Source organism: Crinia signifera, chromosome 3, assembly GCF_055691185.1.
Source record: "Crinia signifera chromosome 3, ASM5569118v1, whole genome shotgun sequence".
Classification (NCBI taxonomy): domain Eukaryota; kingdom Metazoa; phylum Chordata; class Amphibia; order Anura; family Myobatrachidae; genus Crinia; species Crinia signifera.
This window is the reverse complement of record NC_139219.1, coordinates 298,562,588-298,634,676: the sequence shown is the minus strand read 5'-3', so window position 1 is coordinate 298,634,676 and position 72,089 is coordinate 298,562,588. Positions and strand designations below refer to the sequence as shown.

The window sequence follows — 72,089 nt, the reverse complement described above, 5'->3', positions numbered from 1 at the left end:
AAATATTATTTAAGGTATTTATTTCATTATTAATTAATGGTGAACATATGGTTTGTGTTTAAATTGCAAACTGTTTTGTTTCATACTTAGGGCCAGATGTATCAAGCTTCAAAAAGTGATAACGTGGACAGTGATAAACAGGCAGCCAATCAGCTCCTACCTGTCATATTTCAGACACAGCTTGTAGCATGGCAGGTAGGAGTTGATTGGCTGGCTGTATATTGGCTGGCTGTTTATCACTCTCCATTTTATCACTTTCTGAAGCTTGATACATCTGGCTGTTACTGGCTTCTAACAGAAGTCATACTGGGGCGTCAATTTGGATGCGTGTGTAATGTGGGCTTGGCATACCATATATAGGGGCTAATTTTGCCCCATTCGCAGTAAGTGTGATTATCATAGGTCCTCCATCTCCCCACAGCCATCTGCAGTCCAGACTTACAGTAGTTGGCACTGTGAACAGGGGGAAAACCATTAGCTGGTGAGTGAATACAAGTGGTTTTCCCCCCGTGTACATGTCTGCGATCAAATTCGCAGTAGTGCCCAGTGGCACTTACATATGGGACGGAAATGGGCAGGCAGCTGACATCCGGTGATGTCAGCTGGCCGCCCCCCCACACCCGCGTCATTGCCTCATTAGCATGAGAATGCCCAGAATTCTCATGGGAACGAACATGAAACGCTGGGCGTTTCCATATGCTAATGAGGCAGCCCACTGCCCCCCGCCCCTCTCTGCTTCCCGCCCGCTGTCCTGGGTGCATGATCAGTGCGTGTCACCAAAGCCATGCACTAACGCGTTTTGTAGAACACATCGTCAGGGAGCCCTATGACGAAGTGTTCTATGAAACGCGTTAGTGCTGTGGTGTTCTTCTTCATATTTTTGGTAGACACCGGCACAAGTTTAGGGAGAGAGGCTGCTACAGGGTAAAAAGACATCATATTCTACCCCTAAGAACTGCACATTGCCATTAGGCCACACACATAGGCTTCTTCTAAGTGCCTAACCTGAACTTTCTCTTTCAAGCTCAGCCTAACGCTACCACTGCCCGCATACTTACGTTTGGGATGCTGGCAGTCGGGATTCCAGTGCCGGCAATTTTGTTGATGTCCTGGCGGTAGTCGGGATGCCGGTGTCTGTGTTGTGACTGTTGGCCCCCATACACCTGAATGAGAGTACTGTCATTTAAGTGCTAGAGAAAAGAACAGGAGAGAGGAGAACCCTGCTGCCTGGGACTTACAATCTAGGGGAGAGGGTAGAGAAATAGATGACATGAAGAGCACGTGGCTGGGGATATGAGGTCAGAAGGTAGGTGAGGTAGGAGGGTGGGATGAGCAACCTCCCACCTTGGCCATATTTAGGACTTTCAGAACTTCCTAATGCTGGCTATATACCAGACGGGATACGGTCGATGGGTCGAAATCAAGATGGTCGACAGTCATTAGGTCAATACCATTGGGTTGACATACTGGAAGGTCGACAAGGGTCTAGGTCAACATGGGTCAAGGTCGACAGGTGCCTAGGTCAACACAATCGACATGGGGTTTTTCACAGTTGTTTTACCCAATTTGTGCTGACAGGGGGTATTTCATGCCCTACCATCCACTAGGGCATGGTGGGAGAATAAAATAGTGTGCCAAGCATAGCGAGGCACCGTGCCCGAAGCAGGTTGAGCGCAGCGAGCCTTGCGAGGAGACATGGTGAACTTAAAACTGTGTCCATGTTGACTGTGTCGACATTCAAGTAAAAAAACAGTGAAACCCCCCATGTCGACATTTTGACTGTCGAGCTAACCCATGTCGATCTAAAGGTTGTGTCGACCTAGACACCTGTTGACCTTGTCCCATGTTGATCTAGACCCCTATCAACCTTGACCCATGTCGACCTAGACCCCTGTCGAGAATGTTCCAGTATGGTGACCCAACGGTGTCGACCTAATGACTGTCGGCCAACATTTGGTAAACCCAATGATCCCATTTGTTCATCCAAACGTCCAACTAGCTTGTTAGATGAAAAAATAATCTGGTACTGGATGGGAGCAAATGTAATTTGTAATTAAGTAATTTGCACCCAAAATCTGGAAATGGACAAAAACTGTCACTCAGACAAAGTTCTGTAGATGTAGTTGAATCTGTTTGATTTAAATAATTTGACTGTTCAATTTCCAGGGTTTGTGAGCAAATAGCTGATTGTCATTGATCAGATTTACAATCCAACCAACCAACTAGTTGGATGATTGGATGAAAGTTGGTCTAGTGTATGGCCAGCATAAGTACATAAGTCTTCTATTATATTAAAGCCTAAATCATTGCCTACTTATTAATATGTTATCTGCTTCCAGCACATGCCAATTGTGAAAGCCATATTTGTAAATCGTGTTTTCTGAATTAAACGTCATTCTCTGTTTGGGAAATTCATCTAAATTAAATAAAAGACAGTCTTCATTCTTTCTTCACCTCTATTTCTGTGCAATGGCTTTTAGGCAAATGACAGATTAGGAATACATGAAAGAGACCACACTGCTGGACATTTTACAACAATAACTGGTTTTCTAAAAGCAGTAGCATTCCTCTCCCACTTTAATTACTAGTAAAAAAAGAGTTAAATTTCCTTGTGATCTCCAAACTGGAAGCTAAAAATAGTGTGTTGCAGCAATGGTAAAGTTGTAGTGGTGAGCCGGATTCCTGACTCACACAAATCTCTATATAAAGGCAAACCCAGAATATTCCAAGTCATTTTCCGAAGGGTTCCTGGCTACCTACTGCAACCATTCATTCCGACAGTTCTGTCACTGTAGGACATTAACTCTTTCTATCCTACAACTTCCAACCCACGCCGGAATTTGAGGGCGATTGTGCCAGGATTTTCATTGGTGGTTTTCACATGAAGAAGTACAAGAATAAATAGTGACTTTTTTTTAGCATACTTGCTAAAACCACTAATTTTGGAGAACTCAAATTGGAGACAATAAATCACTATTAGGTTTGGATCTGAAGATATAGTAAGTAAAGGTATTGATAGAGTAAATAACACAGGACTATTGATTTATTTGACAATAGTTGGGATTACTGGACTGGGGCATAAGGAAACAGCCCACTGGGGGGAGGCAGTGGTAGGAGCTGATGCTCATCAGTGTGAACAGTCTCCAGTGGGCATTTGGCCATCCACCACAATTGTTTGGTTTACCATTATGGTGCCTTCTTTGAACTCTTCAGGCTTCACAAGAATGAACAACTTTTATTTCCTTTCCAACATGTTTCGGGAGGGAACCTCCTGTCGTCAGGGATCAACAAACACTGACCTGTACAACAGATATTTATTCAAACACAAAACACACCTTCACCAATCAGGGATGTCAGTTCAGCAGCCCATCCCACCAACATCAAGTGTTGCTGCTCACCAATTAATCAGAGACCCAGTGCAGGAGGCCAGTGAGATAAAGTTGCACACAGTAAGCCCAATTTTTCATTCAAGCCACGTGGTACCAAGGAATCTAACTTCATGATCCATCTGCTCTCAAGTTAAAGTAGCAGCTTGCCTCTGTTGCCGCCTCTCCTCAATGGGGGATGTGATCAAACTGGCTACTGAATGCCCAGCCATCGCACAATGACGTGGCACCGGCTGGTCACTAGTGCCTGCTGATAAAGCAGCACGAACTGCAGATCTGTGATAGGCCATTCTGTCCCTAAATGATGTTTCATTTTTGGGTACTTGTTTCCTATCTGGGCGCCCACGATTTTAATCGCGGGTAAAATCGGGGCCATCGCGGGCATCGCAGCCGATAAAAAATCGGGTGCGATGGGCCAGATGCGATGCCCGCGATTTTCCCATAGAGAACAATGTTAAATGCCTCAATTTACCCGTGATGACCACGATTTACCATAGGAAACAATGTTAAATGGATCAATTTACCCAAATCAGCATAGGAACAATAGTAAATGGGCCAAAAACACCCCTGAACATTGAAATGTCCCCCCAAAAGTAGTTGACGCCACCCCGCCATCAACGTGAACCCGAAGCGTGGCGAGGGGACGCGGATACCTTCACAGGTAAACGCGTCCCTTCGCGGGCTTCCCAGGTGTCCGCGTCGCCATGGACACCTGGGAAGCCCGTGAGGGGACGCGTATAACTGTGAAGGTAACCGCGTCCCCTCGCGGGGCTCGCTGCGCTCGCCACGCTTCGGGCTCGGTGGCTCGCTGCGCTCGCCACACTATTCTATTCTCACTCCACGCCCTAGTGGATAGTAGGGCATGAAAAGGTCGGAGGACGCGTACCGCGGGGTGGCGTCAACTACTTTTGGGGGGACATTTTTATGTTCAGGGGTGTTTTTGCCCCATTTCCCATTGTTCCCTATGATAATTTGGGGGAAATTGATCCATTTAACATTGTTTCCTATGGTAAATCGTGGTCATCGCGGGTCAATTGGGACATTTAACATTGATCCCTATGTAAAATCGCGGTAATCGCGTCGGTCGCATCGCATGTCATTATAATGGCATGCGATGTACACGCGATGCCCGCGATGGGCGCCCAGATAGGAAACAAGTACCCATTTTTGCCTACATATATATACCAGACTACATATATATACCAGACTATGTGAGGGACAAGAAAATCCCACGTGGCTTCCGTGTCAACAATGTCCCCACCATAGGGAGGTATAACATTCCCTTTTGCAAAATATGGACATCCATATTGAATAAATGCTCGTTTGACCTCATGGTGGCAGTCATCGAAGAGGTCAAACGAGAGCTTGAGGTCATTCGAGCAAAGTTGGTCAGTTTTGAAAATTTGCATAAGATAACTCTCACCAATGATCCATCCTGCAATTGGGCAGATAGATTGGCCACCCAGATGGAGAAATATAAGAGAGAACTCCAAGCGTTCAAGAGAAACAAGCGAGACAGGGTCAACCAAGACTATGATAAACATCAAGTATACCCGTGGCTGACCGGGGGTGAACCCCCACGCAGAGTCTTCAAAAAACGCTATGGAAGACGGTATACTAAACCTGGGTTCGATTCTGATACCTCCCGTGATGAACATTCATCAATGAGCGACGCTGAACCTAGCACTTCTAACATGGGTCTCCCCCCTTTAGGCGGACGCCCGAGGCCAACCACAGTCCCCGGTTCAGGAAGTACACGCGGAGGGGGGGCCAAAATAAAAGATCGCGGCCAAAAGACCAGGTTCCAGCCGTCGCGGCAACAACCGCGCTGATATTTAATCTATCTCCAAGGCAATTATCTGCAACAGAGTCACAAGTACTGTCTAAGGGCCTTAACTTTGTGCCAACTACAAAGCCAGACCCGTTTAACATCAGAGTTGAACAATTCAAATTACATAGGCAGTTAAAGCTAAAAGAATTTTTTCAAGACAAAGTTGCACTCCCATCCTCTGATATATTGCCAAAAGGAATCAGAAAAACTTCAAAATTTTACCCCCAGACGTTCAACCCGGCAATTAAGACTTTTTCTCGAATGGTTGAGCAGGATACATCCAAAGCCTTGAAGAATTACAAGGCCCCATATACTAATTTCACGAAAGCTGAGTGGGCAGCATTGAAATGCTTGAGTGAAGATCCCACCATCACGATAAGGGCAGCAGATAAAGGTGGTGGCATCATAGTATTAGACACAGGTGACTATGTGACAGAAATAGATTCACAATTAATCAATACCACCACATATCTACCTTTGCCTAAAGATCCAACAAGTGGATACAAAGTTGAACTTGATGGGATTTTAGAACATGCCTTTGTCAATGGTCACATTGACAAGAAAACCAGGGACAGTTTGCATGTGGCACACCCGGTGGTGCCAGTTTTATACTCTATCCCTAAGGTTCACAAAAACCCAATAAAACCCCCGGGCAGACCGATTATCTCTGCCCGGGGTTCTTTGTACCAGATAATCTCACGTTATCTCGACATGTTTCTACAGCCATGTGTTCAGGGAGATGCTTATTATTTAAAAGATACTAACATGTTACTTGCCAAATTGATTGCATTGCAGGTTGTTCCAACAAATTGTGTGATGTGTACGGTCGACGTAACGAGCCTGTACACGTGCATTCCGCACAGTGCAGGCTTGGACGCCGTCAGAGTACTCATCACAGACAATCCCTTGTACTCCGGGCCTGAGGTTGGGTTCTTTATGAAACTGTTGGAATTAACCCTAACCCGTAATTATTTTATTTTCAATGGCAGGTTTTTTTTACAACAGAGGGGCTGCGCGATGGGGTCCTCAGTGGCCCCATCGTTCGCGAACTCATACATGTTCATTGTGGAGTGGGCCTTGTTCATTGACAATCCCAGGGAGTCGTTACTATTGTACACACGGTACATAGACGACCTCCTGGTGTTCTGGGTGGGCGATGTGGGGGTCCTACATGGTTTGATTGATGCCCACAATGCTACGAACTCCCCGGTAAAATTTACATATGTGTCTGATGCTTCTTCCATCCATTATTTAGATGTGGAAATTCGCATCAATAATGGCAAGGTGGAGACGCTGTTATACAGTAAGCCCACCGATAGAAACAATATTTTGCTTAATTCAAGTTTTCATCCCGTTCCACTTAAAAAGGGCCTCCCGTTCTCCCAGATGCTCCGGGCTCGGAGGATCACTAGCGAGCAGGGAGACTTGGAGGAATCCCTGACCGGGATGGTTAACAAATTCAAAGAAAGAGGATATGATACACCCACACTGCTAAAATCAAAAGAGAAAGTGTTGGGACTATCTAGGGAGGAATCCCTAATCCCCCGCATGTCAGCAAAAAATGTCGACAACAAGATTATTTGGGTCAATAAAAGCAGCGATCCAGGCCGGCCACCATGAACAACCAGTGGCTCAGCATTTTGCCGAGGCAAAACACAACTTAGCCTCTCTACGCTATCGGATCATCGATCATGTACCCCCCTCAAAAGAGGGGGTGACAGATCACTCCGCCTTCTCCGGCTGGAGAGTAGGTGGATCTTCACATTAGAAACCCTCAGCCCCAAAGGTCTCAATGAGAACCTGGGGTTATCTTGCTTTTTATGATACACACTCAGCCACTAGTATAGTATATAATGAATATTTCCAAATAATTATAGGATGCATTAATTCCCGCTCCTGTTGTTATTAAGATGCTAGATTTAGGTGGTAATATCTATTGCGATTGTTTGTTCCACTGTGATTTTACATCGTTATCTTGAAATGTACTATAGCAGCTCTTGTTGCGGATACGTATGTTATTTACAGGAATCCTTTACATATGTAGTTTTAAATATGTAATATGTATTAACCGCAGTGCAGACTTATGCAAGTACAACCTGAACACCTGTCTCCAATATGTAATGTTGTTTGGTGGTTATTGATGTGTTTGCTGTAACACATCATTCATTTGGTAATGGTTCTTTGTTTTTGTTTATAGGGCGTTGCTGGGATACCGCACTCGTTGTTGAGGCGTTTCCATAGCAGCACCCGGCACACGTGGTCTTTCCGTGCGTCCCGCCGCACCACCCAGTGCTGTGAGGTCATCATCAGACGCCAGTTCGGGAGGAGGCGACGGGCGGTACGGAAGATCAGGTAGGGTATTTAAATGTTCATTGTTTGTATTGTCTTTGTTCCTGCACCTTGATAAAAGTGCCGCTGAGCACAGAAACGTCAGTTTAAAGCCTTGTGTGGTGTCGTTTTTTCTGAGTGCCGCCAACCCCCGCTATACATCGCCAGCAGTGGCTGAATTATTCCCAGGAGGGCACCGGATTATCATTACCTACAGTTTTCACCAGCATATCTACACCTCATTTGGGAGTGCCTCCTAACAAACTTTGTACATATATATACCCGCAAGGGCAATATATCAGGTATACCACAAATTTTGACATGCAATTTAACACGTCTGATACTTAATTTCTTTCTGCTGTAAGGGTGCAAACAGTGGTTACCCGTTAGGAGGGACCCACATGGCTGCATTACAAGGTGTCCACTATTATACCTGCATTGCACGGAACACTTGAAAGTTTGGAGGCTATTGGAGAGTCTTATTGTGTGTGAAAGGGCATTCCATAGGGTGGGAGCAGCCCGATGAAAGTCCTGTAATAGTGAATGGGAGCTGGTGATCCGAGCAGAACAGAGGCACAGATCTTCCTCAGAGCGAAGTGGTCAAGATGAGAGTTATTTTGAGATAAGTAGTTGCGAGTAGAAGTATTTTATATTAAATATGGTAAAATAAATGCAATGTTTTTTAGATGCATGTTTTTTAGATGCATGTAACATGGGCCCTTATTCTGATCGGTGCGGCCGGATCCGAATATGCGGCCAGGACCTTGCGTGCGAAACCCCGCCTTCCATACGCGGTAAGAAGCTGGCCGAACGGACCGCACGTGTATTTTTCACGGAATACGCCTCCTCCATCTCAGGGAACCTCCCTCATCATTCGATGGTCGCAGACCATCGAATGCAGGACCGAGTGGTCCACCAGCTCCCGCAACCTCAGACCACACGGACATTTTTCCTTGCAAAAGCAGGGATCTGTGCGGGCAGCTGACATCCGGCGATGTCATATGTCCGCCCCCTACACGTGCGTCACGGCCGCATTACCATACGTACGCCCAGCGTTTGCATAGGAACGCCCATGAAACGCGGGGCGTATGCATATGGTAATGAGCCCAAATAGCCCTTCACGCCCCTCTCCACCCCCTGTTCGGAGTGTTCACATTTCATGCGGGATTTGGCCGTACGCCCTGCTCGCACATGCGCAGAGACGCCTCTGCACATGCACAGACACAAAACATCGGCGGGACGAACGCACGCAGATATTACCGCACCGATCAGAATAAGGGCCATGATTTGGAGACAGATTGAATTTGGGGAACAAAGGACAGTTCAGAGTCGAAGATGACCCCTAGGCAACGAGCTTGTGAGGTAGGGTTTATTGCTGAGTTGTCAACAATTATGGAGATATCAGGATGGTAACTGTTCTTGGCTGGTGGGAATATAATTAATTCTGTTTTGGAAATATTAAGTTAGAGGTGGCAAGACGACATCCAAGATGAGATAGCAGAGAGGCATTCAGAGACTAAGCCCAAAACCACTGGTTACAATGCTTAAATTAAAAATTGAATACAGATAATGTATTATTGCATATGCTGAGTTGAAATTAATCACCTGTGTAGACACTCAGTTGAAATGGCCCTTGATTCAACCATGCCACAGTCCAGTACTCACACCAACATACTGTAACTGCAACTTGCCGGATGTCTGCCAAATTTAAAAAAAGTACCACATATTTCAAACCGTGGCAGCACTAGTGGACTTATTAACAGATATAAAAATTCTCCAAGCCTGAAGGCAAATTCATCACTCAGGAATGTGGTTCCAAGTGCAAAAGTTGTTAATGGGGTACAGCAATCATGTTCTTTACTTTATTGTCACTGTGGTTACATATACATAGGAAATGATGGAATATGTGTGTATAGGTTGGGGTGGCATAGCAGAGCAGGTGTACACACCAGCGGATGCCCTAAGAGACAACAGACAGCCCAGCATGTAATGTGTGGGGTTATATTAGTTTGTAGCAGTGTGATGTATAGGCATACTTACAGTTATGAGCACACAGTACACTGGCCTGTTGCATGAAGAGGAGCACACAGGTAACTGGCTGGCACTTGTATGTCCATAGCAGTGTGGGATACAAGCTCTAGCAGGCTCACCAATGGTAGAATCAGCTCTCTGGCGGCATGGAATGTCAGCTATCGCAGGTCTCCCTATAGCTGTCCATCTTCAGCTGTGGTGATGTAACATGATTACAATTTGGCACTGCGTATGCACAGTCGTAGAGTCTACGGTCATCTTGGTTAGTGATTTGAAAACTCCCTGTAGGACCGGGGACCAGGTCACCATGGCAACCAGATTTTGCTTCCTGGCAACCAGATTTTTTTGCAGAGAGGGAGGAAGCAGAATCTGGTCAGATGAGCGGCAGCAGTGCCAGACCCCCATTTCCCCCTTCTGTCAGACTAGCGCAGCCCACAGTGCCTGACCCCTGTCTCCCCCTCATGTCACACCAGAGGCTACCTACTTCTTATACAGGGGCTTAGCCCCCTCCACCCCCTGCCAAAAGTCCCCAATCGGGATGCGGGTCTTTCCCTGGCCCCACAGCCACACCTCAACTCGTCCGAGGCACCGCTGAACCTCACCAGTGCCATGGCTTCTTGCTGCCGGACGAGTGGAGGCTGCACAGCTTCCAACATGCAACCCTGGCAAAGAGCATGTTAAACCTGTCATCATGCATGAAACCCATAGCAATGAGCATATAGGTAAGGGGTACTTATGTGGCACAATATGTAATAAGCATGTGGTATTATATGTAATTGATATTCCAATATTTGGTAGAATGTGTAATGGGCATTACAGTGTTTGGTAAATGTAATGGGCATTATGGCATGTGGTATAATATGTAATAGGTATTACGGTGTGTGGCATAACATAAAATGGGCATTATGGCATGTGATATAAGATAGGCATTACAGTGCACATTTTTGGTGCTCACATTCGGCATGCACTGCCCCTATTTTTATTTTGTCTGGCTCCTATACTTTCATCCTGGCTCATAGATTTTAGAGAAATGTGTCAAACCCTGCTGTAGGAGCATAAGTCTGAGCAGTAGTGCTCTCCAACTCCCAAGGGTAAACCCATTAGACAATTGTAAGGTGATGCATTGGCATTATAAGGTAGGGAATCGGACCAACCAGAGACCTGTCATTTCACAAAGCATGGTCTAGTCATGCTATGTTTTAAGATCACCAACTGTGTGCCACCACGCACCACCCATTAGGATGGTGACAGAAAAACATCTTTATTACAGCTAGAAGCTAAGTGGATGTATCATTCTAATTGTAGCCCCACATGGTTTAAATGAGAAACTATCACTTAGTTGCTTCAATTAACGTCCTGTCTCCATGTAGCCTTAGGCATTTTTATAGGTTACATGTGTTAATTTATGGTGTTTGCTAATTTATCAGTATTTCCAGTAGCTGGTATAACATCTCCCTTCCCCCATTCTGTTTTATGACTGTTTGCTTTTTACTTAACTGTAACTTTGCTTGAGAAACATTCAGTATTCTATAGTTTTGCACTTTGCTATGCATAGTATTTAGCATTAACAGTTGCTGTTTATTGTCTGTTGTCCTGTATCTATATATGAGTGTGTGTGCATGCCTGTCGCATTGCGGAAACAATGTGGTATAAAGAGCCACCAAATTCTGCAACAAGGTACCTCTGGACCTGGTGGTGTGCACCTCAAAGCCGATTTTGGGAAATTTCACTTAGAAATTTAAAAAACACCAAGATTCAATTTTTCTTGATTGATGATCTGGAAAAAAGATAAACGATCTGGGAAACAGGCGATAAAGGAACAATACCACATCTGATTTCATTGCTGGCATTGATTTTTTAAGATGTCTACAGAGACGTGCAGGTGTTTATGGGGGGCTTCATCTGATGACCCTAGAAAGTAGCATGCAGCCACAGGGATACATTTACTAAGATGTGAGTTGTATTGAAGATGAGATGTTGCCCATAGCAACCAATCAGATTATATTTATTATCTTCTAGCAAGTGCAAGATGGGATGAACTCCCATCTTAGTAAATTTACCCCACAGCAGAGGCGTAACTCCCAGAGGCAATGGTGTCGCCTACCTCTGGGCTCCAAGCCTTAAAGGGGCACCTGCATGTAAAGCAGTACCTGTGGGGTTTACAGTGGGATCCAAATGTGACTACAGCTCTCCCAATGGAGCTCTGCAGCACAGCCGCCGCTGCTGCAGGGTTATTCATCTCTGTCCCATGCTGCAGACGGCTGAAGCTCGTCAGTCTGGCCCTGACCCATCGCTGGTGTCACACCTTTTTTAAGGGGAGGAGGCACCAAATTGCAACTTGCCTCCTGGCGATTGGGATGAATTTGCGCCTCTGCGCCACAGTGTCTACTATACTTGGATGTTATGGCTTATGTCCCTTTTACACTAATATGCCGGGTCGCACCCAGGTTTTCGGACCCAGCTTCAACCCAGGTGCGACCCGGCGTTTGTTACCTTTTACACGGCGGCTGCTTCAGCGGTGTAAAAGGGATATTAGAAAAGGTAAGCACTATAATACAGAAAGAAAGGTAACTGCAACTGATATACAATTAATCCATTAAAGAAAGGAAAAAATATCTTAATATCTAAATATAATATTTATTTTGAATTGGCATGCTCCTTAAATAACAAAAATCTTAAGTGATTAATGCTTATGGTGTGTACACACGGCAGATACTGCCGTGAGATGCGAGTCCCGACGCGATCAGATCGCATCGGGACTCGCATATCACGGCCTGCTAGAGGGGCACAATTTACACTATATAGTGCAGATCTGCACTATATAGTGTTGCCTGCCCTCTCTATCTGGCTGCCGATATGCGCTCACACAGGAGCACGCATCTGCAGCGCATCGGGCTCGGAAGCCCTAAAAAAGCATGTGATTTGGCTTCCGATGTTCCCTATATCGGGAACACCGGAAGCCAAATCTAACCGTGTGTAAACACTATTAGGTTTATCAATTGCTTGTAATTATCCAAATAAACACATATCTAATACTGCTTTCACATTGCAGAAATGGGTAATGACACGTATTCTTAAATGGGACTTTAAAACGGGTCTGAGCCTTGAGACCTTTCACATTGCAGGTGAAAATCGTTTTAAAAATCATTTAATACCATTCAAACATTCAACCCGTTTAACCCCCAAGGGACACGTTTCAAGCCATTGAAATAGAGCCATTCACACTGCCTAAAAAACGGCTTTGAACCGTGTAGGACTCTGCTTTTTAACCGTGTTGAAATACCGGTTAACTTTAACCGGTAAATCAACTCTGGCACTTTCACATTGCAGCCTTAAACGTTTTAAAATGGAAAAAAAACGGCAATATACCGTTTTAAAAGTGCGATGTGAAAGGGGTATAATACTTATAAAATATAACAATCTACAAAACACAATAAAGCAACAATATGTATAAACTTATATGAAAATAGAATACACTTTCCGCTGAAATATCACTATCAATTTGTGCAGCTATAAAGTTGCAGCTAATGAAATAATAGTCCCAACATGAAGCCGCCTCCAAACTAGAGGATGTTTCCAAGGACAACAAGGGAGACAGCAAGAGCCTGTATAAAGGAATCCCCCTTCTTTACCGGCATCCCGCTATGGAGAGGGCGATGTGTTATTTCCAATGAGCAGCCTAAGGGCCAAGTGCACTAAGCATCAAAAGTGATAAAATGGAGAGTGATAAACAGCCAGCCAATCAACTCCTACCTGACATGTCACAGACTGTGTTTGAAAAAGGTCAGACAGGAGCTGATTGGCTGGTTATTTATCACTCTCCAATTTATCATTTTTGAAGCTTGATACATCTGGCCCTTAATATAAAGTGCCAATATAGGAAGCATGTGGTATATAATATAAATAATGTGCATACATATATTAGGAAATAAATCCCAGTGTAAGGCCAATAAGTCACTATCGTGTGTTTCACTGTGTGGCTGGACGGGTTTAATTCACCCAAGCACTGACCATGTGATCAGTGATGTTGCTGCAGAGCGAGCAGCATCTGTCTCTTATGGGGCCTACACACATAGCAATTTTTAGCCATTTTCTAAGCAATCTGACTAGAAAATGATCCTACATCACTGTGCGTGTAGAATTAGAATAAGCAGGGACCATAAATCTCATAATCACCAGTATTCTCTTACCAGAGAATGCTGGCGCTGACAGCTCACTCAGCACACAGAGCTATACATCACTAGTGGCGTAACAATAGCCCAGCGGTGGCGGGGAGGCACGGAGAAAGTGTGGGTGCCGGGGGTCTGCGGGGCTATGATTACGCCGCTGCAGTGTCTGTGGCTGGGACTCACTGTTAGTTGTCTGTTGCAGCCGTGCGGTACCAGCTCTCTGTCTCCTCCTCGCTCCTGCTGCAGTGCTACTGAAAACTGACCCTCCCAAAATGGCTGCCCACATACAGAAGACAATTTTTCAGGTTGCTAGAGGAGGCGACGGCCTAGATGTCTGGCCAGGTTATCTTTATAGGGGCTCTTTAACCCCTTCCTGACAGAGCTAGTTTTTGCGTTCCTGACAGAGCCATTTTTTTCAAATCTGACATGTCTCACTTAAGTGGGGATAACTTTTTTTTGCTTTTACTTATCCCAGTGATTTTGAGATTGTTTTTTCGTGACACATTGTACTTCAAATTAGTGGTAAATTTGGGTCGATACAGTCTGTGTTTTTTTGTGAAAAATACCAAAATGTCGTGAAAAAATGGAAAATTTAGCGATTTGCAAAATGTTAAATTTTCTGCTTGTGAGACAAATAATCTTACCACTCAAAATAGTTAATAACTAACATAGACCATATGTCTACTTTATGTTTCCATCATTATTTCAACTTCCTTTTAATTTTTTTGGACACTAGGAGGCTTACAATATGAATAGCAAATTCTCAAATTTTCAAGAAAATTTCAAACACTGATTTTTTTAGGGACCAGTTCAGTTCTGATGTGACTTTGAGGGACTTGTATGTGAGACACCCCCATAAATGATGCCATTTCAAAAACTGCACCCCTCACAGTATTCAAAACAGCATTTTGGAAGTTTGTTAACCCTTTAGGTGTTTCACAGGAATTAAAACAAAGTGTAGGTGAATTTTGAAATTTCATTTTTTTTGCAGATTTGCAATTTTAATACATTTTTCTAAGGAACAGAGTACATTTTACTAGAGAAATGTGACTAAAAATTGATTCCCCCAATTCTTTTGTTTTCATAAATATCCTATATGTGGCCCTAGTGTGCACGTTGACCAAACCACAGGCTTCATAATAGAAGGAGCAACTACTTGATTTTGGAGCCTCCTTTTTATGAGATTATTTTTTAGGCACCATGTAGGTTTCTAGGCACCATAAGATGCTAAAATTTAGGAACCCCCCCACAAGTGACCCCATTTTGCAAACTACACCCCTCAGGGAATTCATCTAGGGGTATAGTGTACATTTCAAACCCCCAGGGGTTTCACCAATTGTGGTCCAACTGGGCAGTGAAAATGAAAAATTAAATTTTTTACACAAAAATGCAGTTCTGGCTCAAAATTTTTCATTTTCACAAGGAATGAAGGAGACAAAGCCCCCCAAAATCTGTGCCCCAATTTCTACCGAGTACGGCAATGCCTCACATGTGACCAAAAAATACCAGTTGGGTGCATGGCAGGACTCAGAAGGGAAGGAGTGATTTTTGGATTTTGCAGCTCAGATTCTGGTGGAATTTTGGTGGGTGCTATGTCGCATTAGCAAGACCCCCCAAGCACCAATACAGTGGAACCCCCCCACAAGTGACCCCATTTTGCAAACTACACCCCTCAGGGAATTCATCTAGGGGTATAGTGTACATTTTAAACCCCCAGGGGTTTCACCAATTTTGATACAAGTGGGCAGTGAAAATGAAAAATTACATTTTTTTACACAAAAATGCAGTTCTGGCTCAAAATTTTTCATTTTCAGAAGGTATGAAGGAGAAAAAGCACCCCAAAATCTGTGCCCCAATTTCTCCCGAGTACGGCAATGCCTCACATGTGACCAAAAAGTACCAGTTGGGTGCATGGCAGGACTCAGAAGGGAAGGAGTGATTTTTGGATTTTGCAGCACAGATTTTGGTGGAATGAATGGTGGGTGCTATGTTGCACCAATACAGTGGAACCCCCCCACAAGTCACCCCATTTTGCAAAGTACACCCCTCAGGGAATTCATCTAGGGGTATAGTGTACATTTCAAACCCCCAGGGGTTTCACCAATTTTGATACAAGTGGGCAGTGAAAATGAAAAATTACATTTTTTTACACAAAAATGCAGTTCTGGCTCAAAATTTTTCATTTTCAGAAGGTATGAAGGAGACAAAGCACCCCAAAATCTATGCCCCAATTTCTCCCGAGTACGGCAATGCCTCATGTGTGACCAAAAAGTGGCAGGACTCAGAAGGGAAGGAGTGATATTTGGATTTTGCAGCACAAATTCTGGTGGAATGATGGTGGGTGCTATGTCGCATTAGCAAGACCCCCAAAGCACCAATACAGTGGAACCCCCCCACAAGTGACCCCATTTTGCAAACTACACCCCTCAGGGAATTCATCTAGGGGTATAGTGTACATTTCAAACCCCCAGGGGTTTCACCAATTTTGATACAAGTGGGCAGTGAACATGAAAAATTACATTTTTTTACACAAAAATGCAGTTCTGGCTCAAAATTTTTCATTTTCACAAGGAATGAAGGAGAAAAAGCACCCCAAAATCTGTGCCCCAATTTCTCCCAAGTACGGCAATGCCTCACATGTGACCAAAAAATACCAGTTGGGTGCATGGCAGGACTCAGAAGGGAAGGAGTGATTTTTGGATTTTGCGGCTCAGATTCTGGTGGAATGAATGGTGGGTGCTATGTGGCATTAGCAAGACCCCCGAAGCACGGTGAAATTATGAACCTAATATTCCATAGATGTGTGGTATATTTTAAAACACTCCTTTATACATAGGCCGGGTTTGTCGGGGCAAGTGTCACACTGGAAAATAGTTTGCTTTCTTATTCCCTTTTTATAGCAAACTTTGCACCTTTTTTGTGTCCTGCCCTTTTTTCCAGTGGAGGGGATTTCATCAGGAAAATGCTGCCCTGGTACAATACGGGGACCAGTACTAGAAGTACTGGGGCCCTCTGCCTGCTGGTTCCCAAATATTAGGCCCTTTATGACTTCCTCTTGAAAGTGCATAAATGTCCCCCTCTGGCCGGTAGAACGGAATAGCACGTAAGCGTTATACAGTGCCATCTGGATGATATACACGGCCACCTTCTTGTACCAGATTTTTGTTTTCCGCAGGGCACTGTACGGCTTCAGTACCTGATCTGAAAGATCCACTCCGCCCATGTACCTATTGTAATCCAGGATACAATTAGGTTTGGAGGTGTGGGTACTGGTACCTCGTACAGGGATGGAGGTGGTACTGTCTCCGTGAATTGTTGTCAGTATAAGGACATCCCTCTTGTCCTTATATTTGACCAACAACATATTTTCGTTGCATATTCCCCTGCTTTCACCCCTTCTCATTACTTGGGCAATGTGCGTTTTTGGGAGGCCTCTTTGGTTCTTGCGCACAGTACCGCAAGCTGCTGTACCTCTTGAACCAAGGGCCTTAAACAGGGGGATGCTGGTGTAAAAGTTATCCACATAGAGGTGATAACCTTTATCCAGGAAGGGGTGCACTAAATCCCAGACAATTTTCCCACTAACACCTACGAGGGAGGGGGGGCATTCTGGCGGTTCAATTCTTGAATCCTTCCCTTCATAAACCCTAAACCTGTGGGTGTACCCTGAGGTGCTTTCACACAGTTTATACATTTTTATGCCATACCTTGCCCTCTTACTGGGAAGGTACTGGCGGAATTTAACCCTTCCTTTAAAATGTATAAGGGACTCGTCGATACAAATAAATTTTTCAGGGATGTACACCTCTTCAAATTTGGCACTGAAATGATCAATGACCGGCCTGACTTTGAATAGCCGGTCAAAGGTGGGATCATCTCTGGGTGGGCACTGTGCATTATCGGTGTAATGTATAAATTTAAGAATTGTCTCAAATCGAGTCCGGGTCATGGCCATACGGTAAAATGGAGTACTGTACAGAACATCTGTACTCCAATATTGCCTAATTTCTGGCTTTTTTACTATGCCCATATGAAACACCAGACCCCAAAACGTCATCATCTCTACTGCATCTACAGGGGTCCACCTAGCAAATGATGACGTGGGGTTTTGAGCAATAAACTGCTGGGCATATAAATTAGTTTGGTCCACCATTAAATTTATAAAATCATCAGAGAAAAATAATTTGAAAAAGTCAATTTCTCTGAGACCTGTGGAATCAAATTGGATTCCTGGCATGGCCAAAAACTCAGGAACCTGGGGCTCAAAATTGTCTGGTGGTGGGGTCCATACGAGATCAATTATTGGGGGGGGGGGTCTCAGCTGCTCTACGGGGGCGTCTTTGAGGGGGTCCCTCATCACCAGAGGAGGAAGAGGAGCTTAAGGCAAATCCTTCAAATTCCCCGCTTGCATCACTGGCTGTGTCAGAGTCAGAAGCAAGCATGGCATATGCCTCCTCCACTGAATACATTCTCCTGGATGACTGGGAGGACATTTGGGAGGACATTTGGGAGGACATTTGGGATGCCATTTTTATTTTTGTGTTACTGGTAGTGAAATGTTTCAACACGTGTATAGTGTAGGGGGGGGGGTACAAACTTTATTTCAATCCGGGGGGTATGTAGTGTGTAGTGTGTATGTAGTGCAGAAAAAAAAAAATACTTTATACCAATAAAAAAAAAAAAAAATGAAGGGGTTAAAAATAAAAAATTTAAGGGGTTAAAAAAAAAAAAAAAAGGTCCTGCGCCAAAAATTGAGCACAGATGTTGGTCAGTAACGTCTGTCACTGAACAGCGCTCAAAGGCAACAGGAATTTGATCAAAAAAAAAAAAAAAATAGATCAACCCTGTGCCGAAAAAGATGATCAGTGATGTACGTCACTGATCAGCGCACAGCGGCCACAGGACACCCACAAAATCACAGTGTGTGTAAAAAAAAAATTAAAAAAAGTCCCCACAGCACACACACAAAAAAAAAGGTGATCAGTGATGCGACACTGATTACCAGTGAGGTGCAGCAGGTGCACAACCTTTGGTGCAACTGACAGGTATATATAAAAAAAAAAAAAACCTCTGTACCCCCAAAAAAGTTGCTGATCACCTCAGATATAGTGATCAGCACAAAAGGCGGGGGCAGCAGACACAAAATTTAGCACTCTCTATCACTCTCTGTCACTATCTCTCTCTATCTCTCACTATCTATCACTCTATGACACTGCAGCAGCAGCACTGACAGGTATATCTATATATAAAAAAAAACCTGCGCCCCCAAAAAGTTGCTGATCAGTTAATTTATACTGATCAGCACAAAAGGAGGGGGCAGCAGTCAGTTATATAAAAAATATATAGCACAATCTGTCACTATCTCTCTCTATCTCTCTCTCTCTATCTCTCTCTATCTCTCTATAACTATCACACTGCAGCAGCACAAAATATAGCACTCTGTCACTAGGCCTCTCTATCTATCTCTCTCTCTCTATCTCTCTCTCTCTATCTATAACTATATCACACTGCAGCAGCACAAAATATAGCACTCTCTGACACTATCTCTCTCTCTATCTCTCTCTATCTCTCTCTATCTCTCTCTATCTCTCTCTATCTCTCTCTATATCTATCTCTCTATCTAGCTATTACACTGCAGCAGCACAATTTCACAGCACAGGAAGGCACAAGTAGCAACAGGATCCAGGAAGCAGTGATGAAGCAGCGATCAGGTAAGTATGGAGCAAGGTTCTGGTCAGTATGGCGGCAGGGGGGTACGGTGACCGCACTGCACGCTATTCCAGACCGGAATGGCGTCTGCAGTGCAGTCACCGTTAGTTTAAATCCCCCTCCTTGGCTGTGATTGGTCCGTCGGTCCGACGGACCAATCACGGCCTTTGGGGGCGGGCGGGGTGAGGTGGGGTGACACCAGTGTCACCCTTACACCCCGCGGTGATTGGTGCTGTACTTTACAGCACCAATCACCTCTGATCCCGTGTCACCGGCGAACGTTATTCGCCGGTGACACAGGAAAACGCTGTGAATGGCTGTTCACACTGAACAGCCAATCACAGCGATCGCCGACGGGGGGGCGGCATCGCAGCCCCCCCTGGGCATGCACGGACATGTCTGCTGTCAGGGACAGCAGACATGTTGAAACTGTCACCGCGTCTATAGACGCGGTGACAGTTTAAATCCATGACGTACATTTACGCCATGTGTCGGGAAGTGCTTCCCGACCATGACGTAAATGTACGTCAAATGTCGGGAAGGGGTTAAAGATAACCTGACCAGCCAAAACGTTCCCAGAGGAACATTGCGTGACTGCAATGTGACGTCATGACATCACATGGACCTACCCACAATCCCAAAGTCCCTTTGATGTTCTTTGATAGGCTAATATGGCGCTGTGCCGCTGGGGGCCCGGACTGTAGGTCAGTCCCGGGCCCCAAAATTTCTAGTGGCGGCCCTGCTCACCCCTTCAGGTACTCAAATAGAGTATGCTGTGTCTGTAGGACTGACTGCATTCATCCCCTCCTCAGGTCCCAGAGGCCTCCTTTTCTAGCACAGCGTATGTGATGTCATGCTGTCCTCACCACTGAAGTGCAGAATAGCTACTGAGAGGATCAGGCTCTGTGTATTCTAAAGAAAAGATGAGAGGGGACTAGAGGAACACAGAAAGGCAGGGAAGCTTCTGGAGGGACACAGGAAATGGAGCTGCTGGAGGAACATTGGTGGTCAGTTACTTTAATGACAGAGGCATAAATGTGTATAAGGGGCACTACTGTGTGCATTGGGTATACGGATACTGCTATTTTGGGGATTATGTGTATAAGAGATTTTGTGTAAGGGGCACTACTACTGAATTATATAAGGGTCAGTACCATACCTCCCAACTTTAATGTCCATTGAAGAGGGACACAGGTGCACGCCACCAAAAAATAGGGGGTGTGGCTACCTGGAAAGGGGGCATGGCCTATACTAGCATATTTCCACGCGGCCACGCCTCTAGCCATGCCCCCAGCCCCCCTGACTGTGGGAATAGATGCCATGGGACACTGCCAGCCGCAGGAGGGACGCGGGAACGCCCCCGAAAACCGGGACATTCCAGCGGTAATCGGGACTGTTGGGAGGTATGCAGTACTGTGTCTATTATTGTGTATTAGGGACCCTATTGTGTGACATACAATGTATAAGTAATAGTAACATATTGTATAGTAACATAACATATTGTATAGTAACATATTGTGTAGTGTAACATGAATAAGAGGCACTACTGTGTATTGCAGTTTGAAATTAGGGCACTATTTTGTGGTCTATATCATTCAGGGGCCCTACATTATTTGTATTTGTACTATTGTGTGACCACGGCACTTCCATGTGAGACCACTGTTCCTTTAAAAAGTATGAAAGTAGAAAACCCTAGCACTGGCCCTGGCTGTGTCTTATGGAGGTGGTGGGGTAGCAGGGGGAGGTGGTGGGGTAAATGATTTCCATCACCTTCCCAGGACAGCTTTAAGCCCTGCTCTCCAGTATCAAGTAAGATCGCATCTGATTATTTATGCAAGCCCAGAAAATGCCATCTGAATGGCCACGACATGCCAGCGTTTCCTTAACCACTCCTTGTTACCATCCATAATTGCTGTCTTCCTTTCACTCACTTTGCGAATAGTGACTCATGTGACCACCATCTCAGACCATTTGTGCACAATAGCCGCTTTGTGACAGCATCTGAATAAGGCCCACTGTGCAGAAGAAAATGGAGGATGTGCGCTACAAGGAAATAGCCATACCTCCCAACATTGAGCTGGGGAGGAGGGACGCTTCGCAAGCCGGTGGCGTGTGTCCGAAATGTTGTGGGCGTTCTCTATTGCCTCTATTCACAGCTGCCGCTGTGTCCCGGAATATGGCCACCCTGCTCCTGCCTAGGCTGTGCAGCCAGAGGGCTAACAGTAATATGCAAACCCTTTGCTGTATAGCGAAGTGCTTACATAATATGCTGCCGCCAGGGGTTGAAGTTTTGTGGGTAATATCAAAAACTGCATCCCTTAATGAATCAGGCCCAATTTTTCCAAAATGTGACAATTTCCTCCTAAAACTACTCCAACTTCGCCATCTAGTGGTTAAAGAGCGGTATAGACTAATTCAAGGTTTGTAACATCAGGCATGCAGGATGATGTACTTCAAGAAGAAAGTACTGTCGATGAAAATGGTTATGGTTATGTTAGGTGGACTATGTCTAGGTCGACACTCACTAAGTCGACCACCATTGGTCGATAGAGAGGAGATCGACACCTATGAATGGTCGACTTAGACAAAAAGGTCGACACAAGCATTCGGTCGACATTCAAAAGGTCAACACCATTTTTTGAACAGACGATCCATCTGACAGGGACGTGCGAGCGTCTTACTCACTCACGCATCCCCATCTGCACGGAGGGGGGGTGGGGCTTAGGGGAGCAGATTCCCTGCCTGTTCCTGTTTCTGGGAGAAGTGCAGGATTAGTGGGTGCTGCAGGCGACGACGGGGGAGCAACGAGAAGCCGGCGGAGGGCTCAGACAGAAAAGGGCTCACGACTGTCTTGTGCACGCATGCCCCCTTCCATTGGCTGGCGGCAGGTAGTGACGCCTGGTGAATAGCGATAGAATTATACATGAAGCGAGGTGTGATTTGAGAATACTTGAGATTTATAGGTCAGGACAAATGAGGCACTTAACCAGTTCCACATAGGGCCCAATTCAGACCCCTATGCAGGGTTGTAAATTTGCACACATGCGCATGGTTCACAGTGCACATGTGCAAACCCTCCTTACGGCCACAGTCAGCAATGTCCTGTGAACGCAGGCTGTATTGCTGGCTGATTGACAGTCCACTGGCGTCTGTGTAGGTGGCAACCCAGAATTTTCTGGGATTGCTGCAAAAATCTTCGGCCCTGCAATCAGGACAGAATAACCCCCATGTGTGGTGGCAGTAAAGGTAAGTATACAGTACACTGGGAAGATAACAAATATATTCCCTGTATTATATCTGACTCTGCCCTTACTACCCCAGGAATTGTGGATCTGTGTGATTGCTGTCTGGGCGACAGCATAGTCACAGTCCGGGTGATACAATTATTGAGAACCCATATAGTGATAATGCATTCAATAAAAGGTAAAACATACCTGCCAACATATAGAAATTCTGCCCTGGGATACCTTTCACATGGGATAAAGGAGGTGTGGCCTCATACCCGCGTGACCGCAAGCCACTCCCCTGTTTCATTCATTCACAGAGTAGCAGTGAATGGATGAACAGTGGTGTCTGAGTGCCCAACCACCGAAGCCGTAGGAAAAGCTTCAAGATACCGTCGAACATTCAGCAATCAGAAGAAGCAAAAGGCTTTATCAAGGCTTTATTATGGCATATCACAGAAAAACAGCAATGAAAATACAAACTTGTACCATTTTCCATTGTGCAATTGTAATAAACATACAGTACGGCCATAACAGTAGCCTATTAATGCATACATTGGTTGTAGTGATGATTCTAGTATTAGAAGTACACGACTTATTGAAATATATAGATGATATTGATAGATATTAGTATTTGGAGATATTTATCCAACCTTCTAAAGAGGACAGGTGGAGGTGTTGCCACAGCATCCAATAAGAGTCTAGCTAGAATTGTATAGATCACGAACTCGATAAATGATAGCTAGATATGCAGTAATATGGGTCATTGCCCAATCTAATATTCCACCATACACGATAAAGCCCTAACAAAAGCATCATGTATTGTCTGAGATGATTGGGACAATCAGGTTGCTCCACAGGGGTAAATGGATTACTTCCATGGGTATTCAACCATTGGATATAGCCAGAATGTTTTATAGCAGGATGGCGTCTAAATACTGTATTTGCATTTATAACCTGCAACGTCTATTAACTGTAAAGCTTATTATTAGAAAATATTATTGTATTTTTGTCAATAAAGTTTTTTTCTGTCAAGTCTTAGTACAAAAATACCAAAAAATAAATAGATTATCCCAAACATACCACAAAAATCATTGCCACTCGATAAATAATAATCCATTCTTTCAATACGCATCAATTACACACAAGCACACAAAATATTACAAGGACATGCTGGCATAGTGACTCAATGCTCATTCTAAAGCTGTATCTATACATAAATATTCAGCCAAAAGTGGTTGTAACAATTGAGCCTTTGTCCAGTTCTCACCCCTTTGTGATGACACACAACATTGATACCCAAGGATTCCAAACACAAATATTTCCCTCTCCTGTTAGCAATTCCTATTAATGAGGGCATGTTTTTTAAAATTTCTCCTATGTATAATAAGCAAATAAAAAAAAATCAATTCTGACAAATTTTCCATGGTAGAACTGTTGTATAATACTTAATTAAACATAAACACAAAACCCCCAGTACCTATCTATCGATCTATTAATTACTGTAAACAAATCTATGTATATTTAGTGCACATTAAAATGTTAGTTTCTCTCAGGAATATATTAGTTTGTATGCAAAGTAGAGCCATGGTTACCATATATGGAGAAACAGGAAGCTCTTTGGAGAAACAGGAAACAAGTGTTCTCCATAAGGGGTTGTGCTTATTACTTTTAAAATGATAAATACATGTTATACATACTGTACCTGGGTAATGTACTGTACCTACATTCCTTCCAATTTATGCAGGGTAGTCAGGGAAGATCTTTGTCTTAATTGGTCCCTTGGGTGGAAACAATGGACCATTCACTGCTGTTCTGCACTGCAGGGCAGTGGTGAATGGGTGTTTCACGTACCAGTGGCATTTAATGGGTATATTTAGGTTAGGGAAAGGAGGGCAAGCAGCTCTCAATTTGAGTTCACATCTGTTGTTTTCCCAGAAGCTACCACCAGGGGTCTTCAGAACTATATGTACAGGATGTGCAACAATGCTGAACATTTTTGAATTGACTAATCATAAACTAACATTTACAACACTTGAGGTCTTATACGGATATGGGCTTCAACTGTTCTTCCATTGACAATATCTCCCATTAAATGAGGCTCGATGGTCTGTTTTCTACACGTCAGTCTAATAGAACTTCCTGGAATATACTGTAGGTATAATGTCTAGTCCGGTCTTCCAGTGATTTCACACCTTCATGTACTGTACAACTTTCCTATGTGAGGACCACTATGCAGTGGTCACCAGTCCAACTTCAGGTCTGCTTTGCTCCACACGTACTTTCCGCCTCTTTTGAAGAACATCTTCTCATCGAAACCACTAAACTTGATGGCGTTTTCAACACCAACGTCCAAAATAGATCTGGATGGATCTTTCCGGTTGTTTCTGCAGTCCAGGAAACGCATCTGGTAAAAAATGAAATAAATGAATGAATGTGAATATGTCTCAATAACAGAAACAAAACATTATTTCCCATCTTAAAAAAGCTGTATACACACTGAACAACATTCTTAGCCATTTTGGACAAAATCAGAATGTCGTCCAGTGTATACACACTATGCGCACTCCCATGCATCCTCAGTGATATTGTCCTTCATCTGTTTATGCAGGGTGACAGGGGATATTGCTAGCGGGGGCCATGCTGTAGAATTCAGCATGGGCCTGTTCCCCCCCCCCCCCACCCACCGTCATTCATCAGTATGCACTTGCAGATGGAGGATTCCTACCATGTCGCTGGATACACATGTCGACATAAGATGTCGCTGGATACACATGTCGTCCAATGTGTATACAGCTTAAGTTTTTGAAAAATAACATTAAGTTTTTGAAAAATAACATTTTACTTAAAGTTTATTATTGTTTAGATTTTGAACGAGATATATATGGGGCACCAAAATCTTGCAAGTGCTTATTGCCAGCACCCTACCACCAATATGCTTAATAAAGTGGGCAGCAATGAATCGCGTCATCATAGCCACACCCCCTGTTTCACAATGCCGGTAATCTTGGCACTGCATAGCTGGGGGTGTGGCTACAATGATGCATTTGTGAAACCATGTGCTATCCACACCATGTTCAGTTATGTCACGCCCCCTCTACATCCACTATACTACGGCTGCTGTGCCGACCTCGACGACCCCTTCCAGAGGGGACAGCCAGAAAGTCAGCAACTCTGACATTGCCTCATTTTAAAAATTGTCACAAAACTATAACTGAAGCTGAATCAGGCCCGCTATATATTACTTTCATTATCACAATACTGATATTGATATTATACCATAAATAAAAATGATACAATATGATATTAGAAACTTACGTATTCATCCAAAATGAGATAAGAATCCCGCATCTAAAATTACATGATGAAAAGAAAAGATCACAGTTTAAGAAAATTACAAACATCACAAAATGGAAAGTACTAATAATATATAAATTATAGATCTTTTTATGTACAATTAATTGAAGAACAAATACAAATTACTAAGTACAGCAATTGAATATAATTTTGTTTGGCCACTGGCAATGGGAGTTGTGGGAATCGACACTATTTCATGAAGTTATGATGTTATTTGTGAGTCTAAAAAGGGTAGTTGGTAAATACACATTAATCTCCTATACGGTGGTGTACCTGTGAGTGCTCCAGCTGGGCTGTTCGAGTTCCTGCCTGCGCCGCTATTGGACGGTTTGTGTCTGAGGCCCAGAGGCGTGGGGTGGGGTAAGGAAGGTGAGGCAGAGCCTTTCCTGTCATACTAACGTATATGCCGGAGTTTTAAGTTTATAATGTATGTAAAAAATACAATATATATATATCAAAACTGTCAAAACTGTGGAGTAAAAAGTCTATGGCAGTGCCTCACCTGGCTACCTTTTCTGCACAACTAATATCAAAACTCAGCAAATCTCCAGCAGTATATACCACTGCACCTGTGTATAATGCCGGCATGTACCCCTGCGCTCATATATTATGTGCAAATCAGGCTCTGGTACTTGCCAGGGACTCCTCAGCCATTTACATCATGCACGTCCCCACTGAGGCCTGCCTGCTACAGCGCCGCCTCATGTGAGACGCCGGCTTCCTCTCGGTCTCTGTCTGCAGGCGGACTCCTACTGTGCCCTGGAGCACCTCTCTCCACACCCGATCTCGGGTGCCCATGGCCCGGGACATAAGGCCGGAGGTTAGTGAGGAAGACCTGAGGCTGGAGGTTTCCGGTGGCCTTTTTTCTTTTTGTCAGCTGCACACTGTTATAGGGAGTGTGAGGCAGGTCCCTTCTCATCACAGCATGCGTTGCCCTATTCTGAATCTACAGGCACAGGGGGATTTTTCTTCTTTTCTTCTGCTGGCACTGATAAACTGTTCTCTCTATAGCTATACTTGGAGGTTCATTTTACATTTTATTTTCACTGGAAGATTAATTTTAACCAAGCTCACAGTGTAACTGCTCACCTGCATCTCCTTCAGCTAGCTCAGTGTTTTGGATGCTGTTACTGCTAGTGGAAGACGAATTCTGGACAATATTTGTAAAGTGAAATCTGACCTATGCGTTATACACCAAGATCTCCAACGTGTGGGAGAAGTTAAAACTTGCATCCCAACACTTGTAGATAAAGTGACACCACTTGGAAACCGCCTGGCCATCCTTGAGCAACAAATGACAGCAGTGCATAAAAAAATTGGTACTCTTTACCTATCACGGCGCCCATCGCGGGCATCGCGGGTACATTTATGTCTGGCCGCGACGCGACCGACGCGATGCCCGCGATTTTCCATTGAAAACCATGTTAAACATGGAAATCGCGTCGGTCGCGTCGCGGCCGGCCATAAATGTGCACACGATGACCACGACGCGATGCCCACGATTTGCCATAGGAATCAATGTTAAAAGGCCCGATGGACACGATTTTCATGTTAAATGGCTGAATGGACCCGATTTTACCATAGCAAACAATGTTAAATGGGCCTTAGAGCCCAAATAGTTACCCTGAACTCTGAAATGGCCCCCCCAATTGTTTACGCCACCCCACGATCAACGTCAACCCGAAGCGTGGCGAGCGCAGCGAGCCCGCGAGGGGCGGCGGTACGCGTCCTCCGACCTTTTCATACCCCCACTATCCACGTCGGCGTGGAGTTGAGAATAGAATAGTGTGGCGAGCGCAGCGAGCCACCGAGCCCGAAGCGTGGCGAGGGGACGCGGATACCTTCACAGCTATACGCGTCCCCTCGCGGGCTTCACAGGTATCCGCGTCCCCTCGCGGGGCACGCTGCGCTCGCCACGCTTCGGGCTCGGTGGCTCGCTGCGCTCGCCACACTATTCTATTCTCGACTCCACGCCGACGTGGATAGTGGGGGTATGAAAAGGTCGGAGGACGCGTACCGCCGCCCCTCGCGGGCTCGCTGCGCTCGCCACGCTTCGGGTTGACGTTGATCGTGAGGTGGCGTAAACAATTGGGGGGGCCATTTCAGAGTTCAGGGTAAGTATTTGGGCTCTAAAGCCCATTTAACATTGTTTCCTATGGTAAAATCGGGTCCATTCAGCCATTTCACATGAAAATCGTGTCCATCGGGCCTTTTAACATTGATTCCTATGGCAAATCGTGGGCATCGCGTCGCGGCCATGTTTAACATGGTTTTCAATGGGAAATCGTGGACATCGCGTCGGTCGCGTCCGGGCATCTTTAGCCCGTATACGACGCGACCGACGCGATTTTTTACCTCACGATGCCCACGATCAAGATCATGGGCGCCGTGCTAGGTAAAGAGTACCAAAAAATTAATGGATATGGAAGGCCATCTTGAGCGTAATAATGTGAATGTGATGGGTGACCTGCCTGAGAATTCTTGGATAAGTGGCTGCTGGATACTTATTGTGCAGATGTTATTTTTGTTTATCTCATTTTGTAGTGGAACGTGCCCATAGGGTTTCCATGAGACCACTACATGCTGGAGCTTCACAATGTACTTTTATAGCACAATTCCTCCATTACCAAAATCGCTATAGAGTGTTCCAGTTGGCTCCCACTAAATGTCCCTTCAGGAAAGGGCTCAATTCCTTCCAATTAAAAGATGACTTCGCTCCTATGCTATGCCATTATTGAAGTTGCGAGTGGTATTGTTTGTGACCCTCAGGAAGCAGCAATGTGGTTGGACAGGCGTCTGCTGGCCCAACATGCTCTTGCAGTTGATTAACTTGAATTTATTTTGCCTTGTCTAACCAGGGGCATAGGGAGAGTGGAGCCGGCGGAGCGCGAGCTCCGGGTGCCAAAGAGTAGCAGGGCGCCGGGCACCACACTCTCTGACTGATAGTCCGCCCTCCGGATGCTGACCGCCAGCCCTGGATGGGTACCTGGGGCAGTGGGGGCCCCCTCAAAAAAGGGTCAGCCATTCAGCCATGACTGGCTGAAAACATCTCCATGGAGACGCATACAGCCAATTGTAATATGACAGCAGGATTCCCAGCCGTCATCAGTGCGGAGGAAGCCACCTCACCTCGCAGTAAGTGCGAGGGGAGCTGGCTCACCACCGCTGTCAGAGGCTCGAGTGTGTTCAGAGGTAGGGATGCGTTTTTCCAAAATTTTAAATTTATTCAATCCATATAATATCCCTATAATATTAAATACATTTTACATATATAAGATACTACAAAAAACTTAGAATTTCTAGTTCAGTGACTATTCTAACAAATCTTCAGTATAGAATTTTATATGAAAAATTAGTTTTATGAAGATAGCTACATTAGAAGGTGGGGATAAGTACCTGCTGATTAGATTCCGGGACCAGGCATTTGATGTTCTTATGACGATCCTGAAACCTTTTAAACTCGTCATCAGTGATGATAAATTGCTCAGCTTGTCTCAACGCGTCTTCTCCACAATTTTCGCCTTCAATAATGAGACACTGAAACACCTGGTGATAGATGGACATTATGATTTAGGATCATTGTATCTGTTTAGTAACCTAATAACACTACGAGCAGTATTCAATGTGAATAATCGCGATGTGCAGCGAATCCTGTTTAGGATTCGCTGCACAGTCGCTGTGTTCCGGAGGGCTGGAGCATTGGCTGCCAGCCCTCCCTGTCGCCAGATTCAATGCCGCAGGGGCTTGCTGCCCCTGACGGCAAATTGAGCCGGGGGACGGCGGTAGGCAGGGAGATGGAAGCCTCCCTGCATGCGCCGGACACTGTGGGGCAGGAGCAGGGCTCCCGGGGACACAGGCAGCTGATTCTGCCCCCCCGGGAGAGCTGGCAGGTGACTGGGGTAGGAAGCTGCTGCACTGCTCCCACTCGTGCATATGTAATGAGTGGGAGCAGTGTGAAGTGAATATATGAATATTTAATGAGCGTCTCCCGGCCCTCTGCTGGCTGTAAAAATATAAATTAATTAAATATATATTAATGTGCACATGAAAAAAAAATAGCATGCCCCTTCACAGAAAAAAAATCGCCATATTTTTATGGGGAACTGAACTGTGATCTTTTAAAATAAAGTTTTTTTTTATTATTTGGTGTTTTTTAAACCCCAAAGAAAAAAAAGAAAAACCTTTATTTTAAAAGATCACAGTTAAGATCACCATAAAAAGATGGCGATTGCTACACGGTGACACACGGCGAAAATCACTTAGAAAGCAATTCGCCATCTGATCATTAAATCACACTCACTGTGAATCACATAAAAAAAACATGGAAAAACCACAGCGAATTACGGCGACTATCAGACGGTTAATTGTCCACCATTCACTGTTCGCCGTCGGCGAATAGTGCACGTTGAATAGGGTAATTCACTTTTTCAGTAAAAAGATTCACCTTAGAGCATGAAAATAGCACACATTCGCCGTAGAACATGGTGAATCAGCCTCATTGAATACTGCCCTACGAGTACTGGCAGCTCTGAATCGAAGGCAGCAAGCGGAATAGTACGGGTACCAGATGACCGACAGTCGGTCCGACATCGGAATCCCAACTGTCAGGAGCCCAACAGTTGTAATATACGGGCTATTTTCCCCTCTTGGGAAAGACGGCGGAGTGATGCCTTACCAAACAACCGCTGCTTACCAAGCTGTGTAGAATCACCCCCTATGGTTTTTTTTTTTTGCCTCCCCCTCTACACAAATCTCACATTGTAAGGAAGGGGGGGGGGTGATGTCTAACAATGTGATATTTCCTTACCTTCCAGCGTATTGGATTGACCATTGTAATTTCCTTGTTCATGTCTTCATCCACATTGTAACGGTTGATAACAGAATTTATTTTGAATGCCACGTTATATTCCTGACACCATTTTCTGATTGTTATTAATTTTTCCACATGGTTTTTTCTCCCCTGTCCTCGGCCAATCAGCTTGTTGACTCCCTCGTCAAAGCTGTCACAGGACACAGCAAGAATATCCAGATGTTCGCCTGGAAAATACGGATTTAACCTTGGTTCAATTATTTGTGTTACTGAGATACATACACACATTAGCTCACAAATTAACGCTTTTCTACCCATCTCTACCTCTTTATTGGATCACATTGAGGCTTTTTTTTTGGGGGGGGGGGGGGGGGGATCCGATTACCTACATTAAAACATCAGGATAAAAAAAAATGGATATCCTTTGCTAATTTTCGTAATGTTTTACAGATTTTTTTTTTTTATCCAATAGGATCCTCCGATACAAGACGTGTTTTGCAGTGAAATCACACAGGTTCGGTGAAACATGTCTGTTTTCCCAAGATATATCCCCTTTTTCGAAGAGTGGCATTTTGCCTGAGGCAGGTGAAAGAAATCCCTGACAAGCCATAAGGGGGGATTATACTAAGATGGAAATTCTATGTCACATGGGATGTTGCTATGGGCAACCAGTCAGATACAATCTATCATCTTCCAGAAGGTGTTACATAAATAAGAAGTTATGATTGGTTGACCATCAGCTGATGCAGCGGGGGTGTGTGTGTGTGTACACTGATGATATGTTGCCCTGTATGCTAGTGGGGTGCCGGACGGCTCCCCGACAGTCGGGATTCCGATAGTCATTACTCCGACGTCGGAATCCCGACTGCTCCCTCGTGAGGGTCCACGACCCCCATAGAGGGAGAATAAAATAGGTGGCCACCGTGCCCGCAGCGTGGCGAGCACAGCGAGCCCACAAGGGGTTTCATTGCGCTCCCCCCAGCTGTGCAGTCGGGATTCCGAGTAATGACTGTCGGAATCCCGACTGTCGGTGTGTGTTATACCACACCCTGCTAGTGTTGGGGCTGGCAGAAACATGGTCTCACATTGGGGGGCGTAGTGTAATCAGATTTCTGCATCTTAAAGGCACATCAGCAGCTGAAATTCATCGCCAACTTATCAAGGGGTGCAGTGACAACGTTATGTCACACAGACAGGTTTGGGTTTGGTGCACTGCATTTGATAACAGCAGGACAGACGTTCAAGAGGAGCAGCAACCTGGCCGGCCAAGCACGTCCACCACAGGCGGCACCAGACCCAAACCTGTTCCAGTGTCATGATGTTAACTTATCATCGAACATCTCAACAAGTTGGCGATGAATTTCTCATGACTCGGAATAGGGCTCAACTTTGGCATCCCTGAGAATTGTGTCATATTGGCCTCAGCAACTCTTGCTGCATTATGCACTGAGGGGGGAAGTGCCCAATTCAACTCTCCATAGTTGGAACATGAAGAGCGACAACCTGCCAGTGGGAAGAATGAAAGTGAACTCTAGACGTGGGAGCAGTCAGTGTGTGAGAAGAACCCCTAATTATAAGAATGCAGGGTATTAGTACACAGTGAATGGGAAATATATAAAAGCCATAAGTGTAATAGAGGGTACACATGATGAGATATGCATCCAATGGTTTTTCTACATTCGATGCAGATTCGATCCCAATGCATGCTCCCGTGTAGTGTAAATTGAATAGACTTTGTCGGGCAAGATTATATAGAATACATATGTACTATATAGTCAAATCGAAGGTATTTTGCATACCATTCGTTTCAATACCGAAATCCCAATCAAATCGGGATTGAATCGCAAGCAAAATTGCACTGTGTATACCCACTATAAGATTATCTTTCCAATCTGACTGGTTGAAATGAAAATCTAGTCATTTCTGCCCTTTTCCATCTTTGGAGATATACACACACTATAAGATTATCTTTCCAATCTATCTGGTTGGAACAAGAATCTTGGAATGTCTGAGAACAAATTGCAAATAACCATATTGGGCTTAATACCAATGTCTCTGCAGCTAGAGTCCTATACAACAAACACTGCTGTATACCAGTCACTCACCGTAAGATTTAAACCACTTCTCTGTGATCAGACTGCCATTGCTCACAATGCTGACACTGGGCAGCTGCAGATCCTGCTTGCAGTACTCGACCAGCTTTCCAACAAAGTGCCCCCTGTCCTGCATGAAGGGCTCTCCTCCAGAAAAGTTAATTTTTTCCATACCTAGAAGACAGAATAAGAGTTATGAAGTTAATCGTAAAAAAGTACAATGAATGCTGCAGTACTTGCAAAGCTTAACTATTAAATCTAGCATGTGCACTACAACAATGCTAAGAGAGGAGGAGCTCAGCAAGCGCTGGACACACCCACAATGTGATGTGAAATGGGGGTGTGACACACAGCCACACCTCCTTTTCATGCATGCACCAAAGGCAGAGGTGTACCTATATATTCGTTAAAAGTTTGTTAGGGCTCCCTATTAATAAATGTATATAAAACATATTAGTCAGACAGCAAACTTGGGCCCCCTTCAGCTCTGGGCCCCATAGCAGCTGCACCCCTTGCACCTATGGTAGTTACGCCCTTGACCAAAGGTCTAGCATACTTCCTCCCAAAGGTTGGGAGGTGTGACAGTCAGACTCTAGATATCATTTATCGGTACTTGTGTACTAGCACGGCGCCCACGATAATTAGTCGCCCGATTTTTTATCGCATCGCATGCCATACACCCGATGGCATGCGATGCGATGCGATTTTGACCCATATACGATATTAAATTGTATAAGCACCAATGCTTAAATGCACCCCCACGCCACCCCCAAGTATAAACGTGAACCCGAAGCGTGGCGAGCGCAGCGAGCCCATGAGGGGCGGCGGTACGCGTCCTACAACCTTTTCATACTCCCACTATCCACGTTGGTGCGGAGGTGACTTTATAAAGTGTGGCGAGCGCAGCGAGCCACCGAGCCCGAAGCATGGCGAGTGCATCTAGCCCCGCGAGGGGACGCAGATACCTGTGAAGCCCGCGAGGGGATGCGGATACCTGTGAAGCCCGCGAGGGGACGCGGATACCTGTGAAGGTATCCGCGACCCCTGGCCACGCTTCGGGCTCGGTGGCTCGCTGCGCTCGCCACACTTTATAAAATCAACTCCACGCCGACGTGGATAGTGGGGGTATGAAAAGGTCGTAGAACGCGTACCGATGCCGCTCGCCACGCTTCGGGTTCACGTTTATACTTGAGGGGTGGCGTGGGGGTGCATTTAAGCATTGTAAGCACCCATTAGGGTGCTTATACAATTTATAATCGCATCCCATCGCATTGTATGGCATTGTATGCCATATACAATGGCATACAATTTAAAAATTGTATGCCATTGTAGAACATCGGACGATTTCGTGTCGCATCGCATGCGATATGGTCTGCGATGCGATGAGCGCCGTGCTAGTACACAAGTACCCATTTATCTTGTACATTCTATAAAATGATAGCCAGAGGGTTTGATACGTCTCCCCCACAGTCCCAACTTCTGTTTATTTGAATTCGTGGACCCCCCCCCCGCTTGCATACCTATCACTATACTACTGGGTTCAGACCCAGCTCTGCTAATGCCAGTCTCACACTTACCTGCGTCCTTTAGCATGGATAGTCCTTTCTTGGCTTCTTCTATGGGTAAGACAAATGAGGTCTTTGCAGTGTGAAAACAGAAGCCGCACTTATAATTGCACTGCCTGGTGAAGTGATAATTCACACTGGTGGGTTTCACTGTGTCGTGGTCCTGGGTCACTTTGCCTCCGGTAGATGGTTCATTCTGTGCTCCAAAGACCCTCAGCCACCCCCATAAGCATAAGGAGAGCATCTCCATGAATTGTAATATCAGCTTCATATTGCTCCAGACAGATGTCAGATATGACTTAGACTTAACTGACAGCGAGCACAGGGACAGCATCTTGTCAAATAGTGCTCACAAAGTGTCTGAGCCATTGCACCTTACATCCCTGCTTATATAGGCTGCTTTGTGCCACCTCCCACACATAATAATTCCTAAGTTTCATTTTCCATTCACAATAAACAAAATCTGAAACCGAGTCACAGGGAAAAAAACCAACACAGTTCTTCTACTCCTTAGTGCCTCTAGTGGTGCACTTCATCATTACAAGTCATTTTTTTGTGTGTTTTACTGAAGCAAACTACAGTAGTCTATAGTCAGTTCTTTATTGTTATTATGGTCTTGTTTACATTTACGGTTTGTGGCCTTATGATGGTCGCCATGAACCTCATACACATATTGGACTAGAAGACATGGGGCCGACTTTTGTACGCGTGCAAATTCAGCCCTGTCTCTGATGTTTTGGGTCTGCGGATTATCAACAATGAGCATGTGCAGGCCCTGGTTGTGTGCACCTGTGATGTTGTCAGACTGCATGCAGGCGTGTGGCCAGTATCTGAAGCTCCTGTTCTCTTCTTGGCACTGCTTAGCTGTGGCTTGCCTGCTTCACTTGCCTGCAATTCGGAGGGTGGAGGGACAGTGGGACACCGGGAAGACAATACCCCAAAACAACCATTGCATTCACGGAAACTGCAGCTGAAGTTGACGCAGTTGTGTCTGCATCTGTGTCGTCTGCTTTGTCAGCCTTTGGGCGGGATGTATTGAAATACATCGCCGCCCTTCACCACCCGCCCCGCCGCAATGCCAGCGCATATGTACTATCATATGCGGCTGGCATCGCGATGCCGTGACGGAGCCCCCCCGCGATACCTGTACACTGGTGTGTGGGGGGTCTCCGTCACCTCCCTGCCGCCTGGCTCTCCCCTCACGCCGGGGACAGCTATGCATGCTGTCCCCGGCGCCTCCTCCCCCCTGCAGCCAGAAGGATGTCCGGCTACTTCACTAGGGGGAGGAGGGGTTTACCTTCTGGGGTCCAGGAGGACCCTTCAGGAAGGTAAGCCAGAGGGGGGGTCGGCGAGGCGGCGGGTTTGCATCGGAGGCGGCGGGCAGCGAAAAGAAGCCCATAGTGGCGATACCCTTCATTGGAAAATGCAGTAAAACCGGGGTTTACCGCATTTTCCGTTTGATACATCTCGCCCTTTGGGAGCAGAGTTAGGGCATGTAGAATCCGCTGGAAAGGGTTTTCTGCGCCGACAGTTTTGCACCAAATGAATTCCTGGAGATAGGAGTCCAGATTCTGGCGCACAGTGCCACTTTGCCTTTTGTTACGCCACTTAAGATCCCCAAAGGCGTTCAATGTTTTGGGTATGAACCCCAGTCTCCGGATCAACAAAATTATAGTGGTGGTTTACCCGTGCCTGCTCCAGCTGTTGAGTGTTATATGCACGCCAGCAATCAGAGTATATAGTGGTCCCCGGTTCTATATATTTCTTGATGGCGGACATCAGGCTGCTGGCGTCATGTCTGTCCACAGGTGTTATAAAACACTCACCAGTGTCTCTGGATAAATCCTCCAAACAACCACTGTTGAGGCAGCGCACGTCCGACATGACTTTTTCTCTCTACAAACAGACTCTCGTCCACCTCAAATATTTTTTCTGGACTGCAAATCCAGCGCTGGGGCTGCAACATTAAGTCCATGGTGCAGGCCTCCTGCATAAGGTTATTGTACAGCACAGTGGCTTTGTTCGACAACTTTAGTTGTCGCTCATAAAACGATATACTTGTGAGCTCCTCTGCCCATGAATAAATAAAACGAATGACGGTAAGAAATGGAGTACGACAGCCCGGAAACCAATGTGCCGCATGGAGACTTATTTTCTTTCGGCAGGATTTAATGTGGCAGAGCCACATACACTCCTTCATACTCAAGCGCATTGGGTGTCCATTAACACAGGTTTGTGTCAGTGGCAGCAAATGATGCTGCTGAAAAAAAGCCACCGACTCCTCCTCTGCGTCAGGTTAAACATCGTGAGAGGTTCTGCAGCTATTCCGCAGTCATTTCACCTTCACCTCTGACTGACTACGGTACTGACTACGGTAACTGTGTAATGCTGACTGACTACACTGGCTGCAGGAACACTACGCTACTTCTGACAGGTATGCTGACTACGCTGACAGGTTCTGACTGGTGAATTTGTCAGAAACATGCACAGATCAATGCGATCTGTGCATGGTTCTGGTGTAAAAAAAAAGAGTTAAAACAAAAAAGTGAAGAAAAAAAACGGCGTGGGGTCCATAACCAACCCCGGCTCAAAGAGGTTGTGGTTCTCCAAGTCCCTGCATGTGGTGCAGGCTTGCTGGGACTCATAGTTCCACAGCAGTATACAATAGTTTTTCTATATTTTTACACCAATTATCAGCTCAATGCCCACCACCCAGGGGCATCGAGGACAGCCCCGTGCTTCAGCATGGGCGGGTAAGTTCTGGAGAGGGGGGACCCCTTCTTTGGGGGGGTTCCCACTCCCCCAGGACCCCTGCCCATGCTGACCAGTCAGGGGGTTAATGCTTTGGCCGGGGGGACTTGTATAAAAAGTCTCCCCTCGGCTGTGGCATTGCCCTGCTGGCTGGTTGGGCCCGGTGCTGGTGTATAAAATGTCCTTCTTCTTAATGAAGAGGTATTCCGTGACTTGGTGACTTCAAGTGATGATTTATCAATAAGTGTACATAAAGTGAAAAATGACAATAATCTATACAGGAATTCAAGTCAAAGTAACATGAAGGTGATGGGTGTACCCGACTCACTCTGAAGTGAAGTTTTTTCAAATGTATTTCGTCCAAGTGGTGCAGTACAGAGCTTGATTAAGACTCTGAGGAGGCCCTCTAGGGTAATAAAAACAAGTGGGGCCTAAGGTATAAAATTAAATATATATTTGTATATGTGTGTGTATATATATATATATGTAACTAAAATCTATGTGTGTGTGTGTGTGTGACTGTCAGGATGCCGGCGTTTATTATAACAACACAGGCCTCCCAACTACCGCTGTAGGACCGGCGCCAGAATCTCAACAGCAATTAGGATGCCAGTTCTGGAATCCCAACTGCGGGGATGCCAAAGGTAAGTATGCAGGGGAACGCAAACGTGAGACCAGGAAATGGGGGGGGGTGGGGGGTTAGGCACTAAGGCACTTAGTGTTAGGCATCTGGGGGGTCGGGGGTTAGGGCTAGGCTGAGAGAAGGGAGGCACTTAGGTTTAGGCTGTGGTGATGGTTAGGGGAGGCGATACAGGCATCCATATTCTGACTGCCGGCATCCTGACCACCGGTGGGCCGTATGCGCACACACACACACACACACACACATATAAACAGGTTGAACACCGATTATCTGGCACCTGATGGTCCGGAACCTGCTTTATTTCAGACACATCAGGTTCTAGGGGGACGTTAGGAATCGGATGGTTGTTAGATGAAGGGGCTGTGGGAAAACTTAGAGGGGCAGTGGGAGGATGATGGGATGCGCAGGGGGGAGTAGTGTTGCAGGGTTGCATTCTGGGGGCAGGACACAAGCTGTGGGGGGTGGGGATGGGGGGAATCATGATGCTGGGTCACGTTGCGGTGCAGTAATCTGGCTCAGTGCTGGAAACGATGATGTCATATAATCGGTGTTCAACCTGTATGTCTATCTATATGTGGCGTTGTCTAATGGCGACATCTCATGGCATACGTCAGGGCGTGGAATCCCTCCCACCACTGACTTCTTTCACTGGGGTGATCCATAATTCATATACTGTATATAAATGCCATAAAGTCAACAGTACTTAGGTTGACAGTCAATAAGTCGACCGCTATTGGTCAACAGGCAAAAGGTTGACACATGAAAAAGGTCGACATGTATTATGTCAGTATGGTCAGAAGGTCGACGTCTACTCGCCATGCTTCGAGCACTGTGTTTTGTTGCGGTCGGCACACTATTATAATATCACTCTATACTATACTCACTTGGATAGAGTATAAAAAACCCCAACCGTTTAAAAAAAAATAAAAAATCTCATGTCAAACTTTTCCATGTTGACATATTGATTGTGTCAACGTTTTAATCATGTTGACCGAAGTCATGTCGGCCCTTTTTATGTGGCAACCGTTTGCCTGTCGACTTAATCCCATTTATATAATATATGAATAAGAAAGAAAAAAAAAAAGGAATGACAAATAGTGAGGAAAAGGAAAGTGATCCTGTGGAAGGAGCAGCCTGTTTGTACATGTGAGTTTCGTTTCTCTCTCGGCCACTTTACTTTCCTTTTCCCTTCTCTCTCCTGCAGTAGCAGGAAAGCTCCGGGCGGCTGCTCCTGGGTCATGTCACATATTACTGATGCCAGGCTGGAACTCTCAGAGGCTTTGCCTGCAGCTCTTCTCACACATAAGATCCAGACTTATACACAGCAGCGCTATGGCGAGTTCTTCCGAGCATTGCAGTGCAGGAAGGACGTCTCGGCTGTTTGCAGTGGAATCTAATTCTTATTCTAATGACTTTTATTTTGCATCCACAGACAATGGGTACCAGGTTCCTTCTGTGACTGCGAATGACTGGCCCATGCTGGCTGATGGGGGCCAGGCGTATTCAGTATGTGTAACTATAGGACCCCGGGTCCGGGCAGCAAGGCTGCACAAGACACTGGGGCAACAACTCTCGGCGATGTTTCATGGAAGTCAGGTGTTTAATCTCATCTCCTATGTTCCAGGGAACCTCCACAGATCTCTAGAGAGGGGGTTTCTAGTCCTGGATCCCCACCATTGCCCTGACACACAGAATAGGCTGTACAGCGTCCTCAGTGAGTATACGCAGGACATCGGGCTATGCAGTTACAGGGTAGAGGAAGGAGGCCAGGTCTGGCAATGCCGGTGGGAACTGAATGGAGGAGCGAAGGAGAAAGAGAGGTCACCAGTTATGAGAGTGGACAAAGTGATGCCATCTCCATTTGTGGACAACATCAAAGGTTCTGCCGTGTTCTACTCGCTGGAAGATGCTTGCGCTGTGCTGCAGGAGGTGAGTCCCACGTGTTTCTGAAAACTGTGACATGTGGGAGAATTTGTAGTTTATATTTACCGGTCCTTTAACTGCTGCACAGGTCGCATCTTTTTCATGTCGAGTGGACATTGAGCTGGTCAATGGCATAAAGGAGGCATCTGAACACACGATGGGGAAAATAATATGTGGAAATGGGTTAACCATACTTGCCTACTTTTAAAAACTAGTTTCAGGGAGATTATAGTTGGTAATAGAAGTTTGCACAGCGCCCCATTGAAGTGGCGTGTCATGCCCCACCCACAGGGCGTGTCTAGTTCCAAATATGGAGAGATTGTGAAAAGAGATTGTGAACGTGACACCTAGAAGCGTGGGTGTGTACTGCTACATCTGAGAGGAACCTTGTAAAATGAATGATATCCAAATGTAGATGAGCCCCAAAGTAGTTAGTAAGAGCTACTATACTTGGTGTAGTGCTGGGAAATGGTGCTGATTATTCAATGTAACTGTATCTATCTCTCATTCCTTTTTCCCCCAAAATTTAAAAGTGTAATGTGGGCTAGGTGACACAAGGGAGATTGATAGACTAATGAGGGAGAGAGGGCGATTGCTAGACTAAAGAGGGAGAGAGGGAGATTGCTGCTATTTCAGGGAGTCTCCTGTAGAATGCAGGAGGGGAGGCAACTATGGTGTAACTATGGTTTAATGGGGGCTAGGTGAAATGAGGGAGATTGCTAGACTAATGAGGGAGAGAGGGAGATTGCTGCTATTTCAGGGAGTCTCCTGCAGAATGCAGGAGGGGAGGTAACTATGGTGTAACTATGGTGTAATGTGAGCTAGGTGAAATGAGGGAGATTGCTAGACTAATGAGGGAGAGAGGGAGATTGCTAGACTAATGAGGGAGAGAGGGAGATTGCTGCTATTTCAGGGAGTCTCCTGCAGAATGCAGGAGGGTAGGCAGCTATGGGGTTAACCTGTAGCTGACAAGTCTATTTTATACAGATTCTTAGAACGTGATAGGTAAGGGTTCAGTGGCCATCCACCATCAGTGGCTAGAAACCATCAATGGTTTTGCCATCGATCATGGGGATCTGATGGTTCTCTGCCATCGATGGCAGAGAGGCAGCAATGGTATTTCTTTTTGCTTTCCCTGTAGCAGGGACCATACAGCTGAGCGCAACCCCCACTGTGCCTATATATATATTGATATAATTTTTTTTCCATCTAGAGTTCCACAGTTGTCCCAGAAGCTAAAATGGTTTTACAATTAATGGAGCAGAATAAGACTGTGGAGAGAGGACCCTTTCCTATCATCGCTTTAGAGGGACTTGATGCCACAGGTAAGAAACAAGGGATATTTATTTTATTATTCCAGCATATACAGTCATGGGCGGATTGGTTTGGAAAATCAGCCTGGGAGATTTCTGGAAGCAGCCCTAATGGGGGCGGGGTCTGCTTAGGGGTGAGGCCTGTTGAGAGGGCGGGTCTGGTGATGGGGCAGGATATTTTCTTATTAAAAGCAAAAGGGAAAACTGTTTTTCCTGTAATCTGATGCACAAAACTGTTCACAATTTTAACAAAAATCTGTCTGTCCAGCAGGACAGTAAGTGTGACATAAGGTACACGTATCGCATCCAGAGCTGATATATAGGTACTTATATGTTAGCCGGGCGCCCGGCTACATTACGCTGAGAACGTAGCTTTGGCTACGTTCTCAGCGTAGCCATTGCCGGGCGGCCGGCTAATTTCTGGCGTCGGGCAGGGATTGTGCGGCAGGCGGCCAGCCAGGGGGGGGGGGGGTTAACTTACATTATTATGCGGATTGTGCAGCGGGGCGGGCCGCAGGGAATCAGCGGCGGATTAGGGTAGTCACCGCTGGGGGAGCATCACATGGTTTTCTAGCTCCCCCAGCGGCACTACGCTAAGAGCGTACATAGCGTAGATGCCGGACTGTCATGGCAGCCGGGACTGCGGGGAGCTGAGTGCCGGAGACGCCGGGATGGTAAGTATATCATGCACACTACACACACACACATCACACACACACACACACACACACACACACTACACAATCATATGGGCACTATCCACATCCTAACCCCAGTGTCCACGTGGGCGTGGAGTTAATGTTATAAAGGGGTTTATTCTAGTTCATTCTTTCTGACAAAATCCTTTTTAGATGGACAAAACCATGTGCACTGCAGGGGGGCAGATGTAACATGTGCAGATAGAATTAGATTTGGGTGAGTTATTTTGTTTCTGTGCAGGGAAAATACTGACTGCTTTATTTTACACTGCAATATAGATCTCACTTTGAAGAAAAACCCCACCCAAATCTAATTCTCTCTGCACAAGTTACATCTGCCCCACCCGCAGTGCACATGGTTTTGTCCATCTAAGAAGGATTTTGTCAGAAAGAATGAACTAGAATAACCCCCAAAGTGTGGTGAGCGCAGCGAGCCACCGAACCCGAAGCAAGTTTTTTTGTCCCCACATTATACATTACATTACACCCCCCCCCCCCCCCCGACTAAGAACTGGTTATGCTCAGGGGTTGGGGAGCCCCCACTCTATTTTTTTTTTTTTTTAATTACAAAAAATTGCACATTCTGGGCTTGGTGGCTATTAACACTTTGCACTATTTTTTTCTCACTAACACTATTTCTTTAATATGTTAATTGCATTTCATTTTTTTTCTCTCTCTCACTATCTCTCTCTCTCTCTCACTATATATAGCTTCGGCTTACTATCACTAATACCTATTAACACTATAGTATTTCACTGGTGTGTTGCTCTGGGCTTTCTAGCTTGTGCTGGTTTTTGGAATGCCGCACCCTGCACCTAGATGTAGCGCTAGGGACCCCCCAGTATACAGAGAAGCCTTGACGACAGCTTGGGGGTTTACACATAAATCATACTTGCCTACCTGACCCTCTCCATGTGGGAGAAAATGCTCTACTCCTGGACTTCCCTGGTAATGTATGATTGCCATCACCTGTGGTGAAACACCTTTACCTAGCTCCCCACAGGTGATGGCAATCATACATTACCAGGGAAGACCAGAAACAGAGCATTTTCTCCCGCATGGAGAGGGTCAGGTAGGCAAGTATGACATAAATTTGTGCCAATGTATGTAACCAATATCTCTGAATTCTATTATCATGTAGTGTTCTAGACTGGTTACTAATACCATTCAGTGAGCTGGGGGAACCATGGATTGTTACTTACTCAGTTTTACCCCTCCTCCCATGCACCTAAATGGTATTACTAAACTAATTGAGCACCTGCCACTAGCTATGTGTACATTCTGTGCTTTAGCAAGGTGATAAGCAAAACAAGCACTGGTAGGGTTTTATAAGGACTGGAGTTGGTACACACCGATATAAGCAATTTATTATTTTGTTCTTGAAGGGAAATCGACCGTAGCGGAAGCTCTCACAAGTCACCTGAAAGCCACATTGCTGAGATCACCACCAGAATGCATCCAACTGTGGAAAAACGTCTTTGCTGAAGAGACAACGTTGATTAAGAGAGCTTACTACTCTTTAGGTAACTACGTGGCAGCTGTGGAGATATCAAAAGCATCACAAGTGGCTCCAGTTATTTTGGACAGGTCAGTTTAAATGATAATTCTATAGAAAGGTTTGACCTGATGTGAAGATGTTACAAAAATATCTGTATGATCTTTGTAGGTTCTGGCACAGTACAGCTGCCTATGCCATAGCCACGGAGATTGGGGGTGGTGTCCACAACCTACCAGATCACCACCATGAGGTTTACAGTTGGCCGGATGATCTTCTTAGACCCGACCTCATCATTTTATTGACGGTCTCTGATGAAGAGCGAATTCGCCGTATACGGAATCGTGGTCGCCCAGAAACGCCAGACGAAATGAAATTAGAGGCTAACATGACATATCGGCAGAAGTAGGTGTATCATGTAGACCAGGGGTGGACAAACCGGTCCTCGAGATCTACCAACGGTCCACGTTTTTCCAGGTTACCTAGCCGGTGCACAGCTGTTGTCATTACTAACTGTCACATTTTAAAACATGCTGCATTCATTCCTACTATAGATCCACAGGTTGCCTGGAAAACATGCACCGTTGGTAGATCTTGAGGACAGGTTTGGCCACCCCTGATGTAGACAATCTGTGCACCCAGCCGACAGAATAATATAGGGCATGATTCAAACCTGGTTGCAGTTATGCTATGTATTTCAAAACTACAAACCCCAGCGGTAGTCAGCGGGGCGACCGACCAGCACAGGGCAAGCCTGCTCAGCCTAGCTGCACAGCCAGGTGCATGCTGGTCATGTTTAGGGTTCCAGCAGCTGCGTGTGACATCACTCAGCTGCCCGGCCCTGCCCCAGAGGACCCCAAGCAAACCTGCGTATTCCGGGCCACTCCCAGAGAACACTGTGTCCCACTCCTGCAATGCAACGTTGCCTCCCCCTTCGCGAGGTGATCGCAGTTTTTGTGTTTGCGCATATGCAGATGTCCAAGTATCAAGATCTGCGATGTTTGGACATCTGCGCACAGGTCTGAAATAGGACCATATTGCAATCCATACACATTGGTAAATGACCACATGATATGTCGTTCCCCCACACTCAAAGTTTCTATAGTGTGTACCCAGTTTACCACTTTCAGGGCAGACAGCCCCCAGCATATTTGTTCTTAACATTTAGTTTCCTTTCTCAAGGGATGACCTAAAAATGACCTGGTTCCAACTTTTCCAGTTTAATATTGACTCAGGGCATTTTATATTGGCCCTCAATATCTCTTATCGGAACCCAACCATTGTACTATGACCTAATTTGGAAATAATTTTGAATTAACAGTTCTTTCCTACAGATGCTCATCTTCCCCATCAACCCTGTCTGGATCAGGTGCAAGATTTAAGCACCCAAGAAATGGACTTTTCTATATCAAAAGAGCGGAGTAATAAACTGGATGTCCTTTCATGGAATCAGGGAGTATAACATGATAGGCCGGATGTAATGACAAGTTTTTAAAGGGGCAATCGCTTCCAATGCAAAAACCATGCCTTGGTTATGATTACCCCTTTAAAAAAAAAATCACAGTTCGACCAGGATCCAGCGCGGTCGCCGATCTCTGGCATCATTACATCTGGCCCAATATGCCACATGATTTATTCGTGTTGAAATCTCAAAGGGCCCGGTACAGATGTCATGCTACTGTATTTTGAAGAGGGAATCTTAAATATATATATATATATATATATATATATGGGTATAGGTGTGGTTTGGACGGGATTAGCGACTGTTGTTCCCGTAATTGATTACGTATGGGACAATATTTATAAATAATTGAATTAATTAAAAAGGTGCTTATCTTAGGCAGTGTGGCCTACAGAACAAATGACCGAAGTTTCCCATGGGAAAGCATGAATGTCACACTTCTGCTCTCTGATGATAGGATTTTCATCCCAGCTATTGATTGTACCATTGACTGCTTACACTGTGAAGATATCAGTCAGTTAGCTGTCTAATATATGTACAGATGTACTTTAATTGAAAAGTCTCCGAGTGCCTTCGTTCATGGACGATTGTTTATATCAAGACATGGCACCGGGGCAGCTGTTTTACTAGAGTGCTGGCATAATGATACGATATTATGTACCGGAGACTTTTCGGATTTTGTGTTTTGGTTTTTTGAATCTCCGTTCATGTTTTGATCTCGATTGGTTTTGTCAAAACTACTCTTCCGGGTCTTGGTTTTGGATCTGTATTTTTTGTTTTGGAAAAAAATCATAAAAACGGCTAAAATTACAGATATTTTCTTTTGTTCCTACAGTATTATTAACCGCAATAACATTGATTTCCACAAATTTCCAGTCTATTCTGAACATGTCACAGCTCATAATATTGTTTTCAGGCCAAGAGGTTGCACAGAGGCACAGATGGAGCCGTCTCCATCTTTGCAGGGGCTGGCGATTCTATGGCCACCCCCTGCCAGCGGCCGGCTCTCGGCAGGGGCGTGCGCGCACGAGACGCGTGTGTGTGCCCCGTGGTTACGGTGCTTTCTATGCCTCCCGCCACCTCCCCTGTCACCCCCCCGGTGCCCCTTAGCCGTCCCGCCGTCCGGAAACTGGGACGCGCGTGCGTGGGAGATGCATGCGCGTCCCAGTCAGATGGAGCACCTCTGCGCCGGTGATCGCCAGCGCAGGCATGCTGGCGATCCCCGGGCAAGGACCAGGGGCACTCCATCTGTAGCTGGATGACTATGCTAAGCAACACAAGTGGGCGGCACAAACACGTGGCACATCTAGGAGTGGCACTACAGGGGCAGACAGGATGGCAGTTTAATAAACTAGGCACCAAGGAGCACATGTCCAAATGCCGGGGTGCTACAGATAGCAAACATTTCCAACAAACCGACAATTGCCCCTCTGCCTCCCATGAATAAAGCATCTATTCACTGCTGCTAGGCACAGCAGCTTGTGGTAGGGGAACCTCCTGACAGAACCAAACTGAACAAAAAAATTGGGACAGTTGGGAGGTATGCAATATAAGTTAGGCTACGGACTACACCAAAGTCTTCTGAACATGTTTGTAACATTCTATTCTGACTTTTCTCTTTGTGGCTGTAGAGTGGAAGAAGCGTACAGAAGAATGGAGAACCCTGGATGTGTCGTCATCGATACCAGCTCATCAGTGGAAACCGTCTTACAAGAGGCATTGTGCATTATAAAGGAGCACTGTGGGATCTAATTAGGAATCTGTAGGGTGTTGTATACAAACCAGGAGGTAGAGATGATAACTGGACACCTGACTACATGCACTTTTATTGGCATGGGCCCTCACAAATTATCAGTGGCGCTTTAAGAGAGGAGGAGGACAGTGTGCAACCTCCCCCATTCGAGCCCCCTCCTCTCCTCTGGGCCACAGCTCCGCACACTGCACAGCACAGTAGAGTCTGAGCTTTAGAGGGCTCAGACTCTACTGCGCAGCTTCAGAACTCTAAAAAAATAGTGCCACGTCCTTTCTTTGGGTGATTCTGTCAGCGCAGGGATTTAGGGGTCTGTGCACATTGCACCCAATTTAAACACACCACTGCAAGTTAGTTACCCTGGATCTCTTTTAGAAATGTGTTATGTGCTACCAGGAAGACAAGTTTATTTATTAGCAGTTTCTTATATAGCGCACACAGATTCCGCAGCGCTTTACAGAGAGAATATTTGACCATTCACATCAGTCCCTGCGCCAGTGGAGCTTACAATCTATATTCCCTACCACATGTACAGACAGACACAGACATTCTAGGGTTAATTTTTGGGAGCCAATTAACCTACCAGTATATTTTTGGATTGTGGGAGGAAATCGGAGTACCCGGAGGAAACCCACGCAAGTACAGGGAGAATATACAAACTCTGCACGGTTAGGGCCATGTTGGGTATTGAACCCATGACCTCAGTGCTGTGAGGCAGTAATGCTAACCATTACACCATCCGTACTGCCCCGTGACACCAGAGTTTGCAGTAGGACAATTAGCTGACCCAGGTCCCTCTCCCCTGAGAATGTTATCATACTGTCTCTAATCAACAGGGGTAGACTGTCTTACATAGGCGTGGGGAAAACTTTTTGACTGGCCCCAATGCAGGACACATTTGTACATATGAATGAAAACTATTTATTCCACACATTTCAACGTAAATTTACAAAGTTTTAAGAAACAGAATTATGTCTTTTTAGGTTCTAACATTCAAAATAAGCAATAGGTACAGATTAGGTCATTTAGGTACTGTAGAAAGTATATTATTATCTGGTACAAAAAAACACAAAATGGCAAAGGATTAAAAAAATAGGTTAAAACCTAAAGCTGGGTACACACTGAGCGATACATTGTTAACAAAAAGGAAAATATTGGGATTCCATCCAGTGTGTACAGTCAATATCAATAACAATGCATTCGGCCGCATGCATGTCTCAGAACCCGGGAGGCTTGCCAACCTTTCTGGGGCCGGGAGGGGAACCCAATTTTCGGAGCCTCCCAGCCAATAAGGGAGGGTAGGCAACCCTGGTGTACACACAGGGGGTGATTCGGTTTGACACACAGTGCTGCAAAGATCACTACGAAGTGTCCTAGGCTTGTGTGTGTCCTGACCAAGGACAGGGGCGGGCAGCTGACATCCAGTGATGGTATTATTTGTCACTGATGTGATTTGTTTATGTTTTCCCTTTATGGTCCGTCTAAATACAGATGTAACCATGGTCATCATTGGCGCGATTTGGTCACTCGTGCTGCGGGATCGCCATGCTGCGACATTGCTCCTTAATGTGTTTCTATGCGCTGCGGGAGCATAGTAGATGCACGCACATTGCTCCGAGATTGCGCCAATCGCAACTGTAAGTAGCACGCAGTGATTGGCGCAGCAAGGATGAGCGTGGCTACTTCTGTATACTGAAATGTATTATGTGTGTTCTATTGTAGTTTTCCCTGTATTGTGTTACACTTTGTGTACTGTATTTCTAAAAGATAATAATAATAATAATAATAATAATAATAATGATAATAATAATGATAATATTAGCAATAGTACAGAAATAGCATATTACGTATTTACTCAATTTGTCTAAAGATTAAATATATATTCTGAAATGTAAAATTTTCTGTTTTGTGATCATATAAAAAAATAAATGTTATGATTACAGCAAATGCTGAGACTCAGAGAGAATGTGCTTGTTGACATGTTTACATAGTATTCTTCAGAAATGCAGTATGACAAGGCTTACATTTACTAACATGGGAGTGCTATTGAAAATGGGCTGTTGCCCATAGCAACCTATCAGATTCTATCCATTATCTTCTAGAACGTGCCTAGGCATAGGTAAACTAAGCAAATGTCTACTTGTCTAGTGCATTTGGCATGCCAACCCTAGGACCAGGGCCGTGGCAAAGCTCCAAAAAATTGGGTGCTGTCCCTGGTGCTGTATCTCCACATGTATTAAAATTCCCTCCTAGGCTGAAAGAAAATCCTAGCAGCCCTCCTGTGTCTGGACGGGAGACTCCGTAATTACTAACTGACCTTAAGCATAGGCCCTATATACATATAGGGGTTTCTTTATAATGGATGCCCAATAATCCTCCTCTCAAACTATTTCCAACTCCCACATGTGCCACCTTCTGTCAGACCGCGTCCAATAAACAAATACTGACCTTATCTCAGTACCCTATTTTCACACAAAGGTATCTTTAACACTCTTCTCTATGCAAACACTTCACTCCCATGTTCTTGCCCCTTGTATTAGACACTCACCTAGGGACAAAGCCCTATGTGCGTAGAAAGGTTTCTTTATTTATCCACTCCTTAGCCAGTCCCAGGAAAGGAGCACGTGGTGATAGATCCTCAGTAAAAAAGTATTTATTCCATTAAAACATCAGGATAAAAAAAAGAATAAAAGAAGGATCCCAATGAATCCAAAAACACAAACTCTGGCAAGTGGAGACTATCCTGTAATCCTCCAATCCGGATGGGGGACACAGAATATCACTGAGATGAACTTTACAGCGTGCCTCTACACCTGAACCAGCAACAGATCCTCCATAGACCTACGCGTTTCGGGCTGCAAAACAGCCCTTTTTCAAGGTATGGAGGCATACTGCAAGCCCAGGTATTTATACCTGGTGACTCTTCCAATTACAATTCATAATATGTAAAACATTTCCTGCTCCTCACGCGACTGGTGGTTGCTGCTTTCCTACTTCTATTCTGCAGCTCATTAACGCCCTCCAGTGGCCGGCACCCATAAGCAAATGCAGGGGCGTAGCTAGAAATTTTTCTCCCCCCTGCCAAAACAAATTCCGGTGCCCCCCCCCCCCCCCCACACACACAAGAAAGGGCAAGGCGATGGACTACAGGCGCCACTGGCAGAGCTGACAGGCGAACCAGGCAGCAGTGAGTGCTGAGCTGGTCCCGCTCCTTGCATATCTAATGAGTGGGGACCCAGCGCAGTGCATATTTAATGAGCGGGTCCCCGCCCCTTGCATATGTAATGAGCAGGACCCACTCATTACATATGCACAGGGCAGGGACACGCTCATTAAATATGCACTGCACTGGGTCCCCGCTCATTAGATATGTACAGGGTGGGACCATAGTTGCCAGATCATCCCTTTAATTTGTTTTTTTTGTTTGCTATGTACGGCGCTGCAGACACTTTGTGGCGCCTTATAAATAAACGTACTACTACTACTTTAATAAGTCCAACATATAAATTACACAACAGGCTATGTGTGTGTATGGGGGGAGTGACTGGGAAGGAGCAGGCTGTGTGTGTGTGCACGTGGAGGGTCACTGCAAGGAACAGGTTGTGTGTGTTGTGACTGGGGGGGAACAGGCTGTGTGTGTATGGGGGGGGGGGCTTGGGGGGGAGCAGGTTGTGTGTGTGTGTGCTTGGGGGGTCACTGCGGGGAACAGTCTGTGTGTGTGTGTTGACTGGGGGAAACAGGCTGTGTGTGTGTGTGTGTGTGTATGGGGGGGGGGTGACTGAGGGAGGACAGGCTGTGTGTGTGTATGTATGGGGGGGGGGGGGCAACTGTGGGGGGACAGGCCTTCTGTGGTGACTGGGGGGAAAAGGCTGTGTGTGTATGGGGGTGACTGTGGGGGGGCAGGCTGTGTGTGTATAGGGGGGGGGCTTGGGGGGAGCAGGTTGTGTGTGTGTGTGCGTGGGGGGTCACTGCGGGGAACAGTCTGTGTGTGTGTGTTGACTGGGGGAAACAGGCTGTGTGTGTGTGTGTATGGGGGGGTGACTGAGGGAGGACAGGCTGTGTGTGTGTATGTATGGGGGGGGCAACTGTGGGGGGACAGGCGTTCTGTGGTGACTGGGGGGAACAGGCTGTGTGTGTATGGGGGGTGACTGGGGGGGCAGGCTGTGTGTGGTGACTGGGGGGAACAGGCTGTGTGTGTGAGTTTGGGGGGAAGTAACTGGGGGGGGGGGGGAGAGAGAGACAAGCTGTATGAAAGAATCTTACTTTTATTTTCCGAATGGATTGCATGGATATTATGTTTTATAAGGAGAGGAGGGCTTCTTCCTTTTTCGACACATGGGAAAGCCTTATTGCAACCTTTCCAAAATCAACACAATCCTAGATTTATAATAGGATGCATCTGACCCAGTGGTATGAGACCCACATTTTGCTCGGTGATCCGCCCATTGTGTTATCCGACAGGTAAAATCACCACTGCAGGTGAGACAGTTGCAGTGGTCTCTTCCTTGCAGTTTTTGAATAAAGAAGCATGCTGAACTTCCCGTGTCCTCTTTCATGTAAATGTAAGTCACTGAATTAATACTGCGCAGTGTAGTTAAGGATGGAATGAGAGGTTGTTGTGATGTGGGGGGCGTGGAGGGGGCATGGCATGGAGGGGGGCATCATTCTGGTGTTTACCCATCCTTAGAATCAGCCCCATATTGTCTAAAGGTGGCTATGTATTAGAACAATTTCAGGTGGAATATCATGAGGTGTTTCAGTGTGATGCGTGGGCTCCCGGGTCATGAGGTGGATCCTCAAATCTTATGTGCTGCACGTAAGATCTGAAGATTCTGTTAACGACCAGTATGCTGGGAGTTTCAGATCTTATGATATGTCTTATGTGATATTACACATATAAGATCTATAGTGTGTCTGGGAAGCTACCGGGGAAATCGTTAGACGCCTCGTTAGACAGATGTTGGTCATCCTGATTTACAGTATGGCCAGCTTTATGCTTTATCGGACAGACTCAGTATTCATTCATTTATTTATTTATTAACAGTTTCTTATATAGCACACACATATTACGCAGCTCTTTTTTTTTTTAAATTCAATAATTTTTATTTGATTTTTCAGTGCATTTTACAACTTATACAGAACAGCAAGACATTGACATGAAAACAAAAGAAAGGGGAGATATGAGAACAATGGAAAGTTTACAGCATATGTTGGTGGAGTACTTTCTGCTCCAGACTGTCGACAACACAAGAATATGCAGAGGCAGCGTGGCTAAAGGCTACACATGTTACCAATAGTTATGTATACAGGTATACCAATCTGACATTCCTTTCAATCAATAAAAAAACTCTCATTGGTAAATATAGTGTGCAAAATAAAGAATAAAAAGGAAAAAAAGCTAAAATGGATCTCCGACAGTGTGGCTTCACTTTTTGGTTGTGTGCAGTTAAGGAGGTGCACCCGGGCCTAAGTTTCCCCCCCACTCCGTCCCAACCATCTCCCACTCTCCCGTACGGGCCACATTTGAACATTCATTATATACCGTAATGCCTAGACAATAGGTTGCATAAGAGGTGAGTCTAACCATGGGTCCCATATTTTGTGGTATTTCCCCTCAGAGGTCCTGGAAGCATATACAAATTTTTCGTGCCTGACCACTGAGTTGGTTAGAGTGAGCCATTCCCTCTTTGTAGGGCCCTCTGAGGCCATCCATTTCCTAGCCACACACACTTTGGCCAGAGTACAAAGATTAACCACGTATCTCATCATATTCTTATCCAGGCTATCTACGTCCATAAATGATAGGATACAGAACCTCGGGGTGAAAACGTCACGGGGGATGCCTGTGGAGACCATTGAAGTGATTATTTCTTGCCAAAAAGTAGACAATATTGGGCAGCTCCACAGTAGGTGCCAGAATGAGCCCTCATGAGACTTGCATTTGGGACACAAAGAGTCGCTTCTACCTCCCATTTTATACAGCCTAGTGGGGGTCAGGTAAACCCTGTGTAGTATGTATAGTTGGATCTGCTGGTATCTGGAGGAGGTGGTTGATATGCGTGGGCTCCCCAGGGCCGACTCCCAGTCCTCCTCTGAGATCGGGCCTACGTCCAGCTCCCATTTGGCCCTTAGTTGAGGCAGACCGGGGGCATGGTGTGCCGTTAGAATGGCTGCGTAGAACCTAGAGACAGCCCGGGAGGTTCCACCAGACACCAGCAGATTTTTAACCGGTGAGGGCCTAAGTTCCGGATGGCTCGCAGGGAACTGCGCCTGGCAAGCATGGCGGAGCTGGAGGTAGCGATAGAAGTGTGCATTAGGCACCTGGTATTCATCCCTTATCTGCTGGAATGATTTAAGTATGTTACCTGAGTAGATTTGGCCAATTGAGGTAACCCCCCATGTAGCCCATAATTCACGGAGTTGGAGCCCCAGCAGCTCGGGGAGTGCTCTGGTGCCATCTATGGGGGTGTCTGGATCTATCCCGGTCGCCGACATTAAGCGACTAGACTGCCGCCAAATCATAACCGCTTGCTTAAACAGTGGCATGTCTATTAATTTAACGTTATCGCTTAGTAAGACATGCAGTGGGGTCAGTCCAGGCAGTCTTTGTGTAACCAGCAGCGAGGGGAGCCCAGCTGTAGTATCCTCTCCAACCCAGTTCAGGAGATGTGCCAGCTGCGCCGCGAGGTAATATAGGCGGAAAGAAGGGACCGCCATGCCCCCACCCTCTCGGGTCCGCGTTAATGTGTGTAGTTTGATACGGGCCCTCTTACCCGCCCAGATAATAGAGGAAAGTAGGCCATCTATTTTTCTAAACGTCTGTAGGGGAATGTACGTCGGAGCATGTTGTAGTGTGTATAAAAGTTTTGGTTGGGCTGTCATTTTAATAAGACTAATTCTCCCAGAAACAGTCAAGGGCAGCTTGCCCCACACCGAAACCCTAGATTTTAGGTATGCTAGCTGTGGTTGAATATTAAGTGGGATATATTGGGATGGGACGTTGGATATATAAATCCCTAAATACTTAAAAGAGTTTACCCATTTCAGTGGAAGCGCGATGTCAGGGGTCTCCGGGATATCGCCTCGAAATGGGAGCACACAAGACTTGTCCCAGTTTATAGTGAGGCCAGAGTACGTACCAAACAGGTTGATAATATCTAAAAGTGGGGGCATGGAGGCAGCATAGTCGGAAATAAACAGTAGAATGTCGTCTGCGTACAGCGCTATTTTTTCCTCTAGGTGTCCCACCTTGAATCCCGCGATCACCGTTGAATCTCGTATTAGGCAGGCCAGGGGCTCTATTGCGATGGCGAATAGAGTGGGTGACAGTGGGCACCCCTGCCGGGTACCCCTGCCTAAATCAAACGGAGATGACATAAACCCATTTACAGATACCCTGGCCCGCGGGGAGGCATAGAGTAGACGAACCCACCTGACGAAGGCAGGGCCAACACCTACCTTGGTCAGAGTGAGCCAAAGGAATTCCCACTCAATTGAGTCAAACGCCTTAGCGGCATCTAGCGAGACCACTATGGAAGTGTCTGCGTCCCCGCGGGGGTTCTGCAAGTGAGTAAACAGTCTACGCAAATTTATCATAGTCGACTTGCCCGGCATAAAGCCGGTCTGGTCGGGGTGTATAATCTTGGTGATCACGGTGTTGAGGCGAAGTGACAAGATTTTGGCGAGGATTTTAATGTCTATTGGTAGGAGGGATATAGGCCTATAGGATTCTACAAGGCATGGGTTCTTATCTGGTTTTAGCAAAACCACTATAGCGGCCTCCATCATAGACTGAGGCAGAGAACCGTGTGAAAATAGCTCATTATATAATTTTAACAGAGTAGGGGCATAAAAGGAAATGTGTTTTTTATACAAATCTATAGGGAGACCGTCCAGGCCTGGTGCTTTACCAGCCGGGAAAGCCCTGATGGCCAGCTCCACCTCCTCCACTGTGAGGGGCAAGTCCAAGGTCTCCTTATCTGCAGGGGTCAACGTAGGCATAACAATTTGGTCCAAATAGCGCTGTATGGCAGGTGTGTCATGTGTCAGTTTAGAACTGTACAACGTTTGATAGTATTCTACAAATTGGCCAGCAATTTCCTGGGTTCCAGTGTGGGCAACTCCCTGTGGGGAAAGGATCTCGCATATAGTGTTATTGTTTCTCTCTGAATCTGCCAGCCGGGCCAAGTAGCTGCCAGGCCTATCACCAAAAGCATACTGGGAGTGTTTAGTGTATAAAAGTTTGTATTTGGCCTTGTCCCCGAGGCATTCCAACCATGCCCCTTGGGCCAAGAGCCACTCTCGTCTAGATGAGTCAAGGCCATCTTCCAAGTAGGCAGCCTCAAGCTGTCGGCAGGCAGATTCCAGTTCGGTCTCTGTTTTTTTATAAGTTTTTTTAAGGGATACTATCTTTTGGATTAGTGAGCCTCTAACATGAGATTTAAAGGCGTCCCATATTACCGTGACTGGAGCGGTATCCTTATTTAGCTCTAAAAATTCCTTCCAGGCGGACACTAGTTCCACCCCCTCGCCCATGCCTACCAGCCAGAACTTATTCAGTTTCCAAAAAGACTGGCCCCTATCTCCACCCATCTGTACGTCGAGAGTTAAAGGAGAATGATCCGATATGCCTCTGGATTCGTATGTAACGGAATTAATTTTAGGGAGAAGGGTTCGAGACACCAGAGCCAGATCAATTCTCGAAAAGGTGGAGTGGGTGGGGGAGAAGCAGGAAAACTGCCTGGTGGTGGGGTGTTTATGGCGCCAGGCGTCGACCAATCCCATACCCTCCGTCAGTGCCTTAAACTGTCTATGCCCAGCTCTCCCTGAGGTCCCCGTTGCGCGGTGCGTATCCATAATTGGGTCTAACACATTATTGTAGTCGCCCACACTAATGATGGGCACCTCTGGAAATTCAGCGACAAACTCTGCGGCCTGTTTCAGGACTTCAGCAGAGTATGGGGGGGGGGATGTATAGAGCCAGCAGAAGTAGGGGAGTGGAGTGAACAGTACAATGCATCAACACATATCTACCCCATTTATCAGTTTTCACTCTCTCCACCTTAAAAGGGACATTCCTGCGTACAAGCACTGCTACCCCCCTAGATGAAGGTGTATGGGAGGAGTGATAAAGCCAGCCTATCCATGGTTTTTTTAGGGACATGACCTTGGTGCCAGTCAAATGTGTCTCCATCAGGCAAATGATGTCGGACTTGTATTTGCGGATTTGATTGAGCACCAGTGTGCGCTTGACTTTGTCGTTAAGACCCCGGACATTCCAGGATGTAATTTTAACTAAATTGGGAGCCATAATTTAACTGAGTATCCATAATAACATAGTAAACCTGTACACGAGTAAACCCCCGCCCGCCACCTCTGTGTGTAGCATAGCGTCACCCCACCAGCTGTAAATATATGCAATATTTTAAGGGAAAAGAGACAAAGGGAATTAAAGAAAAAACAATAAAAATACACAGATAAAAAAACAAACAAACACACCTGATGCATTGTAAGTAACTTGCATCTAACCCAACCACCCCCCACCCTGCATGTCTTTTGGAACTGTGACATACTTGGATCCCTAACTAACAAAACCCCTTATGTGGATAGGAGAAGCCTATCCACCCCTTCCTTAAATATTAACTATTAAATGAACACAAACAGTGAACGGTGGGCAAAGTATACAATGACTATCAGGAACAGTGAGCGCACAGTACCCGCTCACATCTATACATACGCTCAGTTGTCATAAGGTTGTTTCTGTTGTGGCGCAGGTGACAGGCACCCGATCCCTGCACATAGTCAAGTATATATAGTCCCAGCAGCAACATTTTCTTTTAGGCACACAGCGATAAACCGCCAGCAATTTATGAATCATCCAGCACGGCCCGCCTGGCCGGTCTTGTAGTGTCCAACCATGCAGATGCTTCCCTCGGGGTGGCAAAGAATTTAGATTCCCCATCCACAATCACCTTCAGTCTTGATGGGAATAACATGAAGTACGGCAGATTGAGCTCCCTCAGTCGCCTTTTAATTTGTGCATATTGGGCTCGGCTCTTCTGCACCTCTACCGCAAAATCCGGAAATATAGACACTCGGTGACCGTTCCACATTAGCGGGCCTTTGTTGCGGTTGACCCTTAGGACAGTGTCTCTGTCTCTGTAGTGGAGGAGCTTTGCGATTAGGGTGCGGGGAGGGGTCCCAGGAGGCAGAGGTCGCGTGGGCACCCGGTGTGCCCTTTCCACCGAAAAGAAGGGGGAGAATGCATCTGCTCCATAGGTGTCACGCAGCCACTTCTCGATGAATTCTTCAGGATGCTGGCCTTCCTCCCTCTCCGGGAGGCCCACTATTCGAATATTGCACCTCCTCAGCCGCCCCTCCATGTCTTGAAGTTTGGTCTGAATAGAAGTGACCTGTGAGGAGAGGTTTGAGACCTTGTCGGTTAGAGGCGAGATTTTGTCTTCTAGTGTGGACGTGCGGGTCTCCACTTCCCCCACTCTTTCTCGGACCCTCTACAGGTCATGATGTATGATGGATAAGTCCGCCTGCACCTGCCCTATTTTATCCGTCAGCCTCTGTTCACTAGAGGTCACGGCCTCCAGTACTCGTTGCAGGGCCTCTGTTGGATTTTCAGGTGATGGAGGTGGAGGATTGAATGGGGATGGGGCCCGTGATGAGGGCCGAGAGGTCGCCTCAGAGTCAGGGGCTTCCGCGGCCGAGCGCGGGGTTCTGGCAAATCTCTCCAGCTGGGTAGCTGCAGTGCTGCGGTTATTCTTTCCCATATTAATTGTGGAGAGGAAATATGCTGTGCAAGTATATGAGAGCAGAGTGAGAGTCTTGCAAGTTCAGTTGATCAAATCAGTGCAGATGGGTTCAGGTTATTTGACAAGTATGCTTGATGACACAGCCCAGGGCCCTGAGCAACAGTAGGGGAGCTCCAGTGAGCTATATAGCAGGATGCAGTGTACAGGCACAAGCAGACCCCAGTAGGGTAGATATGGCGGTTATGCTGCTGGTTTACAGGGTCTGAGACCTAATGCTGTGATCCCAGCCCTGCCTGTGTTATGCAATTGCCGGGTGTGTACCTGTAGTTGTTGTAGGGAGATGATTCCCTTGTCCTGCGGCTGTCCCTCCCTGCAGGGAAAATGGCGCCGGCGTCTTCACCCTTGGGGCTCACCGCTGTAGCCTGTCCCCCCCTCAGCGCTGTACACAGGGCTCGCTGGGGTCTGATGTGCGTGGCCAAGCGGGGAGGCTGTGTTGCATGTGCCGGATAGACAGGCGCTGCCGTCAGCTTCAGCGTCCCGTCTCCGTGCACGATGCGCACAGCAAGATGGCGCCCAGTCACAGCACGGCTGCAGAGATTTCGGCGGCTGGGAGGAGAGTCAGCGGGCGCAGCGGGGCCAGGAGGATACCGGAGGGACGATGGTGCCTTCCCACACCTGCGCCACCGATTGAATCTGCTTTTGAGCGCAGTCAGGATGTACAGACAGGATCGTTGGAGCAGGAGCTGCTTGCAGGTACGTCCGCTCACATGCCCGTCGAAGCCACGCCCCTATTACGCAGCACTTTACAGAGAATATTTGAACACTCACATCAGTCCCTGCCCCAGTGGAGCTTACAATCTATATTCCCTACCAAATGTACACGCACACAGACATTGTAGGGTTAATTTTGTTAGGAGCCAAATAACTTACCAGTATATTTTTGGAATGTGGGAGGAAACCGGAGTACCCGGAGGAAACCCACGCAAGTACAGGGAGAATATACAAACTCTGCACAGTTAGGGCCATGGTGGGAATGGAACCCATGACCTCAGCGCTGTGATGCAGGGGCGTCTCAATATTTTTCAACTGCGCATGTATCTAAGGGCCAGATGTATCAAGCTTAAAAAAGTGATAAAAATGGAGAGTGATCAACAGCCAGCCAATCAGCTCCTAACTGCCATGTTACATACTGGGTTTGAGAAATGACAGGTAGGAGCTGAGGCTGGTTGTGTATCACTCTCCACTTTGTCACTTTTTGAAGTTTGATACATCTGGCCCACTGTCACTTGTAAATGATACTTGCCTACTTTTGAAAAGCCCTTTCAGAGAGATTTTAGATGCCATCAAATGCATCGAGGTGCTCCTTTGAAGAGGCGTGTCATGTTTAACCCAAGGGTTATCTATTTTCCCCAGGGGTGTGTCCTGCAGTGGCTGAATTAAAAGAGGGTGAGGCAACAAGGGAAGTGGGTTTGGTCTCAGGTGAGAGGGTGGGGCCTAGCACAGCAACCCTCTGTTTTGTCATTTTGGGGGCTTGCCCAGCGGTCCCCAAGCAGTGGGGAAGGGGAGCGGAACAATTTTAATGAAGCATTGGGGAGGGGGCAGAGGAATTTTTTTTATGAAGAAGTGGGGAGGGGGCAGGGGGAAAGGAACAATTTTTATGGTAAAAATTGTTCCCCACAGCTTAATAAAAATGATTTGTCTACATCTGTCCCCTCCCTACAGCTTCATAAAAATTATTCCTCTCCTCCTGGCCCCTCCCCACTTGAATATCCTTCCTCTCCCCCTTCCAGGCTGTCATGCTTCCACGCTGCTGCAGCTTCATAAAAATTAATCCTCTCCCCCTGCTTCATGATTGTTCATCTCTCCTCTCCCCAATGCATCATAAACATTTTTTTGTGAAGCAATGGGGAGGGGGAGATGGAGCGGAGCCTGAGGAAACAGTATCTCACCAATGCTGCCTGCAGCTTGACGCCTGCTGCTTGCACAGGTGCCGCTTCCACTCCCACAGCCACTCTCCATCCAGCACTGCCGCTACCCACAGAGCCCCGCAGTGGCTGGATTTTAATAGGACAGCGATGTCATGACGGGGTACGTCATGATGTCGCGCTTGCAGGAACCGACCCCGGCACTTCGTAACTAGCAAAGTCATAATTTTTTAGCGAACAGGATGAAAAACCGTGAGGATCCGATAAATTTCCGTGACACCGACAGAATGAATGAATAAGCGGGAGACTCCGAAAGGGTAGGCAACCATGTTGTAAATATCTCTGTTTTAATAACCCTGTTGTAAATAATCCAGTTGTAAATAACCCTGTTGTAAATGTTTTGATACTTGTTCTCATCTGTACTCTGCCTGCAGGCTGCGCAATAGATCAGTTTGAAACTGTAAAAATGCAGAGGGAACTTACTTCTGGTTTCCTGACTGACTCATAATCAGCTGAGGAAAAGGAAACTGATCCTGTGGAGGGAGCAGCCTGTTTGTACATGTGAGTTTCGTTTCTCTCTCGGCCACTTTACTTTCCTTTTCCCTTCTCTCCTGCAGTAGCAGGAAAGCTCCGGGCGGCTGCTCCTGGGTCATGTCACATATTACTGATGCCAGGCTGGAACTCTCAGAGGCTTTGCCTGCAGCTCTTCTCAAACATAAGATCCAGACTTATACACAGCAGCCCTATGGCCAGTTCTTCCGAGCATTGCAGTGCAGGAAGAACGTCTCGGCTGTTTGCAGTGGAATCTAATTGTTATTCTAATGACTTTTATTTTGCATCCACAGACAGTGGGTACCAGGTTCCCTCTGTGACTGCGAATGACTGGCCCATGCTGGCTGATGGGGGCCAGGCGTATTCAGTATGTGTAACTATAGGAGCCCGGGTCCGGGCAGCAAGGCTGCACAAGTCACTGGGGCAACAACTCTCGGCGATGTTTCATGGAAGTCAGGTGTTTAATCTCATCTCCTATGTTCCAGGGAACCTTCACGGATCTCTAGAGAGGGGGTTTCTAGTCCTGGATCCCCGCCATTGCCCTGAGACACAGAATAGGCTGTACGGCGTCCTCAGTGAGTATACGCAGGACATCGGGCTATGCAGTTACAGGGTAGAGGAAGGAGGCCAGGTCTGGCAATGCCGGTGGGAACTGAATGGAGGAGCGAAGGAGAAAGAGAAGTCACCAGTTATGAGAGTGGACAAAGTGATGCCATCTCCATTTGTGGACAACATCAAAGGTTCCGCCGTGTTCTACTCGCTGGAAGATGCCCGCGCTGTGCTGCAGGAGGTGAGTCCCACGGTACATGGTGATTGGTGACACCTATATCATTTGTGACTGTAGCTGATTTTTAAGAAAAGCTTTCACATAAGTCAGTGTTGCTGCTAAATAAGCGTTACGCCCACTTATTAAGCCTTTGAGTGCCAAGTGCATTTATCAAAATTGCCAAGCAAACATTTTTATTCATCAGAACGAGCTGTAATGTTTCCCTTATATAGGAAATAAAGGGTGACATTTAATAGAATGCGATTTTTTCACACTTTCAAATTCGCCCACTTTTTAAAATCACATTTTTTTCCCGCAAATTTGCATATTTAATGAAAAAAAGTGCGATTAAGTGTGATAATGTGAGAATTTTAGGCATGAAAATGTGCAAATTTGAGGTAATGTGCAAATTTGTTTTTATATAAAAAAAATATGGCATGGAGTCCCCCCTCCTGAGCATAACCAGCCCCGGGCTCATTGAGCCGGACCTGGGCCCTTATTCTGATCTGTGCGGCCAGATCAGAATATGCGGCCAGGACCGTGCAGGCGAATCCCCGCCTTCCATACGGATCGCCACCTCCGTCCGTACGCGGATATGTGGCGGTCCGCATGAAAGTGGACGGGGATACGCCTCCTCCATCTTGGGAGCAGCCCCTGCATTCGATGGTCGCCGAACATCGAATGCAGGGCCGCACGCTCCACCAGCGCCCGCCACCCTGGACCACACGGACACTTGTCCGTATGAAATCATGTATGGGGGCGGGCAGCTGACATCCGGCGATGTCAGATGCCCGCCCCCTACACATGCGTCACGGCTTCATTACCATGCATACGCCCTGCGTTTGCATGGGAACGCCCATGAAACGCGGGGCGTATGCATAGGGTAATGAGGCTAAGTAGCCCTTCACGCCCCTCTCCGCCCCCTGTGCAGCGTCTAAAGAATACGTACGGCGAAACCGCTTGCACATGCGCAGAGTGACCTCTGCACATGCGCAGTCGAAAACCATCGGCGGTACGACCGCATGCGGAAAAATCCGCACCGATCAGAATAAGGGCCCTGGTTCCAAAGATACGTGGGACAAAAAGCATAGGGGTCCCCCGTATTTCTGAAACCAGCCCCAGTCTCTTGGACCAGTCCTGGTTCCAAAAATACGGGGGCCAAAAAATCTGGGGTCCCCCGTATTTGGAAACCAACAGCCAGCAGTGTCATGCCACAGCCGGGGGACACTTTTTTTATAAGGTTTATTTTTTTTATTAAATCCTTTATTATACCTAGCCGTTTATAGTATATATTATTTACCTCATTTACTTCTTTTGTTTTATTAACTATTTGGGGAATTAACACCTCCCCATCTGAACAGCCACTGATTAAATGCACCAAGGTCTTTCTTCTTTTTTGCATAACCCAGGTCAAATGGCCAGGCTATAAGCTGTGGTGCTTTCACACAAACCTGGACCCGGGTCCAAACGTCACCAATCTGGCAATAACCCGGGACCGAGGAGCGATGTGAAAGGCTATGTCACTTTTATCTTGTTTATTTTCATACTGTATCATTTTCTCATTGTGAATTTGAATGAAAAAATGTAAAAAGCCGCTTATGATAAATACGCCCTACAGTCCCTTTAACTGCAAATTGCACTTTTTGAATGTAATACTTTATTTTATTGCTTTGAATATCATAATGTACTAATATGTAACATTTTGTAGCAAGTATAGTATATTTGTACTTTTAATATTAAAAAGTAGCATCACTTGAGAAGAATTACAATATATTTTTATTCTTTCCTATAGAGTTCCATAGTTATCCCAGAAGCCAAACGGGTTCTAGAGTTAATGGACCAGGATAAGACACCGGAGAGAGGACACTTTCCTATCATTGTTGTAGAAGGACTTGATGCCACAGGTTAGAATCAATGGATGTTTGTTACAGGAGCATTTGTAATACCGCTTTCAGACCGCACTCTAGACCCGGGTTATTGCCGTGTCCTTGTGGTCCCAACACGGGTTGAGGTGCGGTCTGAAAGGACCACCTCGGGTTGAGCAACACGGGAGTTCAACCCACCGCTCTGACCTGTGTCAAGTGCAGTGTGAATGGGTGCCTGGGTCGAGCGACCTGGGTGCTGTTCACAGTACGGAGGAGGCAGCGCTGTTAGCTCCAAGTGCTGCCTGCTCCTAAGCCCCCTGTGACGCACCGCCACTCAGCTCCGCCCCGTGTGATGTCTCTGACCCGGCAATAAGCAGGGTCAGACGTGGAGCTTTCAGACCGCAAATGCAGTGTCGCTCCAGGGATGGGACCCGTGTCCTAATCCCAGGTGCGACCCGGCATTTGCGGTCTGAATACGGTATAACTTATCAATGGATGATATATATTAAATTCTAGTATTATTGGCCTAATTCAGACCTGACCTTTAATGTGAGAATTCTCAGTGGACTGCGCAGGATAAGCCGCCGCCCAGCCACAAAGAGAAAACGCCCTTTGAGAGAGAGAATTGCGGGTACTTGTGAGTTATCCGGGCTGCCGATTTTTTGATTGTATGCCTTAAGTTAAGGCATACAATCAGATGCGATGCGATGCGATATCGCATCGCATCGCATGCGACCATCGGATGCGATGACCCGATTTTTCCATAGGAATCAATGTTAAAATGGACTGAGTCCATTTTAACATGGAATTCAATGGGAAAAAGGGGTCCTTTTCATACCCCTACTATCCAAGTGTGCATGGAGTTGGATATAAACCTGTGGCGAGCGTAGCGAGCCACCGAGCCCGAAGCGGGGCTCGCTACGCTCGCCACAGGTTTATATCCAACTCCATGCTCACTTGGATAGTAGGGGTATGAAAAGGACCCCTTTTTCCCATTGAATTCCATGTTAAAATGGACTCAGTCCATTTTAACATTGATTCCTATGGAAAAATCGGGTCATCGCATCGCATCGCATCGCATCCGATGGTCGCATGCGATGCGATGCGCCCGATCCGACCCGATTTAGAAATCGGCAGCCCGGATAACTCACAAGTACCGAATTGCGTATGGAACGCTAATCGCTATCCGCTTGCAAATCCATATGCAGTTCCCGAACGATCAAACAGTTTTTGCCATCTGGGCAGTGGTGCGTAGGTCTGAGGCTTCACACATCTGCGACTGAGACAGGCCGGAAGTGGTCATCGCTGACATCACAGACCCTCCTCAAAAACATCTGGGCAAGCCTGCATATTTTTATTTCTGCCACACCCAGAAAAAAAGCAAGTTTCCAGCCCCAAATGCCGACTTCCTGTCAGTTAAAATCCGGCTCGGTATGCATTTTCTATGGCTATTTCCCCTCTCGCATGCGCTGTGTGTACGATACACATGCACAGTTGTTTAATAGTTACTCAATTTGCAAATTCCATATGGAGCAGGGATTTATATAGAAACTGCCTATTTCTCGCCACATTGGTCCAAACTCGACAGGAGGCGTTACAACCGTTTCAAACTGTGAATAGGCGGAAGACTTGACTGTTGAGACTCGACAGGTGAATCAAACGATACCAAGTCGACTTGACAGTTTGGCTGCTTATGACTGGGATTGAATACCCCCCCATAGTGAAGAATGGGGGTCTGGAATTGTATAGGGGCATAACTAGGCATTTGTTAGCAAAATTTAATAAGAGTGACAAATTATCTTCTGCATAATGGCTAAAAGTAAGTGAATACAAAGTACAACTAGCCAACTGTATATAAACAGTAAGTGAATACAAAGTACAACTAGCCAACTGTATATAAGCAGTAAGTGAATACAAAGTACAACTAGCCAACTGTATATAAACAGTAAGTGAATACAAAGTACAACTAGCCAACTGTATATAAGCAGTAAGTGAATACAAAGTACAACTAGCCAACTGTATATAAACAGTAAGTGAATACAAAGTACAACTCAGAGGCGTAACTATAAATTTTGCTCCCCCCTGCCAAAAAAATTACTGCGCCCCCCCCCCACACACATGGCATTTTGCTAAGGCATTTATATATATATATATATATATATATATACACACACACATACACACATGCGCATATATATATATATGTATATATATAGACGGTGATGCGGCGGCACTCGGTCAATAACCACACAAAGAAACGGCCTGATTTGGCAAATCAGGCCGTTTCTTTGTGTGGTTATTGACCGAGTGCCGCCGCATCACCGTCTATATCCAGTCACTTCATGTTTTGAGTAACTGTACGGAGGGCACCGGGACAAGCATACCGCTTATGCAGTGAGTGCCAGAATCACGCTGTTTTATATGTATATATATATATATATATTCACAATGTACAGATGGAGCACCGTAGTAAGGGAACGCACGTGCATCTTGTGTGCGCACTTTCCCTTTTGGCGGCTGGCAAATCTACCGCCAGCCCCTGCAAGAATGATGGGCACTCCAAATGCATATATATATACATACAGATGGAGTGCCCGTCATTCTTGCAGGGGCTGGCGGTAGATTCGCCAGCCCCCGGAAGATGCGCCTGCGTCCCCTTACTATGGTGCTCCATGCTGCCTGATCCCACCTATACATTCTGTGTGTGTGTGTGTAGGTGTGTGTGTGTATATATATATATATATATATATATATATATATATATATATATATATATATATATACTTTTTTTAATAGTACTGGTGTTTAAAAAACAAACCTCTGTTAACAAGTTTATCACTGGGTGGGACGACTTTGTCTCTCCTTTTCCCTCACTTTCTCCTGTTCTTCCCTCCTGCTGGCTTCCCTGCTCCTCCAGGCTCCAGCGTGTGATGTGATGATATAGGAGCAGTTGAAGCTGAGGCAGGGACCAGCAGACACTGCTGCTTCCCCTGCCTCAGTCTGACACTACAAGGCCACGCCCCCGGACGCTCACCCCTTCCCATTGGATATCTTGCCCGCCTGTCAATTATTTTATTTTTTTTTACAGATCCATCATGGCCGCACCCGCGCCGACTCAGCGAGCGCACGGGCAGCGGCGGGCAGTGGCAGGCGGCGGTGAGCGGGCGGTCCTAGCAGAGATGGGCACAATAAGCAGCAGCCGGACACTCGCTACACACTGTGTAGTGTGCGCAGCCGGACACTCACTTGTCCGGCGACCCCGCTCCCGCTGCCCGCAATAACTATTTTCTCTGCCACAAGTCCAGCGCCCACGCAGCCCCCGCTCCCCCAAGCAGTGGCGGGGGCTGCCTTACGGTATCTCCGCCAGTGGTACAACTAGCCAACTGTATATAAGCAGTAAGTGAATACAAAGTACAACTAGCCAACTGTATATAAACAGTAAGTGAATACAAAGTACAACTAGCCAACTGTATATAAGCAGTAAGTGAATACAAAGTACCGTATTTATCGGCGTATAACACGCACAGGCGTATAACACGCACCTTCATTTTAAGAGGGAAATTCCAGGAAAAAAATAAGAATAACTCAGAACTTTTTTTTTATTAGTATTATTACCACTTATAAGGTAAATAATGTAAAAGGACAGTAAAAGCAACTGTTTTAACAAAAGAAACTTGGATATTTTGTTTTTACAAAAGTTTACTCAGAAATCACTATCTGGGAAACCAAGAAACTCTTCATCTTCACTGCTATCTTCAAAATCGCAATGAACACTGCTGCTTTCACTGCTACTATCTTCATAAATCAGCTCATCTTCTTCACCATCCAAAGCATTACTTATGCCGCATTTCTTAAAAGATTTGATAACAATATCTTCTCTAACTGCGTCCCACGAAGTCTTTATCCACTGACAAACTTTTGAAATGCCAGGTCTTTTCATTCGGCCAGAATTCGTCATTTCATGTTGGGTTTCATCACACATGTATTTATTCCATTCTTCACGCATTACGGCTTTGAAGGGCTTGTTAATGCTAACATCCAATGGCTGCAATTGTGATGTTAGTCCTCCTGGAATGACAGCTATTTCTGTTTTGCATTTTTGAAATTCTTTCTTTGTTGGTTCTGTAAGATGAGATCTGAATGAGTCCAGTACTAACAAGGATGGCTTCTTTAACAAAGCACCTGGGCGCTTCTCCCACACATTTCTAATCCAAACCTTCATGCCTTCTTCATCCATCCAACCTTTGGGATGAACATGCACCTGTATGCCACGTGGAATTTTCTCTTTAGGCAAAGTTTTCCTTTTAAAAATGACCAATGGTGGCAGCTTGTTTCCATCTGCAGTGACAGCAAGGACCACGGTATAATGATTTTTCTCATGCCCTGATGTTTTAATTGTTACTGTCTTTGCACCTCTTGCTTCCACAGTTTTGTTTGAAGGAACATCGAAGGTGAGTGGTACTTCATCCATGTTGCCTATTTGACCAACTTCAAAATTTGTTCTTTTCCTTTGTTTGATAATAAACTTATGAAAATTTATTATCTTCTCCTCATAATCATCTGGCATACGCTGGGCAATCCTGGTTCTTGTTCGCATCCGAAGCTCATGCCTCTTCATGAATCTTTGGCACCATGATGCTGTTCCTTTGAAATCATGTATTTGCAACTCTTTGCTGATTTTCACTGCATGAATAATGATCATTTTTGTTGATAAAGCAATACCAGCTTTTCTATGATTTACTACAAACTCCTTCACCTTTTCTTCTAATTTTGGCCATTTAACAATACCACTGCGAAAATTGCATTTTGTTTTTCCTAATGTCTTGAGTTTTTCTTCCATTTTTCGCCACTCTCGTATTGTGCATTCAGTTGGTGGCTCTCCAAAATGCCTTGCTGCAGCCCTATTTCCGTGTTGTTTGGCATATTCCACAACCTTCAACTTGAAAGCAGCTGTATATGCTCCACGCTTTTGTTTTAAATCCATTAGGGATACCAGTAGTCACACTGCAGTGGTATACGGTACTTTTTACCTAAGTTTAAATTAAAAAAAAGAGTAAGGTACCGTAGTATCAGGGGGGTGTAATTTTACATTCTGTAACGCAGTCTGCTGCGCTATATAAGACACTGTAACGGAATCTAAATGCACTATATAAGACGCTGTAATGGAACATGCTGCACTATATAGGACACTGTAACGGAATCTGCTGCACTACCGTTATATAAGACGCTGTAATGGAACCTGCTGCACTATATAGGACACTGTAACGGAATCTGCTGCACTATATAAGACGCTGTAATGGAACCTGCTGCACTATATAGGACACTGTAACGGAATCTGCTGCACTATATAAGACGCTGTAATGGAACCTGCTGCGCTATATAGGACACTGTAACGGAACCTGCTGCACTATATAAGACACTGTACTGGAATCTGCTGTGCTATATATAAATATACGGTATCAGGTGCTGACAGCTGTTAATAAATACCGTAAATATATACCGGTAAATATGTATACAGATAAAGCAGAAGCCAGAGAAATTCACTCATCATTTCCCCCCCCCCCCCCGCCCCCCCAGCCCCCAGGTTTATTACAGTGTTATTACACTGTTTATTAGCATACAGCATTAATTTAAATACGTACTGGATTTTACTTGCAGGGCAGCACAGTTATCCTTCTCCTCCTCCAGGCTACAGCCAGCGCTTGGGAAGGCTGATGACGCTGCTGTAGCCAGGGAGGAAGGAGTCACTGTGCAGGGAGGAGCTTTAACCCCTTCTGTGGTGGGTTGTGCTGGGGCAGGACAAACCTACCAGGGTAGGTTTATCCTGCCCCAGCAAAACCCACCACAGAAGGTTAGAAGCAGCCCGCCCCCCCCTCGCCTCCGCTCCGGCGTTAGTACGCCGGAGCTTCCCTGCTGCCTCTCCCCCTTCCTAGCCGCCTGTCACATTTAGCAGTGACGTCGGCGGCAGGCTGGGGGATGTTCGCGGCTCGGGAGGACTCGGTTAGAAGCAGGACTAGGTTAGAAGCAGCCCGCCCCCCCCCTCGCCTCCGCTCCGGCGTTAGTACGCCGGAGCTTCCCTGCTGCCTCTCTCCCCCTTCCTAGCCGCCTGTCACATTTAGCAGTGACGTCGGCGGCAGGCTGGGGGATGTTCGCGGCTCGGGAGGACTCGGGTGCCTGAGCGCTTCCGAGTCCCCCCGAGCCTGGCCGACATTACCCGAGCCTGCCGCCGACGTCACTGTAAAGTGACAGGCGCGCCGGGGTGGTCTGAGGAAGCTACGATCGCCGGAGGACAGGGGGATCCTGATCCTGATCGGAGGTATGGGGTAGAGGTGCTGCGCCAGTGGTGCACACCTGGACACCACTGGCGCGCACCTATTATATACCAATACAGGTATATTTACTGCAATTTACCGCCGTATAGCACGCATATCGGCGTATAACACGCAGCCATCTTTTCCCCCTGTTTTCAGGGGGAAAAAAGTGCGTGTTATACGCCGATAAATACGGTACAACTAGCCAACTGTATATAAACAGTAAGTGAATACAAAGTACAACTAGCCAACTGTATATAAACAGTAAGTGAATACAAAGTACAACTAGCCAACTGTATATAAACAGTAAGTGAATACAAAGTACAACTAGCCAACTGTATATAAACAGTAAGTGAATACAAAGTACAACTAGCCAACTGTATATAAACAGTAAGTGAATACAAAGTACAACTAGCCAACTGTATATAAACAGTTAGTGAATACAAAGTACAACTAGCCAACTGTATATAAACAGTAAGTGAATACAAAGTACAACTAGCCAACTGTATATAAACAGTAAGTGAATACAAAGTACAACCAGCCAACTGTATATAAACAGTTAGTGAATACAAAGTACAACTAGTCAACTGTATATAAACAGTAAGTGAATACAAAGTACAACTAGCCAACTGTATATAAACAGTAAGTGAATACAAAGTACAACTAGCCAACTGTATATAAGCAGTAAGTGAATACAAAGTACAACTAGCCAACTGTATATAAGCAATTTACCATTTTCTCTTGTGAAGGAAAATCTACACTGACAGAGTCACTCACAGATCATCTGAAAGCCACATTGCTTAAATCGCCACCGGAATGCATCAGCCCGTGGAGGAAAGCCTTTGACGAAGAGCCTTCCCTGATAAGGAGAGCATACTACGCCTTAGGAAACTACATCGGAGCTGTGGACATAGCAACAGCATCACACATGGGTCCAGTAATTGTGGACAGGTCAGTTTAAAATAGGCTTCACTGTAAAGTTTTGTCTGAGGATGGGAAGATGTTAGAAAAATATCTGTATGATCTTTGTAGGTTCTGGCACAGTACAGCTGCCTATGCCATAGCCACGGAGATTGGAGGTGGTGTCCATAAACTACCAGATCACCACCATGAGGTTTACAGTTGGCCGGATGATCTTCTTAAACCCGATCTCATAGTTTTATTGACTGTCTGCGACGAAGAGCGAATCCGCAGAATACGGAATCGTGGGCTTCAAGAAACCAGAGAAGAAAAGGAATTAGAAGCTAACAACATATTTCGACAGAAGTAAGGGTGCTACATGTCTGTTACATCAAAAAAATACCTTAAAGCATCCCATGCCCATATACTATATATATATATAATGTGTAACATATAATACAAGTTATGTAGATAAGGCCAAGAGCTCCCTATTGCACACATGACACTACAGATCTTTATGCATCATTGCTGCAGTTATACCAAACAGGCCCAGCATATTTGTGGCATCTTTTATGCTTTAAATGCGTCTTAGTTGCAATGTGATATGAATAGTATGCACCAAGGCCCTTATTCTGATCGGTGCGGTCGGAGCCGATTATGCGGCCAGGACCGTGCGTGCGAAACCCCGCCTTCCATACGGATCGCCAACTCCGTCCGTATGCGGTAAGAAGCTGTCGCAGACCATCGAATGCAGGACCGAGTGCTCCACCAGCACCCGCAACCTCAGACCACACGGACATTTTTCCGTGCAAAAGCAGAGATCTGGGCGGGCAGCTGACATCCGGCGCCGCACACACATCTGTGCTGTGAAGTTTTGGCAGCGCCCTCCCCCCCGGCCACCCATGTCCCCCCCGTGCCTTACCCCTCAGGTAAGCAGCAGGGACCCGCAGATCTTCTCTGCGGTGCGGTCCCGGCTCCCCTCTTGGCTACTGCTGCTTTGGAAATGGACCATCATAAAATGTCCACCCCCATACAGCAGACAGTTATGGGGGCGGACATTTTGTGATGGTCCATTTTCATAGCAGGAGGGGAGCCGGGGCTGCAACGCAGAGAAGATCTGCGGGTCCCTGCACAAGGGGGGCATGGGCGGCCGATGGGGGGGGGGTTGCTAATTTTGCGGGGGATGGGGGGGTTTGCAGAATTTTCAGCGGGGGCGCATAAATTATAGTTACGCCACTAACATGGCAGTTAGCTGCTGATTGGCCGGTTGTTTATCACTCTCCATTTCATCACTTTTGAAGCTTAGTACATCTAGCCCTTTGCATCCTAACTGTGCTGACTTTTCTCCCTGTGGCTCTAGAGTGGAGGAAGCGTACCGAAGAATGGAGAACCCTGGATGTGTCATCTTGGATGCCAGCTCCTCAAAGGAAACGGTCTTACAGGAGGCATTGTGCATTATAAGGAAACACTGTGGGATCTAATTGCAGATATTAGGACTGTATATAAATCAGGTGGTGGAGATTCTTTGCAGGCACTTCAGGCAAAGTTGATAAACTGTTATTGCTCCGCTGAATGACATTCCCAGCTGTGTCCGACCAGTCTGCTGCTTGATGCGACAATGGAACACTGAAGACCTCTTATCACTTGTCTGTGTGATATGTAATATATTAATATTAATTATTGCCAAATATAACAATAAATAATTGTGTTATCAAGCATTATTAGGTCTATAAAGGCAGTAAATACATCTAATTCCTTTCCATAAGGTGTTTGGCTGCTTAATGGCATCCAGGTGATAGGACAGCAGTAAATAGGTGGAAAGTCAATAGGCTGACCCCATATGATTGATATGCATTAGTTCGACAGATTCATAATGTCGACATGTCAAAGGTAGACAGTGGTTCAGGTCGACAGGCTGAAATGGTCGACATGACAATAGTTGAAACTAGGGATGCCAATCCCAGGGCATTGTTTCAGAATTCGGGATTGAAAAAAAATCATTCCCAGGATTCCCGGGAATTGGCCTCCCAATACAAAAAAAAAAAAAAAAACGTCCACACCTCCACACCTGCAGCCCTGCACATTCATTACATGGGCGGGCAGTGCGACCCGGGAGCGGGGAAGACAGCCGTAGCGCGACGATGCCTGGTGCCACCAGGAGCAAGCAGTGGACAGGTATAGCGGTGTGGCCTGCACAGAATGACCACTGACCATGTTACACTGCACAGAGCCGGAGCGGGGGGGGGGGGGGGGGGGGGAATGTACTGAACAGCAATATGACAAAATCACAGTCTTCTAGCAATATGATCCGTATGAATTAAATTAAAACTCAACCTGGTTTTACCATAAAAAGTTGATGTAAAAAAATTGCACAATGAATAAATGTGAAGGAAAGTGGTTCTCTCGATAAATATTTTTTTGTTAAATGTTTAATAAAAGAGAAAGTAAGAGAATAACATAGTATTTTTG

General features: G+C 46.0%; 3 protein-coding genes across 3 annotated transcripts; 2 read left to right on the top strand and 1 right to left on the bottom strand.

The window, feature by feature from the left end:
* Positions 1-23,103: 23,103 nt before the first annotated feature.
* On the bottom strand, positions 23,104-34,921 carry RSAD2 (radical S-adenosyl methionine domain containing 2). The gene is made up of 6 exons (XM_083178517.1): positions 34,516-34,921; positions 32,951-33,112; positions 30,843-31,072; positions 29,432-29,581; positions 25,997-26,029; positions 23,104-25,085 (listed from the first exon to the last, which is right to left on the bottom strand). Exons 1-6 carry the CDS (start codon positions 34,835-34,837, stop codon positions 24,921-24,923), a joined length of 1,062 nt encoding a protein of 353 aa, XP_083034643.1. The 5' UTR covers positions 34,838-34,921; the 3' UTR covers positions 23,104-24,920.
* A 4,120-nt stretch (positions 34,922-39,041) lies between these two features.
* LOC146064701 (UMP-CMP kinase 2, mitochondrial-like) lies at positions 39,042-48,396 on the top strand. The gene is made up of 5 exons (XM_083178515.1): positions 39,042-39,826; positions 41,034-41,145; positions 43,217-43,418; positions 43,498-43,731; positions 46,420-48,396. Exons 1-5 carry the CDS (start codon positions 39,152-39,154, stop codon positions 46,538-46,540), a joined length of 1,344 nt encoding a protein of 447 aa, XP_083034641.1. The 5' UTR covers positions 39,042-39,151; the 3' UTR covers positions 46,541-48,396.
* Positions 48,397-59,814: 11,418 nt separating this feature from the next.
* LOC146064700 (UMP-CMP kinase 2, mitochondrial-like) lies at positions 59,815-71,341 on the top strand. The gene is made up of 5 exons (XM_083178514.1): positions 59,815-60,568; positions 62,337-62,448; positions 69,470-69,671; positions 69,753-69,986; positions 70,981-71,341. Exons 1-5 carry the CDS (start codon positions 59,894-59,896, stop codon positions 71,099-71,101), a joined length of 1,344 nt encoding a protein of 447 aa, XP_083034640.1. The 5' UTR covers positions 59,815-59,893; the 3' UTR covers positions 71,102-71,341.
* The last annotated feature ends 748 nt before the right edge of the window (positions 71,342-72,089 follow it).

Excerpts from the sequence above, each read along its gene's own strand:
- RSAD2 (XM_083178517.1), bottom strand. The coding sequence starts at position 34,837 with ATGCTGTCCCTGTGCTCGCTGTCAGTTAAGTCTAAGTCATATCTGACA. Across the intron at positions 29,582-30,842 it reads TCAATCCAATACGCTGGAAG|GTGTTTCAGTGTCTCATTAT; the intron begins GTAAGGAAATAT and ends ATCTATCACCAG. Across the intron at positions 26,030-29,431 it reads TCCCGGAATCTAATCAGCAG|ATGCGGGATTCTTATCTCAT; the intron begins GTACTTATCCCC and ends ATGTAATTTTAG.
- LOC146064701 (XM_083178515.1), top strand. The coding sequence starts at position 39,152 with ATGCCAGGCTGGAACTCTCAGAGGCTTTGCCTGCAGCTCTTCTCACAC. Across the intron at positions 39,827-41,033 it reads CTTGCGCTGTGCTGCAGGAG|AGTTCCACAGTTGTCCCAGA; the intron begins GTGAGTCCCACG and ends TTTTCCATCTAG. Across the intron at positions 41,146-43,216 it reads AGAGGGACTTGATGCCACAG|GGAAATCGACCGTAGCGGAA; the intron begins GTAAGAAACAAG and ends TTGTTCTTGAAG.
- LOC146064700 (XM_083178514.1), top strand. The coding sequence starts at position 59,894 with ATGCCAGGCTGGAACTCTCAGAGGCTTTGCCTGCAGCTCTTCTCAAAC. Across the intron at positions 60,569-62,336 it reads CCCGCGCTGTGCTGCAGGAG|AGTTCCATAGTTATCCCAGA; the intron begins GTGAGTCCCACG and ends TCTTTCCTATAG. Across the intron at positions 69,672-69,752 it reads GGTCCAGTAATTGTGGACAG|GTTCTGGCACAGTACAGCTG; the intron begins GTCAGTTTAAAA and ends TGATCTTTGTAG.